General features: G+C 49.4%; 1 protein-coding gene and 6 long non-coding RNA genes across 8 annotated transcripts in view; 2 read left to right on the forward strand and 5 right to left on the reverse strand.

Annotated features, from left to right (window-relative positions):
* Positions 1-7,999, forward strand: part of LOC135298443 (uncharacterized) — an 8,978-nt gene extending 979 nt beyond the window's left edge. Inside the window, exons 2-4 of one of the 2 annotated variants that reach the window (XR_010360417.1) lie at positions 1-4,118; positions 4,204-4,431; positions 5,911-7,999. The exon at positions 1-4,118 is cut by the window's left edge and continues 55 nt beyond it. This is a non-coding gene — a long non-coding RNA (uncharacterized LOC135298443). Of the gene's footprint in view, positions 4,119-4,203 lie in introns of both variants that reach the window. The other variant, XR_010360416.1, reaches the window with a different exon arrangement.
* An 18,969-nt stretch (positions 8,000-26,968) lies between these two features.
* On the reverse strand, positions 26,969-27,891 carry LOC135298449 (uncharacterized). The gene is made up of 3 exons (XR_010360425.1): positions 27,787-27,891; positions 27,487-27,676; positions 26,969-27,224 (listed from the first exon to the last, which is right to left on the reverse strand). It is a non-coding gene; the product is annotated as an uncharacterized LOC135298449 (long non-coding RNA).
* Positions 27,892-32,039: 4,148 nt separating this feature from the next.
* LOC135298447 (uncharacterized) lies at positions 32,040-32,975 on the reverse strand. The gene is made up of 3 exons (XR_010360422.1): positions 32,871-32,975; positions 32,571-32,760; positions 32,040-32,308 (listed from the first exon to the last, which is right to left on the reverse strand). It is a non-coding gene; the product is annotated as an uncharacterized LOC135298447 (long non-coding RNA).
* A 4,120-nt stretch (positions 32,976-37,095) lies between these two features.
* LOC135298450 (uncharacterized) lies at positions 37,096-38,059 on the reverse strand. The gene is made up of 3 exons (XR_010360426.1): positions 37,955-38,059; positions 37,655-37,844; positions 37,096-37,392 (listed from the first exon to the last, which is right to left on the reverse strand). It is a non-coding gene; the product is annotated as an uncharacterized LOC135298450 (long non-coding RNA).
* Positions 38,060-41,559: 3,500 nt separating this feature from the next.
* LOC135298452 (uncharacterized) lies at positions 41,560-42,482 on the reverse strand. The gene is made up of 3 exons (XR_010360429.1): positions 42,367-42,482; positions 42,076-42,256; positions 41,560-41,813 (listed from the first exon to the last, which is right to left on the reverse strand). It is a non-coding gene; the product is annotated as an uncharacterized LOC135298452 (long non-coding RNA).
* Positions 42,483-45,969: 3,487 nt separating this feature from the next.
* On the reverse strand, positions 45,970-46,638 carry LOC135298456 (uncharacterized). The gene is made up of 2 exons (XR_010360433.1): positions 46,494-46,638; positions 45,970-46,231 (listed from the first exon to the last, which is right to left on the reverse strand). It is a non-coding gene; the product is annotated as an uncharacterized LOC135298456 (long non-coding RNA).
* A 9,104-nt stretch (positions 46,639-55,742) lies between these two features.
* Positions 55,743-60,525, forward strand: LOC135298435 (uncharacterized). Its single transcript, XM_064415995.1, has 6 exons — positions 55,743-56,643; positions 57,148-57,225; positions 57,337-57,429; positions 58,081-58,206; positions 58,570-58,720; positions 58,861-60,525. Exons 1-6 carry the CDS (start codon positions 56,553-56,555, stop codon positions 59,222-59,224), a joined length of 903 nt encoding a protein of 300 aa, XP_064272065.1. The 5' UTR covers positions 55,743-56,552; the 3' UTR covers positions 59,225-60,525.
* The last annotated feature ends 423 nt before the right edge of the window (positions 60,526-60,948 follow it).

Genomic DNA, 60,948 nt, shown 5'->3' on the forward strand with positions numbered 1-60,948 from the left:
CTGCAGAGACTTGGCAGCTTTGCTCATTAGGCTTCCTAGGATCTGACTGAGTGACCTTGTTTGGTGGGAAGGCACAGATGGAGTCTGGCAGTAAATCTTGTTCATGTAGCAAGGATTCCTGCTGCTGGATGAGGTTTGCACCTCGTACGAGCGTTTCTAGCCCCAGTAAACAACCACTGTTCCCTCCTCCCACTGTCAGCCCCTTATTTCATGCCACCAGGTACTCCAGCACTTCTTTTTACTGTCAATTACCAAAAATAAAGAGAACATCTCGCTGTGAGTGTAGGATGATCTTTCTCTCAAAGGCAGTCATGCACCTCACTTCTAGAGAAGCTGATGTTTGCTTTTAAATTTGGTTGTGTTACCTGATAGACCCTAAGGCTTTCTTCTGCTGTGAGTCTGTTCCTGAGCTTGAGAAATAATTCTATGATAGGAATGCAGTTTTTTACTAAAGTCATACTCACACAGTTTACAATACAATATAAATAACTAATATATAAGTAATAAATAAAAGGTTTATCTATCAGCCAATTTTAAATGGTCTAAAATTTCAGGATGTAGCCTATTTAGTTTCAGTGAGAAAATAAAAAGCTGCTTTTAAAGTTCATTCAGCTTCTAAAGGGCAATGCTAAAAATGTGACACCACCTTGGTTCAGTGAATGCCTTTGGGTAAAAGAAGAGGGATACAAGAGTAACTGAAATATTTAAGTAAAATTCAGTGTTGTGACCCTGAACACCAGGACAAAATTCACATTGTATAAGCCATATTTCTAAGTGCAATAAACCATATCTATAAGTGATATTTTCTAAGTGTTTTGCACTGCTGAAGTACAGTGGCAAAGCTGAGAGTGGTTAGGGACTCCCATTTTTCAGTTCTGCCTTCAGATTTATTTACTAAGTTCCCCATCCAAAGGCAGATGTGAAGACATCATTCCAAAGCAACAGCTTTGCAGATTTTGAAATGATATTCCATCCTGCTTTGCAGATGAAAGAATCAAGCTTGACATCAGAAACCGGGATGGATTTCTAGTGTCTCTTCCCTGACCACTTGGTTCTACAGGCTAGTTCAGGGCTCCCGCACAAAGAATTCTGAGCCTGACTCCAAGGAAAAGCAGCTTTCTGCTGCCTGTGCCTGTCCCTGCAGGAGGGGCTGCTGCAGGGTGCTCTGCAGCACCTGGTGACTTGGATTGCTGAGAAGGAAGGAAGGGAACAGACAGAAGCCACCACATGGCTTTTACTGCTGCCTTTGCACCCCTCATCCCTCTTCTAAAAGCCAGCAAGGCTCTGCAATGGAAAGCCAGCACTGCTCACAGCCCTACTGAGGCTTATAGTGCCTGCTTGTTTGTTTTTAAACACGATAATTTATCTTATCCCATGGGTGTTTCTGCCAAGTTCTTGTTGCTTCCAAGGTTCCAACACTTTATTATTTAAAACTCCTCTGTGCTGCTTGCTCCTGTAGGGATTATGAAAAGAAATTAAATTTAGGGCACCAAAGATCATCACAGGCAGAGGAATAAAACCTCCCTGCAAGCTTAATTAAGACAAGAAGATGGGCTGATAACAGATAATATTTTGCTAACTAGTCACCAAAGGTAGGAGAAGGTAGGCCTGCAGAAAAGGACACACTATTACTATTAAAAAATGCATAATATTACAATATAATAATTATATTATATTATATTATATTATATTATATTATATTATATTATATACTATTATTATTAAAATCTTTAAGTTGCATAGAAGGTGATGTCCAGGTACTGATACAACAGGAATGGGAAAGGCTTCTCAGGGTCTGATGGGAAAGAAATGAGCAGAGTGTGTTAAACAGACAAATGGGACAGAGGAAGATGTTCTAGGCAGAAATATGCTGGAAATATTTTGAAGCAGAGTCCTGGCAAAGTGTTTTCAACGTTGTTGTTAATAAGGTTTGAATAACACTGGTGTATCTTGACCTTGGCTTCGGGCTTTCAAGCAAGTGAAATTATGTGCTGGTATGATCCATGACTTCAGAGAGGTGTCCCTTTCCTGTGCCTGTGCTAGGGGTCTAAAAAGTCACCTAATCTATGTTGCTTGCTCCTTTGAAACGACTCAGTAGTGTAAGAGATAACTACATCTGTTTTCAGACAATAAAACTTTATATAATTCCTTGGGAAAAATCCTCCCTCAGTGTGTGCATGTAGATAATCTGCACACTTCACAGGAAATATATGCTGGTCAGCATAAGTTCTGTAAATTTAATAATAATAATTAAAAATGTAGGCAAATATATTTTAGCTTTGCCTTTTCCTCAGTGAGGACTAATTGGGATTTGCATGTTATGAAGACTTTTTAAAGATGTGAGCTGATATTTGTGCCAATTTTGCACGCTGGATTTCACAATCAGATTGATTCTTTCTGAGATTGGTAGGTCAGGATTGTCAAGCCCTTCCTTCCACTTGTCCTTGTTCACTGGAGCTATTTTCTTGTGAGAGTGGCTCTGTATTGCAGGGATCAGAGCATTCCTTGCACTGCACTACCATTTCTGCAGGTGCCTGCAGCAATGAAGGAGCAAGCCTTGGCAATTCTCCCTGGTAAGAGTCTGTTCTCATGGGTAAATGACACAGCCATGGAAGTGGAGCCTCAGATTGCTCCTGCATCTCTGCAGACACACTTGCAGAGAAAATATTCTGGTCCTAGGAAAACACCATTCCCTTCAGCTGGCAGGCTCTGCAATGAAAGCCTGGGGGAGCTGCAAGAAGTGAAATTCAGATTGCCTTCATTTTATCAAAATATTTATCAAAATAAAACTACTTTTTTTTCCCCTGCAGAAAATTCATGTTTCCATTGCTAGTTGATTTTACCCAATTCATCCTAAACCATGCAGATTTTTTTGGTGAGGTGTTGTTTTTCGTTACATGCAAATGCAATTTCCCCTGAATAAAAATTCTCCATTTGTACTGTACTATTATTGTTGGGTTTTTTACCTAACTTGCTAAATTTATAAATGGAAACCTTCAGCAATGAATAAACTATTCTCAGACAAAAAAAAATACCTAATGCAAGTGCTGTACTTTTTATCTCTATGTTGAGTTTCTCTATTGAGCTGTACTTGACAAATACTTGAATTACTGAGATGTTGGTTTTTCAAACACCAAAACAAATTTGCCACTGATTATGGCCACCTGGAAATGTCCTGGAGAAACATTTTGCTTCACAAGGCTGGATTTGCTGCTAACAGTACAAACTTATTTCCTGTTTATTTGTTGAAATAACTGTGCTTATTTCTGTAAATTTGGACTAGGACTAGTTTATTTCACATCACTAATGGGTAGCTCACAAAATAGCCATTAAAAGTTTTCAGATTATTAAAAATACTGAAGGGGAAATAAAAATTTATCACTACATCATTAATTTAACCATAATTCTTTACCTTCCTATAGGCCAATGTCAACACCTTTAAAGCAAGCTCTGAAGGCAAAGTCAATGAGTTGTGTTTTGGAAGGTTTCTGATTTAATTTAAATCCATGCAAATCCAGTGTAACACCATTCAAGTGTATCAATAATTGAAAAAACGTTCCACTGAAATTAGTTTTATATGTGGGGGAAATACTTTTTTTTTTTTTTTTACAAAACTAGTCATCCTTTAAAAAAGCCCAGACAAGAAGAACAATGGTCTGATTTTCATGGGAAATTTTAACAAAAAGTGATGTAATATTACTTCTCTGTATTCTCATATGGTATATAAAATAATCCTACAGGAATCTGGAGCTTTTTAATGACTGGCAACAGCTCCAATATCCTTGATATGTGTCATGGCATGGATTATTGCTCAAATCAATGCGCAGCAATTTCCAGTCAAGGGAAACAACTGTCCATTGGTTTGCTCTGATACATTTTCAGAGTATCCCTACAGCCTCCCATGGATGTGCAGCTGCTCAGTTACAGCTTAATTGCATGACCCCGTAGGCTGACACCCAAGGAGTGCTCGTGGTAGGTGGTGACATTCAGAACAAAGCAAAAAAGCAAATACAGTGAAGACTGCAGTTCACACAGGAAGGGAAAGCAGACCATGTGAAAAGAAAGATGTCATTCTATCATACAGTTGTCACACATGTTCTTGTTTACAAATCTCTAGGGTGTGTGTGTGGCCCTAAAATGCCCACTCTGCCCCATCAACTTATCTGAAGACACACAAAAACACTGTTCGTTTCTTATCTACAGGAGAAAGAATAAACCAGAAGAGAAGAAAACAACCAGTATCTTTCTCACCAAAGCTCCTGGAGAATCTCCTTGTTAAAACCAAGCAAACACCTTTCAGCAAGGCTAGTGTGCTAGACAGCATCACCAGCCACTGGGGAAATTGGAAGGCACCTTCAATCTTCTGGATATTCCATATTTGGGAATATCTACTGCAACAGAAACTGGCCAAAAGCAGCAATTTTATGGCAGGTATTCAGACCTCACCATACGCTACCAAATACACCTGGTCCAGGGAATAATCCTTTTTGTCACACATAATTGTATTGTGGAGTTACAGGAAATTGGTTGGACAGAGAATTTCTACCCAGCTCCCAGCTCTGTCTCCTATGATGCTTCAAATCAGGTTTAATTATTCCTTTTTTTTTTTTTTTTCCTGGCAGGATGTTGTGATGGTTTTATGCCAAAAGGTTTGAAGAAAACTCACTTTTAATGCAGCATTTATGGCATGGCTTTTAGATATTTTACTGTTTACTTGAAACAATATTTGGACATTTTGTTATCCACTTTGGAAAACTATTTTATATACATTTCACAGTACATCCATCTTAAGGAATGTCTTAAAGAAATTACTGTAACTTAAGGAGCCAACAAACAATAGATATAAAAATGATGTGTACATAAATAAGACAATGGAGAGCTTAGAAAATAATTCCATCAGTCTATATCATCTTTTTCCAGACCAATGTTTTAAAAGAGCAGCACCTTTTTCTTTGTGACAAGGCTTTTCTCCGTGCCTAATAAGATTCTTCTATGTCCTAGGAGTAACCCATGCAATTTGAAGAAACAGGTGAAAGACAAAAAGATAATATAATGAAAGTCATAGACTGACAGGGAAAGAAAGAGTCTGTAAAGCAGAGTTGTCATATTACCATAATTTCTGTCACTGATCTAATATAGAACATGGTTCTTCAAAATATTCACCACATTTTCAGTACATGAGCCAATCCTTCTTTCTTAGGAAATGTGTTTATTGCTTGTGTAGTTACTAAGATTCAAGCACACACTTCAGATGCTTTCCTAAGTGAGATTACAGTAGGAAACAGTAGATTCTAGAGATCTTGCTTCAAGTGTTTCCACTTCTAATTATACCTCCACTCCCTCTCTTCAGAAACCATTATTATTCAGTAATAAATTCCTCCAGAGATTTCTTGGAGGGTTTTTTAAGGATAAATGCTATAGAAGGGCAGATGTGTGCCATGTCAGCTGGCTGTAAAAGCATTGCTGGCAGGAACTGAAGTTTAGAACAAGAACTGCATCCTCACATATCACAGGAGAAGACAACGTTTTTGGTATCTGGGCAAGTTCATTTTAAAACTGAGGAAGCTGTTTATGTAAAAAGCACTAAAATACTATAAGTGACCACAAAACACACTTTCTCAAATTAAACATTCTGAGCTAGCTTCAGATTTAAACAAAATTTCCAACTATTGCTCTATGGAATATGACAAACTCAGTGGTGCTGACCACTTCCAGTCACCTAAGTGGTGTGGGAAAAACAGAAGGGATCAGGATTTCTTTTTCCAGGTGTCACCCCACACCCTAACTTTGCAAACTCTTCAAACTTTTTAAAATAGAAATGATAATGTGTCTTATCTATCTCCTTCTCATTCTGCAGCTAAACCAGTTTGATGATCTTACATGTTTTGGCTCTTTTCTCCTTGCTTGCAGTGTGGAAGAATGGGGATATGTGGCTTCTTTGGGGCATGGAAAGAGCTGACAGAAATGTTTCCTCTCCAGCTTGACATTATCCCTAGGAATATTCTGTTCCACATCACCTGAGGGACAAGCTGAGTGTCTCTGAGCCCCCAGGGTTTCTGTCTCCTATCAAGCACTGAGAGCACAGCTGAAATTCTGGAGCACAGGCAGCCCCAGACACCCCCACACTGCAGTTTGAGTGCTGCTGCACTTTCCTTGGGCAGGATTTGGTACCACAAGAGTGCAGAGTCTGGAAGAGAGACCTGAAGTGCTTACAGCAGGCTGCATTGCTAAACAGCCACTCACATGCCACGAGCCACTGTCTTGTGTTTCCAGTCAGCTGAAATTACAATTCCTGTGCCTGGAACACAAAGGTCTTCAGCACAAGGACAGCAGAACAATCTCACCATGTTCTGGTGGGCTTTCCACAAACCACTTGGCAGTAGCTTTATTCCTTCCTGTGCAAATGTTCAGGTTAACCTCAGCAAGCATGAGCTTTGAATACCTGCTCTGGGAGTCCATACTACCCATGGAGAAAAGGATTTCTAGTTAAAATTGCACTGTGGGCAGGACACACTCGATTTCTCTCCCTCTGTGCATGGGCTAGAGGAGATGTGGTTTGAACACTTCCAATTCTGGAAACTTACTTAGGGTCCTCAGTCAGAAATCATAAAGCCAGTCCTGAATGCTGCTATTGACAATAAAATAAAATAAAATAAAATAAAATAAAATAAAATAAAATAAAATAAAATAAAATAAAATAAAATAAAATAAAATAAAATAAAATAAAAATCAGGCTGCATGTACGTGCTGAAACGAAAGTTTGCAGTTCTGTCCAGTGACAGAGAACCATGAGAACTCTTATATCAGTTGCATTTGGACAAAGCAGAGGAACACTCCTTCCTAGTGATAGAGAAGACATTTGTAGCCTCCATCTGCTGCTGAACACACCAGCCAGGCTTTCAGCCTTTTGCTCTCTGTAGGGAGCTGGTACAAGTCAGTCACCTTGGACTGAGACAGATCAAAGGTCTCCAAGTCTGGAATCCTTTCCAGCACCCCTCAGGGACCAGCACTGAGCCAGCCAGGAGTTAACACACAGTGCTTCCAGCATGTTTGCCATTCCAGGAATCCCTTTTCTTTTGCATGAACACCCATAAACATCCACACCTGTACAGTCTGGCTCTGCCATACCCATTCAGCACTCTGCCTCGTGTTTCCCCAGCCTCTCCCTCAGCTTTTGTGGGCAAAGCACCCTGTGCACCCAGGCGTTCTGCAGAGCCACACTCTGAGCCTGCTGAGCCTGTCAAAACAACTCTGTTGTTGTGGTAGCCAAGAATATAGGGTTTTTTCTCCACTGGGAAAGTCTCAGACACACGAGGTGGTTTCTGAGTTTTAAATTGTACTGGACACAGGAGGTTTTACAGAGGGTCACCCACTACTGATTAAAGAGAACAGCTTGCCTTCTGTGCTATAATTCAATCCATTGTTCCTGTACCTCCACTTGCTAGGCCTGTTATTACCTTTTTCCCAACCCTTTTCTACAACATCCTTCTCTCTACAGATCTAATTCAACTACTTTTGCTAATGCCATTATATGATTTTCTTCTGAATAGGGAAAATGTTTTGATTAAAAACCTTGACATTATGTTCAGGATAATCTACCAACCAGTTTCTCAGATGACAGCTGATAGAAGGCAGCATGTATCTAAAGAGTTTACAATCATATCCCTGTGTTATCTTAATTAATGCAGTAAGACCTGTGCATAGAATTCACTCTCTTCATAATATATTGACAGCTGACCTCATTCCTCCATGGCATTTTTAAAATGCATTTATTGTGCTGCAGTGTGAAAACTTATAGAGAAACCCTCTATTACAGAGGAAATTCACATATTGTAATATTTACTTATAATAATTAGTCTCAAGGTGTTCTGAAAGATACAACCAAAGGAATAGAATGAGAGTCCATGAAGACAACAATTGAGTGTGCTGCAAAACATATGCTTGTGGTATTTATCATGCTTTTCATGCATGAAAGGGAAATAAAGGCCTTCTACATCAACCATTTCTGTTACTATTCCATTTTTAAAATTTGTTTTCCTCTGGCCAGTGGTTTCAGTTTGGTTAGGATAAAAAGAAACAGAAAAAGAAAGGAAGAGAAAGAAGAGAAGGAAGAGAAGGAAGAGAAGGAAGAGAAGGAAGAGAAGGAAGAAGGAGCTTCTGCTTCTTAATAATTCAATTTTTTTTTTACTGAGGAGTCCATAGCATTTTCTGGACCAAGGTGACACACACTTTGAATTGTATAAGCAATAAAAACCCATTACTGTGGACAAAGGCAACTCAATTTAAGAGTTGTAAAAATACTTGAATATGAGAAGCTGGAGAGTACTCTTGTTATAATTTATTGATTTGAATAGAGATATGTGTTTCAAAATGGCCATTCCACTAGCCAAAGTTCTGATCTGACTGCTAACCAAAGCAAACAGAACAAGCCACAGTAAGATGACCTTTTGCTTTGTACTTTGGTGGGTTTTTAGCTTATCCAATTGACATGTGATCACAAAGAGGCCCCAGTTAAGTATAGTTATATCATCTACACAGACTTGGAAAATCTTGTAACTACTGTCTGGTACTAAGAACAGTAAAGACATGAGAGGTTTTGCCATTCTGCTAGACTTGTCCCGTGTGAGTCAGATGGTTTGGTGTGGAGCAGGGTGGCACCTCCACAGACAAGGGGCGTGAGTCAGCCCCTGTGAATGCCCTTGTGGGGCACAGCTGGGAGGGACATTGGCCCAAAGTGGCTTCCCAGGGAGCTCCAGCTGCTCTTCCCTCCAAGCTCAGCAGCAGGATTTCAAGCCTGAGAGCTGTCCTGAGCTGCTCTTTGTGGCCAGGTTTGTTTGTGTGAGGTGGGGCACAGCCTGGCTGCTGATTTCACCAAGTCAGCTTCTTTTCCATCTGTCTCTTGGGGCTGCCCCGCTGCTCTCTCTCGTCTTTCATGCTTCACAGAGGGATGGTTTGGCTATTAAGCCAAAGGCTGGCTCAAAAACTGTGCCCTTCTGTGGAGCATGAAAAGCAGCAGGGAAGAGCAAAGCACCTATGGCTCCTGGAGAAAAGCTGGCAGGGGCTGAGAAGCCAAATCCTCTGTACACTGAAGTTAAATATCTCAGATGGAGTGAAAGGACAGATGGAGCCAGACAGAAAAGCAGTGCCAATGTTGTATAGCACTGAAGTTTAGAAAAGTGATACAAAATTCAGCAAGAATGTGACCAATGTGACTGGAGACATCAAGGGAGGGACAACATTTGAAATCTCCATCCTCACTCAAACCAGATGGTGTGAGTATCTTGAAGCCAGTATCAATCTGAATTCTTCTACATTGTAACTTCCTAAGGTGTATCATACTATGCAAATGTCCTCAGGAATTGAATTGTGATCACATATAGACTGAAAAAAAAAAAAGAATTATTTTCTCACACCTTGTACCGTTCCACAGGAATCAGCAATAATGTGTTACACAAAGAAAAAAAGGAGAGTACACATCTCAGCCGACACCTCGTCCTCCATTTTAATTGTAACAGCCTCCCAGAAGACTTTTTGCTCTTTAAAACTCATCTTTTCATGCAATTCACCACACACTCTTCATATAGCTCTCACCACTCTCTTCTTCGACAGCTTCCTAAACACTTAATACTCCTGACTCTTGACATTTAAGAATCTGTTTTGCTTCAGAAAAATGCCAAATCCACCATACTAATCTCCATCTTACCCACCTCACTGCTCCCTCTCCCACTTATGCTCCAGATGGGCTCAGGAAAATTTTCTCAATTATTTTTATTTTTCCCTTTTAAGCTTCCTTATTAAAAAACAACAACAACAACAACAACAACAAAAAACCAACCCCCCCCCCAAAAAACCCCAACAAACAAACAAAAAAAAAAAACCAAAAAAACCAACCAAACAACCCCACCCAACCAATTTTTATACGAAAATCTCAAATTTTCTCCCAATTTTCAAGTCCCAAACAGTGCATGCCAGATACTATTTCTTAGACCTGCATTAAGTTTTCACTGTCACACAGCTATTCTCCAAAGCTGCTGTTCACCTGCTTCTTAACCTTCTACAAGTCTGGGTTTTTCCACAGTGTCCTCATTATTATCTGAATTTCTGAGGCACTGTGATCCTCCTCCAGCAAAGTGCTGAGAGGAAAAGGAAAGGCCAGTGCAGCTGTTCCAGTCTCCTCTCACCCCATTCCCCTGCTGATATTCACACCTTCCTCTCTTCACAAAGGAGACTTTCCAGTCTGGTTTTTTCCAAAACATCATCAGATGGTTGCTTGTGAATACAGGAGGACCCTGTGGAAAATCCTATGGGATACACTGCAGTAACAGTTTTGTCTGTTCTGGGATTTTGGAAGCTTTCCCTTGCCACGCAGGAGTTTTTGGTCCATTACAAACACAGTTGTGAGGAATATGTGTGAGACTGAAGCTGCCAGAGGTCAGGCAGACTTGTCTCCTGAGTTTCAGACAGAAGGAATCAAGACAGGGACAGAATTATGAATCATCACCTTTCAAGATGTTTTGGGTTCAATCCATGCCTCAATCCAATCTCTGACCCACTGAACTTCTATTTTCAAACAATAAATCCCCATGACCTACTTCACCACTCTTGCCACCTGCCCAGTAAATCAGGGCAAAATAATAACAGGGAAAAAAAGTGAAAAATGTTACCTCTCAACACTCTCAGCTATTAAGTTGCCTACTACTGAAACTAACACCCAGTCAGGTTGTTAGTAATGCTAAATTATTAGATTTATCTACATTCTCACGCCTACACTTACAACTAATAATACGTGTTTGTATAAATATAATTTCACACACAGACACTCTATATAAGTACAATAAACATACTCAGAAGGCGTTTTGTGCACTGGTTGGAACAAAATATTGAGGTGTGTCAGAGTCAATAGACAGAGGAGGGGGAGCTGTGTTTTATGTTGAGGAAGGATTTGTTCTTCTTTTGTTCCTGTTTATTGTGGGAGCAGTTATTTTTTGTTAGTTCACTTTGATCCTCCATGAAATCAAGTGAAACTTGTGAAAATGAAAACAAAGAATTCTCTACAAGTTTGAACACATTTGGTTGCTTGTGCTTCATTGGCCAAACCAAGTAGTTTTTAATTTTGCTGGTGTTTGCAGGCTTATTTCTATATTCATGTTTTGAAAATACAATGACAAAACCCAATTCACTGGCTGTGAACATTTCATCAAAATTTTGGTTTTCAGAAGCACTTAATCCATGCCTAGAACTTAAAGGTCTCCAGTAGGAATGTGAAGGATCAGGATTTAAATTACCAAAAAGTAAAACCCAAACTAGGTACCAATAGCACATTGCCAACATTAAATTTTTCACATCTCCCCTTTTAACCAATTTTGTTTTGATACATTGTGGATGAATAAAAGCAGTATTGTGTTTTTTGCAGAGGCTGCTTTCTACTGGACATACACATGGGGAAAATGCAAATGATATTTCCCTCATTCATTTTTGAATCACTGTGAATTACACAACTGAACTTTCCGTATTCCAAACATAAACAGACTAAAATGAGCCAAACAATCTCTTTTGGGATGCTCCTCCTCTTTATGAGCTGGTTTTACAGATATACAGGCAGTGTGGTGCTGAGACAGCCACTGGAGGTTTAGGAAACGTTTAGCCAAAAAGTTGAAGAAGGAGAAGCCAAACATCAACTGGCATTTAACTGAAATGTTACAAGGAGATAAGGTTCCATAAAAGAACATTGTTCTGCACTTATCATTATCCTACAGCCTAGAAAAACTAGTAAAAGATACATTAGCATCTAAGGAAGAAAAAGTATTTTTAATTTCCCATTCTCCCTGAAAAAACTAAAATAAAAATCCCTTGCTACTGATAGCTGGAATTGTGATGTAAAAATTGAGAATAGAAACTGCTGAGAAAGCTTATGAGTACCCCTCTAAATACCTGTAAGCCCCAACTATCAGTGTGCAGTTGGAGGGAAAATTTCCCCCACTCTACTCAGCGCTGTATTGCTCATACTTTACCATATTAATTAATAAATAAATTGATTGCTGCTTGAATATTGGCGTAGTCAAGCTTATCATTTATAACACCTGTGATAAACAAAACCCTCCCCCACCAAGGAATCCACAATTTGCTTATAAACTTCCTTCTCCTAAGCAGACAGTCTCCCTGTACCCCATTGCACCCCGGTCGGGTCCGTCCTGGCCACGAGAAAACTCAGACTGAGACTATTTGCTAGGTTCTTTTCCATCCATCTCCCAGGTCAAACAAAAACACCCAAGAATCACCAGCCATAGGAGTTTTTAATGTTGTGCACTGTGCCTCCCCTAATCCCCGGGAGTCACCCCCACCCAATTTTAAGGTGCCCCAGTCCGGTCCGTCCCAGCCACCGGAATACTCACGAAACCCAAGATTCTTGAAACGAAAATCTCGGAGGTAGTCCTTGAACCAGGGGAAAACTCCTCTCACGTCTGGAACGGAGGGGGTTGACTTTCCCGGGAGCTGCAGCAAGCAGAAAGTGTGCGAATTCACCGGCAGCGCTTGACGGAGCACGAACTTCACTTGGCAGCAGCGTCCGTGCACCCTGCAGACAGCTGAGGTGTGCACCAGCGTGCCCCAATCCCTGCAGGCGATCGGGGCAGGCCCAGGAGCGGCCGTGCCCGACCTCTGCCGCCGGCCGGCAGGGTCACAGTTCGGCTGCTGAAACGCGGGCTCAGCCTCTGAGATTCATTGTAAAGGAAATAAGGAACGAGCCAGTGCTGGCTTCTCCGAGCCGCTTTATTTCTGTCCCGCGCCAGGATGGCGCTGCTTGGAATCGGCAGCGTGGCACAGGAGCTGTTCTTTGCTGCGGTGGCAGCAGCGCCGGCGTGAGAAGATGGCGCAGCACTCGCAGGCAGCGGCAGCGAGGCGGGGACAGTCTCTCTCCTCACGGCGGGGACAGTCTCTCTCCTCACGGCAGGGACAGTCTCTCTCCTGGCGGCAGGGACAGTCTCTCTCCTGGCGGCAGGGACAGTCTCTGTCCTGGCGGCGGGGACAGTCTCTGTCCTGGCGGCGGGGACAGTCTCTCTCCTCACGGCAGGGACAGTCTCTCTCCTCACGGCGGGGACAGTCTCTCTCCTCACGGCGGGGACAGTCTCTCTCCTCACGGCGCTGGCAGCAGCGGTGCCCGTGTGGGCGATCCCCCTCTCGCCAGGAGCCGTGGCTCACGGGAGGCTCAGCGGTGCCGGCGGCGCGGGCAGGAGCCAGGCGGCCGATGCCCCGCGGGGTGACCTCCTTTCCCGGGCGGAGAGGGGCGCCGGCTGCGGAGGGGGAGCCGGCGGGGCACGGGATCCGGCAGAGCGCGGGAGCCGTGCAGCTGGAAGGGCAGACAGTGGCACAGAGCCGGGAGGCAGAGAAAACAGCGGCTTTTGCGTAAGAGAGAGCGGGAAATCGGGGCGGGGGTTAGGTCAGAAGCTAAGATGGGAAAGGCATAAACCCGTAGCAAAGAGAGAAACCCGGAACTGACAGGGAACTTACCAGGCTAGGGGAAAAAACCACTGCAAGTGCCCTGGCTAGACAGGAGGCAAACATAGACTAAACATCTCCAAATTGCTATCCCAACCAGACGGGGAAAGACCAAACATACTCAAACCCAGTGCAAGAGGAGACCAAACAACCTCAAAAAACCCCACTGCCACAGGCAGAGCTCAGCTGCCCTTGGGGGCTGCAGGAACACTCAGGAGCCCAAAGAGCCTCCATGGCTGTGCTGGAGACCAAGGCTGGAGCAGGGAAATGCAGGGCTGCTGCGGGATGGGGAGGGCATTGAATTCCAGCACACACCTCAGCTCTCTGATGATCCCGGCACCATGCTGGGCCCTGTTTCAGACTGGAGCAGAGCAGATGTTGATGGGACAGGAGCCCTGCGGGGCTGTCAGGGACCTGCAGCTTGCAAGGTGCTCTGTTCTCCCTCAGGTGCTCTCGGAGAGATCCAATCCCAGCTGGGCACCTCAGGGCACAAGTGGCACTGCCTGTTCATGGGCACACAACTGATGGCTGCCTGGAAAGGGGCACAGGTTTTAATACTTGCATATTTCATCATATACAAGCAAACCTTTATTACCTGGGTCACTTGAGTACATTTAAGAAATGGCAAAGTTATCCCATCAGGAACAGGAAATTATTTCCTGGATCTACTAGATTCTTCTACTGATGTCAGGAGAAGAAATACTGATCTTCCCCTCTATTTGAGCCACCAACATTCAGTCTAATATTTCATGACCCCTCCTTCCGGTGTTTCCAGCTCTCCTGGTTAAATGGCCATGTCTAAGGACATCTCTTCAATTGGAGCAGCTGGATCTATGCCCTTCCCCTTCTCCCAGATTTCCTCTTGCAGCTGTTTCCTCCAAACAACTCTCTCAAGAAGACCTTTAGAAGGACTTACTATTATTTTGTCCTTTGAGTTGGCCTCCCTGGAGAAATACCAACAAAAGATTCTCAGAGGCTCAAAAGAGCCTTTACTGGGAACTTTAGAAAATTAGAGAAATTTTGGCAAAAGGTTTATTGTGACATTGTAGTGTTATAGTTTGTTAATTTAAGATTTTTCTAATTTTGAGATTTCTTAATTAATGTATTCATGAGTGTGGTGGGTTTTATTGTCACTTGAATATTTATATATTTATTTTGTTGTGAGATAGGATTAGGAGAAAAGTAAAGCAGGCTTAACATTTTAAAAGGTTATAAAGAAAATGTTATTAAAAGTAACAAAAAGAAAAAAGGTAGTAATGTGAAATACAAAGCTATGTTTCATGTCAGGTACATACAGGCAACGTGTATATCTGTGATTGTGATATGTGTGGAAACTGACTGTGGGACATTTATAAAGACAATTCTAATAAATAACTGAGGAAGGAAAGCATGGAAGAAGGCCTTTGAACCTCTCCTTTGTTTACAATTAATCTTTATAAATCTTGATTTAGGAGCATTTGAATTAAAGCTTTAAGGATGTTGCTGTTTGACAGGAACTTTCTGCTTTGAGCTAAAAAGAGTTTTGCAATAATAACCTTTTGAAGTATCATTTTAGAATATTGTTTGTAGTAAGGATCTTTGAAACTATAGCTTTAGAATATATCAAAAGGAAACATGCTTATCTCAACGCATTAACAAAACAGTGAAAAGCAGCTTAACAAAGGAAGATGAACATCTACTCAAGGATTGATAGTTTCCACCAAGGGAAGCTGGATATCACTGTTACGAGATTTGCAATTAAAAGGTGAACCCACATCTGGAATCTGGACCTTACCAGCTGAGAGACTTCTTCCTTCTTTCAGAAGACAGACACCACCATCTGGGGATACTCCTTTCTGGGATACATCCTGAGAAAAACTAAATCACAGTAGTGTATAGAATTGTGACGTAAAAATTGGGAATGGAAACTGCTGAGAAAACTTATGAGTACCCCTATAAATACTGTAAGCCTCAACTATCAGTGTGCAGTTGCAGGGAAAATTTCCCCCACTGTTACCAAGTGCTGTATTGCTCATACTTTACCATATTAATTAATATATTGATTGCTGCCTGAACATTGGCCTAGTCAAGCTTCTCATTTATAACACAATGAGCCATAATCCCTGCTGGGATGGCATGGGACATGGGTACCAATGCTGTGCCCAGGCCGGCTCTGCTGTGCCCGTGGCAGTGCCAGGGGAGTGCCCTGTGCCTGCCCTGAGCCCAGCAGGAGCCTTTCCTTGGCTGTTGTGTGCCCTGCCTGGGGCAGGAGGGCACTGCCAGAGCAGCTTTGGTGGCCCCGGGCACCCGGCCGGGCTGCAGCCGCTGCAGGGGCTCCTGGGGAATGTTGCAGAGCAAAGCTGAAAGCAAACAACAGTTTCTGGAGGGGATTCTGCCCCTGGGCTGTGCTGGGAGCCCAAGGGTAACAGCCCCAAGTGCTGGAGCTCAGTGTCCCTCGGCCAGGCCCTGTTCCCTGGCTCTGCCCTGTCCCCTGTCCCTGTCCTGTCCCTGTCCCTGTCTCCTGTCCTTGTCCCTCAGCTCTCCCCTGTCCCTGTCCCCTGTCCCTTGGCTCTGTGGGGTCGGAGGTGGCAGCAGGACCTGGGGCAGCCCTGGGGGAGAACAACCCTGAGCCCCAGCTGGGCCAGTTGCCCCAGTTCCCCCAGGGGTGCCCAGGTCACTCCCAGCATGGGCTCTGCGGCTCCCAGTCACACCCAGTATGATCCCAGGAACTTTCAGTTGAATTCATTACAATCCCAGTATGATCCCAGTCACTCCCAGAATGATCCCAGAATGGTCCCAGGTGTTACCATTCACCCCTAGGATGGTTCCAGCCTCTCCCAGTATGGTTCCAGTCACCCCCAGTATCATCTCAGTCACTCCCAGTACTCTCAGTACAATGCCCTTTGCCCCCACTATCATCCCAGTATGGTTCCAGTTACTCCCAGTACCATCCCAGTGACTCCCAGATAGTCCCAGTATATTATTCCAGTAGCTTCCTTTATGATTGCTCTGTGATTCCAGTCACTCCTGGCCTCTCCCAGTATATCCCAGTTGCCCGCAGCATGCTTCCACACACTCCCAGTTGCTCCCAGTAGCTTCCACAATTCCAGTTGCTCACAGCAATCCCCAGTCAACTCCAGCATGATTCCAGTTACTCCCTGTATATCCCAGTTGCCCCAACATAGTCCCAGCTGTTCTCAGCTTGCTCCTAGTGACTTCCAATATGATCCCAGTATGACCCCAGTCACCCTCAGTGTGGTCCCAGTTGCTCCAGTATGATCCCAGTTGCTCTCAGTTGCCCCTAGCACTGGCCCAGTCATTCCAAGTGTGATCCCATTCTCCCTCAGCATGGTCCCAGTCAAACCAGTCACACCCAGTATGGTTACAGACACTCCCAGTATATCCCAGTTGCCCTCAGCATACTCATGGTCCTTCCTAGTCACATCCAGCTAACCCAATACAGTTCCAGTTTCCACCAGTATGATCCCAGTCACTCCCAGTATATCCCAGTTGCTGCCACTATGATCCCTGCTGCCCCACTTCTGGTCCTGCTAGGTCCCAGTGTGCTCTGATCCTGCTCCCAGTGGGTCCCAGTCCTGGGTGTGGTGTGTCCCAGTGTATTCTGGTGTGTCCTGGGGTATCTCGGTGTACCCTGCTGTGTCCCAGTGTCCCAGTCCATCCCAGCCTGTCCCAGTCCATCCCAGCCTGTCCCAATCCATCCCTGTCCCAGTCCATCCCAGCTTGTCCCAGTCCATCCAAGCCTGTCCCAATCCATCCCAGCCTGTCCCAGTCCATCCCAGCTTGTCCCAGTCCATCCCAGCTTGTCCCAGTCCATCCCAGCCTGTCCCAATCCATCCCAGCCTGTCCCAGTCCATGCCTGTCCCAGTCCATCCCTGTCCCAGTCCATCCCAGCCTGTCCCAGTCCATGCCTGTCCCAGTCCATCCCTGTCCCAGTCCATCCCAGCCTGTCCCAGTCCATGCCTGTCCCAGTCCATCCCAGCCTGTCCCAGTCCGTGCCGGTCCCTTCCCAGCCGCCGTTTCCCGGATCCTGCCCCTCCCGCCCCCGGAGATGCCGCTGGACGCCCCCCAAGGTGCTGCCAGGGCTCGGGGGCTTCGTGTTGGGCTTCATCTGCTGGGCTGGGGCTCGGCCTCCCCTGCGGGAGAAGGTGAGGGGGGTCCCCGGGGGTCGTGTCCCCCCTCAGAGCGCGTCTGACTCCCCCATGTCCCCCCATGCCGGGGTCACCCCCTTTTCTCTGCCCAGAGCTCCCGACCCAGCTCCTGCTCCCCCTGGGAGGGGCTTTGGGGACTCCCCCGGGGACCCCCTTGAATCCCCATTTTGGGGCACTGGGACCCCCCTGCATCTCCTTCCCCAGTTCCAGGACCCCCTGCACTCCCTTATCCTGCACCAACACCCCCTGCACCCCCTTTCCCGGGTATCCCCCTCTGCCAGCCCCTGGATTCCCTGTTTCCATGAGCCCAGGGACCCCCGGACCCCCATTCCTGGCTAGCCCGGGGCACCTCACCCCCAGGCCTCCCTTTGCTGGGAAACCCGGGCTGGGCACGGGGCTCTGCAGCTGCTCTGGGATTTGTGATCCCCCAGAGGAAAGGGAGGGAACAGGAGAGAGAGAGACAAGGGGATCGGCAATCAGGGATCGCAGTCCCAGCTCCCAGTTCTGCTCCGCCGGGGCTGGGACCCGCAGCCACAGGAAAAATGGATCCAGGATCCCAGTTGTCTTAGGTTACAAATAGGGGAATTCTATTCCTATCTGTTAGAGGTGGGGCACTGATTGTCTGTTCATTGGGCACTTTTCTTAATCTCTTCCACAACCAATCCCCCCCCACTTTGTCACTTTGTACAAGGGCAGGCAAGGACAGGACAAGGGAGAATGGATCCAAATGGAGACAGATTAGGTTTAGCTAAGGGATTCAGAAAAAAAGACTCTGCTGGAACAGGTTGCCCAGAGAAGGCGTGCATGTCCCGTCCCTGACAGTGGTCAAGGCCGGGCTGCACGGAGCTCCAGACAAGCCGGTCTAGTGCAAGGGCTCCCCAGCCACAGCAGGGGGGGTTGCAGCCACGGGATTTTTCAGATCCCTTCTAAGCTCAACCATGGCACGACTCCGTGATTCTGGGATGCTTCCCCTCCTCATCCTCTGGCAGAAAAAGAAACTTGGCCCCAAGTTCCAGACTGCAGACCGTGTCTTTTGGCAGCCTGCAACTGTCTCAAGAGAGGATGAAAAGAGATGACATTACTGACACGATTTCCCTTTTCGACTTGAAAATTCAATGCTGCACTCCTGTCCACTCAGGCAAAACTGTCAGAAGAGGCAATTCTTCCCCATGAAATGCTTCGTCTCACCCAAAGAAGAAAGAAGCCACAAGACAGCACTCTTCTTTATTGCTCCATTGTTTTCTTTGGTTATTTCACTAACAGGAATGATTTTGGGGTGTGATTTGTTTCTTTCTCTCTTTCGTTCCGCGGGGCACAGCAGCAACAGCAGCAGCAGCTGCAGGGGCAGCAGCAGCAGCAGCAGCACTTCTCTCCATGGGTCTTCCGTTCGACTTTCCACTGGCTCCCCATCTCCTTCTCGCTCTCACACTCGCTCTACTCCCGTCCCGTCCCGTCCGTGTCCCGCCTCTCCCGCCCGGCTCACGCCGCGTCCCGCACGGCGCCCCTCGGCGGGGCCGCCCCGTGCCCGCCGCTGCCCGGCCCGCCGTGCTTCCGCCTCCGCCGCGCTCTCTCCGTCCCGCCCGTGGCGCCGCTGGAGGTGCCGCTCGCTCTGCTGCTGGCGGAGCAGCACGGTCTTTCGGCTCCGCCTGGCGCGGGCTCTGGCCCGGCCCCGGCCGAGGCCCCGGCCCCGAAGGAAGCCCCTGCCGCGGTTCCGCCCGCAGCCGCCCCGCTGCCGCCCGGCTCCCGGCCCGCCGCCGACAGCGCTGCCGGCAGCTTCCCCGCTCCGAGCTCCGCCGCTCGCCAGCTCGGCCGCCGGCCCCGAGCCGCCGCAGCCCGGGGCGGCTCGGCAAGCAGCAGCGCGCCGGGCGCTCGGCTGCCCCGGGCACAAGAGCGAGAGCGCGGTGCCGCCCGCACGGGCGGAGAAGCCTCGCCCAGAGCAGCTCTGCCGGGAGGGCCGCTGCTGGGCAGCGGCGGCTGCGGCAGCGTTTACTCCGGGACCCGGTAAGAGACGGGGCCGGGTCGGAGCGGGGCGGCGGGCGGCGAGCTGAGCCCGCCGCTGGCCTTGGCTCGCAGGCGGCCATCAAGCGAGCGTGCCGGGAGCGCATCTGGGAGTGGGCGCGGCCGGTGAGGGAGCGGGGCCCGCGGAGGAGCCGGCGGGGCGAGCCGGGCGGGGCTGAGGCGAGGCCCGGCAGGGCGGCAGGCGGAGGGGAGCGAGCGTGGAGAGAGCGGGGCCCGCGCAGCGTGCCGGGCCGGGCAGTGGCGAGCCGCGGCGGGGCCGGGCAGGGGGCCCAAGGCGCGGCGCAGCATCGGCCCCGCTGTCGGCATCGCGGTCCCCCCGCAGCACAAGGGCGCCCTTGTGGCCCTGGAGCTGGCGCTGCTGTGGAAGGTGTGGCGGCCCGGCTTCCGCGGCGTGGTGCGGCTCCTGGGCTGGTTCGAGGTGCCCGACGGCTTGGCGCTGGTCATGGAGCGTGCGGAGCGCAGTCAGGAGCTCCGGCACTTGCTGGAGGAGCGGGGCTTCCTGACGGAGCCCGTGGCGCGGGGGCTGCTCCGCCCGGTGCTGGAGGCCGTGCGGCCCTGCAGCAGCCGCGGCGTCTGCACCGCGACATCAAGGCCGAGAACATCCTCGTGGACCTGGGCACGGGCGAGGTGAAGCTCATCGACTTCGGGTGCGGCACGATCCTCCAGGACACGTTCTACACCCGGATGTCAGGTGAGCCCAAAGCCGGGCCCAGCCGGGCAGCGGAGGTTACCCCCTTTGCTGGCAGAGGGGGAACAGGGAGGGAGGGAGGGAGAATCCTTCTTCAGCCAGCTGCAGCCCAGTTGGTTTTCGGCAGGGCAGGGGCTGGCTGTTGTGGAACGGGAGCTGGCTGGGAGGGAGGGAGGGAGCAGCATGGGCCTGATGAGCTGCGCCCGTGTCCCATAGGAATGCCGGAGTACAGCCCAGTGGAGTGGATCCTCTTTGGCTGCTCCCATGGCCAGCCAGCCACCATCTGGTCCCTGGGCATCCTGCTGTACGAGCTGTGCTGTGGGCACCTTCCTTTCCCAAGGAGATGTGGAAAGGCCATTGGATCCACACCATCCAAAAGACCTGGTTTTCCCGTGCCTCTCCCTGGCTAGAGGCAGGGCCCCTTTAGCCGTGGTTATTCTTTCTTTCCTGGGCGTTCATACTAGAGGTACCTTTTAAGGGGATCTGACAGATCATACCCAGCAGCTTGGTCATGGCAGGAGGCTACCTTCACCTTACTGGAACTCCCTCGATTAGTGTTTCCTTCCTTGAGTTGAGTTTTCCCTCCTTGTGCTGCTAAGACAGAAGTGGGTTTCCCATCCCACGTTCCCATGCCTTCCCCATGGTCACTCAGGAAGAAGCACAGGTCAGCTTGTGGGATGTACTCTCACAGTAGCTGGGGGACGTTGGGCTCTGACTTTGAGGCCTGTGACTTGCACTAGTGCTGCATTTATCTTACCTCCTGCCTCATCACCCTCATTTCCTCTTTAAATTCCTTTCTGAGGTCCTTAACCACAGCACAGACTGCATCAGGCCTGCATGGGGCCATTGATCACACTCTCATTATTTCTAAGCTTGTTGGTGGCAGAGCCCACTGTGTCTCGGTTGGTATGGGCATTAATGGTTGCAGTGAAGGTGGTGTATTGAGATGGCCCCAGATTTGCCAGACTCCACAGCATTTGGGTGCTCTGATTTCATCTTAGATCTCCTTGGTTCTACAGGGGCGACTGCTGCTGGCTGTGGCTGCCCTTGCAGTTCAGCTGGAACCTGGCTGGTTGTAATGTCTGTGGGTTTCACTCCTGCACGGTCAGACTCTTCCTCTTTGAGGCAGGGGGAGGGTTTCTCACCAGCTGGGGATGTGTGTGTGCTCCTTCAGCATCTGGCCACCTCCTTGTTTGGGGAAGGGTTTTCTTTTCTGTTCTTCCTTTTCACCTGTAGAATTTCTTGCCAGTGAGTTGCTAATGGCAGGTGATTGCTGGGTGCTTCAGACAAAGGGAGAGCTCTGATTCTTTGGGAGTTTTCCCTGGGGAAGCAGGAGGAGGGCCAGAGCTAGGGTGGGATTTGGGCTGGGGGAAGGGGCTGGGTGCAGCTCCTAGCCCTGTTTTGGCTTTGGAGGAGCACTGTGGGAGCCACTGCTCTTGGGGAAAGGAATTCCACTGCTGCTGCAGGAGCCCAGCCCAGAGCTGCTTCCTCTGCCGTGGGGTGAGCCTCTGCTGGTGAGAGCAGCCACTGAACTGGGACCTTATTAACACCCACCTCAGTAAAGGAGACACCAATCCCCGTCAGCTCGGGTGCCTGGGATCCTGAGCTCGGCTCTCCCTGCCCTGCTGGGAGCCCCTCACCCCTGCCTGTTAGCTGTACTTAGCCGAAGCAGGAGGCCCGAGGCATCATCTTACAAGGGTAACAAGGCTCTTCTTTTATAGGGCTTTACCTATATGCAACATTGACATACGATTCTTTCAGTCTTAAAGAATAATCTTAAATTTCATTCACGTGAATTTTGACCTCTGTAATATTTGTGTATGATAGATTTGAGTTAACTCTGTTCTGAATCATGTCTTCATAGAATCATAGACTCGTGGAATCATTAAGGTTGGGAAAGGTCTATGAGACCATGGAGTCCCAGCAGTGCTCGATGCCCAGCTTGTCCCCAGCCCAGAGCCCTGAGTGCCACCTGCAGGCCTTCCTGGGACAGCTGCAGGGATGGGCACTGCAAAGCTCCCTGGGCAGTCCCTGCCAAGGCCTGAGCAGCCTTTCCCTGGGGAAATTCCTCCTGGTGTCACTTCCATCTCCTCGATGTCATCCTCCACATCTACTTCCATCTCCTCAACCTGCTCTTCCACGTCCACCTCCATCATTTCTTCCTGATCCTGCACCATGTCCACTTCCATCGCCACCACAGTGTCTCTGTTAGTCTGCAAGAGACAGCACAATGTCACAGTGGGGTTCCTGTCCCACACCATCCATTGCCACGTGGCTGCATCCTGGTCAAGCAGGCTGCCCCCTCCCTGGAATGGCACAGTACCTCCACTGGCGCAGCAGTGCTCATCCTGCTGGGATTGGTGCTCCAGAGCAGGCAGCAGGAAAAGGCCAGGCAGCAGCAGCAACAGCTGAGTGCTGACGGGCAGAGTGCAGAGCGAGCGCCAACTGAGCGCTGGCAGCAGGCAGAGTGTCTGCTGTGGTGGTTTCCAGGTGCTGGACGTTCCACCTGGAACACTGTGGGAGCTGTGATGTCACAGAAGTTTCAGGGCCGCTCCACACTGGGAGGTGGGCATGGTGGAATGATGAAATCCTTGAATGGTTTGGCTTGGAAGGGACTCTAAAGATCATCTGGTTCCAAGCTGAGCAGCCTCCCAGCACAGCAGGTTGCTGCGGCCCCTGTCCAAGCTGGCCTTGGATGTTGGCGGGCATGGGGCATGCACAGGCTCTCTGCGCTGGTCCCTGTGTCAGGGACAAGCACCCTGACAGGAAAGAACTTCTTGCCATCATGGAATGGATTCCAGCTCTTGCAGTTTCATCCCATTCCCCCTTGTTCTGTCACTTCAGTTGCTGACAAAGAGACCTCTCCCACTTCCCTGTGGGTCAGGCTGTTCCTGCAGTGTCACACATGTGGCTGAAGCTGCAGCCAGGAGAGAGAGAAGCCAAGCTGGCAGAGAGAGGCAATGGGGAAAGTGACATGAGAGATGAGAGAAGAAGGAAAAAGTAGAGACATGCAAGGCATTGGGTTGGGTGGGCTGTGGCATTCATGCCTTTTATTAGAGGCCAGGTTCTCTGGTGCACTCAATGACTGTGTGATTGCGGCGTGTCCACAGTGAGCCCGTGTGAGCCACCTGCACTCCCAGAGGCCAGAGCACACTTGCTTCAAGTGCTGATGAATGAGGCCAGAGACGAGTCTTTGTGTGGAACTCCAAACGCTGTGCATTGCCATGAAGAGGGTCCAGGGACGGAGAGAAAATGAGGCTGGGGAATGAAGGTTTTATATTGGAGGGTGAAGGGGCGAAGGAGGGGAGAAGGGAGGGAAGAACATTTTCTGGAGAGGAGATATAAGGAAAAAATGGCAGTTGAAGTGGGTGATAGCAACAAAACCTGCGGATTGCAAGAGGCTGCAAGTGGCCATGGGTGAGAGCCTTGCATTCAGAGGGGGTTCTCTGTTTCACCTTGGTCCCCTTTGCCCTAAGGTATTACAGTTGCAATGAGAGGCCCCTGGGCCTCCACAACTGCCCCCTTTTTGTTTTCAGGAATGAAGGCTTCTGCCATGGACTTTTGCATGCGTTGAGCAAAACTGGATAGAATAACCAAGACAATGAATACAAGAAACAAAGCCCACAAAACAGTCTTAACTAAAGGTGAAAGCCAGCCTTTCGTGCCCCAGTCTTTCAAAAGTCCAGTGAGCCAGTCATTGTTGTCTTTCATCTGGATCTTGTTGATTTGATCTTTGAGCAGGTGTACGCTCTGGTATACTGAGTCCTTATGTGAGAAGAGGTTGACAAGCGTGGCCATGGGCAAGAAATTGTGGCTTGGCTGTGGAACCAGCCAGCTGAAGGCATGTGGCATAGTGAGGAGCATCCAGCTTCCTGCTGCAGTGGCAACAAAAGACAGCATCCTTTGACTTTAGCTAATTTAGTAGTGGGTGGAGGCTTGGGTGGCCTGAAAGTAAAGAGATAGGGAGATTGCAATGTGAAACTTAAATTCTGGTCCCACTAAACTTTCTCTTCTGTAAGGCAAGGGTTTGAAGTCCGCTTATGAGAAGAATCAAATATCAAGGCTAGAATACAGTTTTTCCAATTGTTAAGCGGTATATCGCAGTTAGTGGTGTCTGAGCTCTCTTGGTGTTGGTCTTTGTGGTCCACACTGCTTAGGAGATCTTCTTCTGTCCTTCTTCTTCTTCCTTTCCAGGCTGCTGCTGTCTCTCTTAGGCTTTCATTCTGTTCTTCTGAAGGTGGCCCTGGTGTTTGCCTGGCCATTGGCAGAAGGGTTTTATGTTTTTTGCTGGGATCCATCTTGGGCGTGCTGCTGTAGAGACACAAGCATATCCTCTCCCCCAAGTAATGAATGGGAAAGGGCCCATAATTTGTTTGGATTCAGGGTCTTTGATCAAGACAGGTGGCTTTTCTTTTCACTGGCCTGCAGTCACATGAAATGCCTGATGCCTGATGACTGGGGGAGTTGGCTCCATAAATGAGGTGTTGAAAAAGTTGAGCACATCAAGGGCCTTGGCCAGTCTCTCAATGGGAGATAATATGTGGACTCCCTGTCTCTGTTGATCAAGGATCCTTTGGATGGAAGAGTGGGCCCTCTGGACTATGGACTGTCCTGTGGCAGAGTGTGCTATGGCTGTGTCATGTTTTGTAGCCCACTGGTCAGAAAAGGGTTGGAATCAGTGGGAGGTATTAGCAGGACCATGATCAGTTTTAATTTCCTGTGGAACAGGGAAGGTGGAAAAGGTAAAAAGGAATGTTTTATAGCATCTTTTGATTTCTCACCAGCATGGGCAAAGGCGAAAACCGCAGCGTTGTCGGTGTGGATTGAGACGGGGATGTATTTTAGTCTCCCAAAAGGGGCTTGGTGTGTGATGTGAGATTGCCCGATGTGGAGAGTCTTTAGTCCTCTTGGATTGAGTGCAGCTCTGACAGAAGCAAAGGCACGTTGCTGACAATTTGGGCAGGTGGCTGCCATGAATCTTGCCTGATCTTGGGTAATTTTAAAGATGCTGAGCGGTGCAGGAATGTTTTGATGGTAGAAGTGGTGGCGGATCCTAGCCTGTTCAAAAACATTCCGTGGGGAGGTTTGGACAACCCTTGCTGGGGCATCTGCTCTAACATTGCCTACTATGAACCCAGGAAGGGTGGTATGAGGCCTTGTGTGCATGATATAGCGTGGGTGTTGTCTGTGGGACAAAAGAGAAATGAATGCTGAAAGCAAATGCTCTAGTTGGGGTTAGAAATGTCTTTGAAAATGGAATTTTCGGCCCGCTGCTCTAGGTCATAGACATCTGCCGAATCAGTGATCAAACGAATAGGTTCTCCGAAAGTGGAGAAGGTCCTAAGGACTGCAGTAAATTCAGGAATTTGGGCAGGGTGAGGATCCCCTGGCTTGGCTTTTGTCTCTTGAGCAATGCGGAGCCAGGGCAGTGCAGAGCAGGGTGGGAAGCAGAGCCCGGAGCCTTTGGAGGCTGCAAGCCTTAAACATCAGCCCCTGCAGCAGCCCAGATGCAGGTGCCACAGTTGCCAAGGCTGTCAAGGCCTTGAGAGCGGGCAGGTGGATTTTGCATCCCTGTGGGCTGATGGCGGCTCTGGAGCCAGGAGTGGCTGTGGCTGCAGCAGGAAGGGTGGCTGAAAGTTTCCTGCCTTGCTTTGGTGGCATGGCTGCAGGGGCCAGTGCAGCGAGAGCCCCCTCTGTGCTGGTGAGAGCTCAGCTCTTGGGGACGCGGCTGTGCCCCAGCCCAGGAGCAGCAGCAGTGGCCAGCGGCAGCAGTGGTGTCAGTGGGACCCCCTGTGCACAGGGAGCCCCAGCCGCGGGGTGGCCGTGGCAGCAGCCCCAGGGAGCTCCAGCCCCGGGATCCCGGAACAAGTGGAAATCCCAACTGTGCAAACGCTGCCTGTGCCTCTTGGGTTTTCTTTGGTTGAGGGGATTTCGAGGTATGTTAGAAGTCTCTTTTTCTAACTTAGCTGTCGAAGGAAGAGTTGAGAAGTATGTGCTTCACGTTCTTAAGGTTGATTTTTATGTTTTGTCTAAAACATTTTTTGTCTGGCCTGCTGAGGTTTGTTCAGCAGCTCAGCTTAAGGTACTCTTTTTGCCTCTCGGGTTGGTGTTATCTTTTATATTAAAAAGTGGGTATACTATGTTTACAAGAATGTTTTAATACCTATTACTTAAGTTAGATAGTGACTTTCTACTTGAAACCAATTTGTGGATGCTAACATCATCTTTCATATGGATGCTAGGGAGAAGAAAGAGGAAGGACAGGGTACGCCCAAATTTTTCTGTCTTAGAACCTTTGACTTTTATGTAGAGAATTCCAAACTCTTTCATACAAGGTTCAAAACCTCTGTGTACAGTGCTCTAAATGTTTTCCGTTCACTTTGTGATTACTATTACTAGACTATCTAAATTGTTGTGACTTTTAATTCTTGACATAAAGGTGGTAACTTGCTTTATGAGTTAAATTCAAAGGCACAGGGGTCTTTGGCTACATGCCAGGGTCTCCGAACCCCCTGCCAAGGATTTAAAGCCCCCTGGCTGGGGCTGGAATCATTTAGGATGGTCAGGGGGAGGTCCGGGGTTCTGACAGTGCCCAAAGGAATGAGAAAGAGAAGTGAAGTTTTATAAAGAAGCAGTATTTATTTGCCAAAGATCGGCAAACACGAGGATTTACAGAACACCTTCCATTACAACAATCCTTATAACAACAACAACAACAATCTACAGGATTTATTTGCATGGGATCCTATGGACTAACAATCTTCAAAACATATTTACAGAGAACTACTAACCTAAGAACATATTTACAAAAATATCCTAACTTTTCAAACATATATACACAGGCGTAATATATACGGCCGTCATCTGCATCAGTCCTGGAAGGAAGAAAGAAGCAAAGCTGGAGTCAGCTGCCAGCACTGGGCCCAGCTGGGCCCCAGGAGCTGGGACAGGGCTGGCAGGGCTGGTGTGGCCCCAGGCAAGTGCAGGGCAGGCCAGGGCTGGTGCTTGTGGCAGCACAATCCAGGCCCCCTGCGGGCAGCGTGTCCCTGAGCGGGGCCATGCAGCCCAGCCCCAGCCTGGCGCCAGGGCAGCCACTGTGTCTGTGGGCAGGGCATGGGGAGCATCTGCCTGTCTTACTTGTGGGGCTCCATCTTCATCCAAGGACCATGGGCTCCTCCTCATCCTTCTCGTCCACTTCCATCTCCTCGATGTCATCCTCCACATCTACTTCCATCTCCTCAACCTGCTCTTCCACGTCCACCTCCATCATTTCTTCCTGATCCTGCACCATGTCCACTTCCATCGCCACCACAGTGTCTCTGTTAGTCTGCAAGAGACAGCACAATGTCACAGTGGGGTTCCTGTCCCACACCATCCATTGCCACGTGGCTGCATCCTGGTCAAGCAGGCTGCCCCCTCCCTGGAATGGCACTGTACCTCCACTGGCGCAGCAGTGCTCATCCTGCTGGGATTGGTGCTCCAGAGCAGGCAGCAGGAAAAGGCCAGGCAGCAGCAGCAACAGCTGAGTGCTGACGGGCAGAGTGCAGAGCGAGCGCCAACTGAGCGCTGGCAGCAGGCAGAGTGTCTGCTGTGGTGGTTTCCAGGTGCTGGACGTTCCACCTGGAACACTGTGGGAGCTGTGATGTCACAGAAGTTTCAGGGCCGCTCCACACTGGGAGGTGGGCATGGTGGAATGATGAAATCCTTGAATGGTTTGGCTTGGAAGGGACCCTAAAGATCATCTGGTTCCAAGCTGAGCAGCCTCCCAGCACAGCAGGTTGCTGCGGCCCCTGTCCAAGCTGGCCTTGGATGTTGGTGGGCATGGGGTGTGCACAGCCTCTCTGTACTGGTCCCAGTGTCAGAAACAAGCACCCTGACAGGAAAGAACTTCTTGCCATCATGGAATGGATTCCAGCTCTTGCAGTTTCATCCCATTCCCCCTTGTTCTGTCACTTCAGTTGCTGACAAAGAGTCCTCTCCCACTTCCTTGTGGGTCAGGCTGTTCCTGCAGTGTCACACATGTGGCTGAAGCTGCAGCCAGGAGAGAGAGAAGCCAAGCTGGCAGAGAGAGGAAATGGGGAAAGTGACATGAGAGATGAGAGAAGAAGGAAAAAGTAGAGACATGCAAGGCATTGGGTTGGGTGATTTGTGGCATTCATGCCTTTTATTAGAGGCCAGGTTCTCTGGTGCACTCAATGACTGTGTGATTGCGGCGTGTCCACAGTGAGCCCGTGTGAGCGAGCTGCACTCCCAGAGGCCGGAGCACACTTGCTTCAAGTGCTGATGAATGAGGCCAGAGATGGGTCTTTGTGTGGAACTCCAAACGCTGTGCATTGCCATGAAGAGGGTCCAGGGCCAGAGAGAAAATGAGGCTGGGGAATGAGGGTTTTATATTGGAGGGCGAAGGGGTGAAGGAGGGGAGAAGGGAGGAAGAACATTCTCTGGAGAGTCGATATAAGGAAAAAATGGCAGTTGAAGTGGGTGATAGCAACAAAACCTGCGGATTGCAAGAGGCTGCAAGTGGCCATGGGTGAGAGCCTTGCATTCAGAGGGGTTTCTCTGTTTCGCCTTGGTCCCCTTTGCCCTAAGGTATTACAGTTGCAATGAGAGGCCCCTGGGCCTCCACAACTGCCCCCTTTTTGTTTTCAAGAATGAAGGCTTCTGCCATGGACTTTTGCATGCGTTGAGCAAAACTGGATAGAATAACCAAGACAATGAATACAAGAAACAAAGCCCACAAAACAGTCTTAACTAAAGGTGAAAGCCAGCCTTTCATGCCCCAGTCTTTCAAAAGTCCAGTGAGCCAGTCGTTGTTGCCTTTTGTCTGCATCTTATTGATTTGATCTGTGAGCAGCTGGCCGCTCTGGTATACTGAGTCCTTATGTGACAAGAGGTTGACATGCGTGGCCATGGGCAAGAAATTGTGGCTTGGCTGTGGAACCACCCATCCGAAGGCATGCGGCATAGTGAGGAGCATCCAGCTTCCTGCTGCAGTGGCAAGAAAGGACAACATCCTTTGACTTTAGCTAATTTACTAGTGGGTGGAGGCTTGGGTGGCCTGAAAGTAAAGAGATAGGGAGATTGCAATGTGAACCTTAAATTCTGGTCCCACTAAACTTTCTCTTCTGTAAGGCAAGGGTTTGAAGTCAGCTTATGAGAAGAATCAAATATCAAGGCTAGAATACAGTTTTTCCAATTGTTAAGCGGTATATCGCAGTTAGTGGTGTCTGAGCTCTCTCGGTGTTGTTCTGTGTGGTCCACACTGCTTAGGAGATCTTCTTCTGTCCTTCTTCTTCTTTTCCAGGCTGCTGCTGTCTGTCTTAGGCTTTTGTTCTGTTTTTCTGATGGTGGCTCTGGTGTTTGCCTGGCCATTGGCAGAAGAGTTTTATGTTTTTTGCTGGGATCCGTCATGGGCCTGCTGCTGTAGAGACACAAGCATATCCTCCCTCCCAAGTAATGAATGGGAAAGGGCCCATAATTTGTTTGGATTCAGGGTCTTTGATCAAGACAGGTGGCTTTTCTTTTCACTGGCCTGCAGTCACATGAAATGCAAAATGCCTGATGACTGGGGGAGTTGGCTCCATAAATGAGGTGTTGAAAAAGTTGAGCACATCAAGGGCCTTGGCCTCCAATGGGAGATAATATGTGGACTCCCTGTCTCTGTTGATCAAGGATCCTTTGGATGGAAGAGTGGGCCCTCTGGACTATGGACTGTCCTGTGGTAGAGTGTGGTATGGCTGTGACATGTTTTGTAGCCCACTGGTCAGAAAAGGGTTGGAATCAGTGGGAGGTATTAGCAGGACCATGATCAGTTTTAATTTCCTGTGGAACAGGGAAGGTGGAAAAGGTAAAAAGGAATGTTTTATAGCATCTTTTGATTTCTCACCAGCATGGGCAAAGGCGAAAACCGCAGCGTTGTCGGTGTGGATTGAGACGGGGATGTATTTTAGTCTCCCAAAAGGGGCTTGGTGTGTGATGTGTGATTGCCCGATGTGGAGAGTCTTTAGTCCTCTTGGATTGAGTGCAGCTCTGACAGAAGCAAAGGCACGTTGCTGACAATTTGGGCAGGTGGCTGCCATGAATCTTGCCTGATCTTGGGTAATTTTAAAGATGCTGAGCGGTGCAGGAATGTTTTGATGGTAGAAGTGGTGGCGGATCCTAGCCTGGTCAGAAACATTCTGTGGGGAGGTTTGGACAACCCTTGCTGGGGCATCTGCTCTAACATTGCCTACTATGAACCCAGGAAGGGTGGTATGAGGCCTTGTGTGCATGATATAGCGTGGGTGTTGTCTGTGGGACAGAAGAGAAATGAAAGGGGAAAGCAAATGCTCTAGTTGGGGTTAGAAATATCTTTGAAAATGGAATTTTCGGCCCGCTGCACTAGGTCATAGACATCTGCCGAATCAGTGATCAAAGGAAGAGGTTCTTTGAAAGTGGAGAAGGTCCTAAGGACTGCAGTCAATTCAGCAATTTGGGCAGGGTGAGGATGCCCTGGCTTGGCTTTTGTCTCTTGAGCAATGCGGAGCCAGGGCAGTGCAGAGCAGGCCGGGAAGCAGAGCCCGGAGCCTTTGGAGGCTGCAAGCCTTAAACATCAGCCCCTGCAGCAGCCCAGATGCAGGTGCCACAGTTGCCAAGGCTGTCAAGGCCTTGAGAGCGGGCAGGTGGATTTTGCATCCCTGTGGTCTGATGGCGGCTCTGGAGCCAGGAGTGTCTGTGGCTGCAGCAGGAAGGGTGGCTGAAAGTTTCCTGCCTTGCTTTGGTGGCATGGCTGCAGGGGCCAGTGCAGCGAGAGCCCCCTCTGTGCTGGTGAGAGCTCAGCTCTTGGGGACGCGGCTGTGCCCCAGCCCAGGAGCAGCAGCAGTGGCCAGCGGCAGCAGTGGTGTCAGTGGGACCCCCTGTGCACAGGGAGCCCCAGCCGCGGGGTGGCCGTGGCAGCAGCCCCAGGGAGCTCCAGCCCCGGGATCCCGGAGCAAGTGGAAATCCCAACTGTGCAAACGCTGCCTGTGCCTCCTGGGTTTTCTTTGGTTGAGGGGATTTCGAGGTATGTTAAAAGTCTCTTTTTCTCTAACTTAGCTGTCGAAGGAAGAGTTGAGAAGTATGTGGTTCACTCTCTGAAGGTTGATTTTTATGTTTTGTCTAAAACATTTTTTGCTGGCCTGCTGAGGTTTGTTCAGCAGCTCAGCTTAAGGTACTCTTTTTGCCTCTTGGGTTGGTGTTATCTTTTATATTAAAACCTGCCTATACTATATTTGCAAGAATGTTTTAATGCCTATTACTTAAGTTAGATAGTGACTTTCTACTTGAAACCAATTTGTGAATGGTAATATCGTCTTTCATATGGATGCTAGGGAGAAGAAAGAGGAAGGACAGGGTACGCCCACATTTTTCTATCTATGTAGATAATACCAAACTCTTTCGTACAAGGTTCAAAACCTCTGTGTACAGTGCTCTAAATGTTTTGCGTTCTCTTTGTGATTACTATTACTAGACTACCTAAATTTTTGTGGCTTTTAATTCTTGACATAAAGGTGGTAACTTGCTTTATGGGTTAAATTCAAAGGCACAGGGGTCTTTGGCTACATGCCAGGGTCTCCGAACCCCCTGCCAGGGATTTAAAGCCCCCTGGCTGGGGCTGGGATCATTTAGGATGGTCAGGGGGAGGTCCGGGGTTCTGACAGTGCCCAAAGGAATGAGAAGGAGAAGTGAAGTTTTATAAAGAATCATTATTTATTTGCTGATCATCGGCAAACACGAGGATTTACAGAACACCTTCCATTACAAAAATCCTTATAACAACAACAATCTACTGCACATATTTCCATGGGATCCTATGGACTAACAATCTTCAAAACATATTTACAAAGAACTACTAACCTAAGAACATATTTACAATAAAAATTCTAACTTTTCAAACATATCTACACCGCCGTAATATCTACAGCCATCATCTGCATCAGTCCTGGAAGGAAGAAAGAAGCAAAGCTGGAGTCAGCTGCCAGCACTGGGCCCAGCTGGGCCCCAGGAGCTGGGACAGGGCTGGCAGGGCTGGTGTGGCCCCAGGCAAGTGCAGGGCAGGCCAGGGCTGGTGCTTGTGGCAGCACAATCCAGGCCCCCTGCGGGCAGCGTGTCCCTGAGCGGGGCCATGCAGCCCAGCCCCAGCCTGGCGCCAGGGCAGCCACTGTGTCTGTGGGCAGGGCATGGGGAGCATCTGCCTGTCTTACTTGTGGGGCTCCATCTTCATCCAAGGACCATGGGCTCCTCCTCATCCTTCTCGTCCACTTCCATCTCCTCGATGTCATCCTCCACATCTACTTCCATCTCCTCAACCTGCTCTTCCACGTCCACCTCCATCATTTCTTCCTGATCCTGCACCATGTCCACTTCCATCGCCACCACAGTGTCTCTGTTAGTCTGCAAGAGACAGCACAATGTCACAGTGGGGTTCCTGTCCCACACCATCCATTGCCACGTGGCTGCATCCTGGTCAAGCAGGCTGCCCCCTCCCTGGAATGGCACTGTACCTCCACTGGCGCAGCAGTGCTCATCCTGCTGGGATTGGTGCTCCAGAGCAGGCAGCAGGAAAAGGCCAGGCAGCAGCAGCAACAGCTGAGTGCTGACGGGCAGAGTGCAGAGCGAGCGCCAACTGAGCGCTGGCAGCAGGCAGAGTGTCTGCTGTGGTGGTTTCCAGGTGCTGGACGTTCCACCTGGAACACTGTGGGAGCTGTGATGTCACAGAAGTTTCAGGGCCGCTCCACACTGGGAGGTGGGCATGGTGGAATGATGAAATCCTTGAATGGTTTGGCTTGGAAGGGACCCTAAAGATCATCTGGTTCCAAGCTGAGCAGCCTCCCAGCACAGCAGGTTGCTGCGGCCCCTGTCCAAGCTGGCCTTGGATGTTGGTGGGCATGGGGTGTGCACAGCCTCTCTGTACTGGTCCCAGTGTCAGAAACAAGCACCCTGACAGGAAAGAACTTCTTGCCATCATGGAATGGATTCCAGCTCTTGCAGTTTCATCCCATTCCCCCTTGTTCTGTCACTTCAGTTGCTGACAAAGAGTCCTCTCCCACTTCCTTGTGGGTCAGGCTGTTCCTGCAGTGTCACACATGTGGCTGAAGCTGCAGCCAGGAGAGAGAGAAGCCAAGCTGGCAGAGAGAGGCAATGGGGAAAGTGACATGAGAGATGAGAGAAGAAGGAAAAAGTAGAGACATGCAAGGCATTGGGTTGGGTGGGCTGTGGCATTCATGCCTTTTATTAGAGGCCGGGTTCTCTGGTGCACTCAATGACTGTGTGATTGCGGCGTGTCCACAGTGAGCCCGTGTGAGCGAGCTGCACTCCCAGAGGCCGGAGCACACTTGCTTCAAGTGCTGATGAATGAGGCCAGAGATGGGTCTTTGTGTGGAACTCCAAACGCTGTGCATTGCCATGAAGAGGGTCCAGGGCCAGAGAGAAAATGAGGCTGGGGAATGAGGGTTTTATATTGGAGGGCGAAGGGGTGAAGGAGGGGAGAAGGGAGGAAGAACATTCTCTGGAGAGTCGATATAAGGAAAAAATGGCAGTTGAAGTGGGTGATAGCAACAAAACCTGCGGATTGCAAGAGGCTGCAAGTGGCCATGGGTGAGAGCCTTGCATTCAGAGGGGTTTCTCTGTTTCGCCTTGGTCCCCTTTGCCCTAAGGTATTACAGTTGCAATGAGAGGCCCCTGGGCCTCCACAACTGCCCCCTTTTTGTTTTCAAGAATGAAGGCTTCTGCCATGGACTTTTGCATGCGTTGAGCAAAACTGGATAGAATAACCAAGACAATGAATACAAGAAACAAAGCCCACAAAACAGTCTTAACTAAAGGTGAAAGCCAGCCTTTCATGCCCCAGTCTTTCAAAAGTCCAGTGAGCCAGTCGTTGTTGCCTTTTGTCTGCATCTTATTGATTTGATCTGTGAGCAGCTGGCCGCTCTGGTATACTGAGTCCTTATGTGAGAAGAGGTTGACATGCGTGGCCATGGGCAAGAAATTGTGCCTTGGCTGTGGAACCAGCCATCCGAAGGCATGCGGCATAGTTAGGAGCATCCCGGTTCCCGCTGCAGTGGCAAGAAAGGACAGCATCCTTTGACTTTAGCTAATTTAGTAGTGGGTGGAGGCTTGGGTGGCCTGAAAGTAAAGAGATAGGGAGATTGCAATGTGAACCTTAAATTCTGGTCCCACTAAACTTTCTCTTCTGTAAGGCAAGGGTTTGAAGTCAGCTTATGAGAAGAATCAAATATCAAGGCTAGAATACAGTTTTTCCAATTGTTAAGCGGTATATCGCAGTTAGTGGTGTCTGAGCTCTCTCGGTGTTGTTCTGTGTGGTCCACACTGCTTAGGAGATCTTCTTCTGTCCTTCTTCTTCTTTTCCAGGCTGCTGCTGTCTGTCTTAGGCTTTTGTTCTGTTTTTCTGATGGTGGCTCTGGTGTTTGCCTGGCCATTGGCAGAAGAGTTTTATGTTTTTTGCTGGGATCCGTCATGGGCCTGCTGCTGTAGAGACACAAGCATATCCTCCCTCCCAAGTAATGAATGGGAAAGGGCCCATAATTTGTTTGGATTCAGGGTCTTTGATCAAGACAGGTGGCTTTTCTTTTCACTGGCCTGCAGTCACATGAAATGCAAAATGCCTGATGACTGGGGGAGTTGGCTCCATAAATGAGGTGTTGAAAAAGTTGAGCACATCAAGGGCCTTGGCCTCCAATGGGAGATAATATGTGGACTCCCTGTCTCTGTTGATCAAGGATCCTTTGGATGGAAGAGTGGGCCCTCTGGACTATGGACTGTCCTGTGGTAGAGTGTGGTATGGCTGTGACATGTTTTGTAGCCCACTGGTCAGAAAAGGGTTGGAATCAGTGGGAGGTATTAGCAGGACCATGATCAGTTTTAATTTCCTGTGGAACAGGGAAGGTGGAAAAGGTAAAAAGGAATGTTTTATAGCATCTTTTGATTTCTCACCAGCATGGGCAAAGGCGAAAACCGCAGCGTTGTCGGTGTGGATTGAGACGGGGATGTATTTTAGTCTCCCAAAAGGGGCTTGGTGTGTGATGTGAGATTGCCCGATCTGGAGAGTCTTTAGTCCTCTTGGATTGAGTGCAGCTCTGACAGAAGCAAAGGCACGTTGCTGACAATTTGGGCAGGTGTTTGCCATGGATCTTGCCTGATCTTGGGTAATTTTAAAGATGCTGAGCGGTGCAGGAATGTTTTGATGGTAGAAGTGGTGGCGGATCCTAGCCTGGTCAGAAACATTCTGTGGGGAGGTTTGGACAACCCTTGCTGGGGCATCTGCTCTAACATTGCCTACTATGAACCCAGGAAGGGTGGTATGAGGCCTTGTGTGCATGATATAGCGTGGGTGTTGTCTGTGGGACAAAAGAGAAATGAATGCTGAAAGCAAATGCTCTAGTTGGGGTTAGAAATATCTTTGAAAATGGAATTTTCGGCCCGCTGCACTAGGTCATAGACATCTGCCGAATCAGTGATCAAATGAAGAGGTTCTTTGAAAGTGGAGAAGGTCCTAAGGACTGCAGTCAATTCAGCAATTTGGGCAGGGTGAGGATGCCCTGGCTTGGCTTTTGCCTCTTGAGCAATGCGGAGCCAGGGCAGTGCAGAGCAGGCCGGGAAGCAGAGCCCGGAGCCTTTGGAGGCTGCAAGCCTTAAACATCAGCCCCTGCAGCAGCCCAGATGCAGGTGCCACAGTTGCCAAGGCTGTCAAGGCCTTGAGAGCGGGCAGGTGGATTTTGCATCCCTGTGGGCTGATGGCGGCTCTGGAGCCAGGAGTGGCTGTGGCTGCAGCAGGAAGGGTGGCTGAAAGTTTCCTGCCTTGCTTTGGTGGCATGGCTGCAGGGGCCAGTGCAGCGAGAGCCCCCTCTGTGCTGGTGAGAGCTCAGCTCTTGGGGACGCGGCTGTGCCCCAGCCCAGGAGCAGCAGCAGTGGCCAGCGGCAGCAGTGGTGTCAGTGGGACCCCCTGTGCACAGGGAGCCCCAGCCGCGGGGTGGCCGTGGCAGCAGCCCCAGGGAGCTCCAGCCCCGGGATCCCGGAGCAAGTGGAAATCCCAACTGTGCAAACGCTGCCTGTGCCTCCTGGGTTTTCTTTGGTTGAGGGGATTTCGAGGTATGTTAAAAGTCTCTTTTTCTCTAACTTAGCTGTCGAAGGAAGAGTTGAGAAGTATGTGGTTCACTCTCTGAAGGTTGATTTTTATGTTTTGTCTAAAACATTTTTTGCTGGCCTGCTGAGGTTTGTTCAGCAGCTCAGCTTAAGGTACTCTTTTTGCCTCTTGGGTTGGTGTTATCTTTTATATTAAAACCTGCCTATACTATATTTGCAAGAATGTTTTAATGCCTATTACTTAAGTTAGATAGTGACTTTCTACTTGAAACCAATTTGTGAATGGTAATATCGTCTTTCATATGGATGCTAGGGAGAAGAAAGAGGAAGGACAGGGTACGCCCACATTTTTCTATCTATGTAGATAATACCAAACTCTTTCGTACAAGGTTCAAAACCTCTGTGTACAGTGCTCTAAATGTTTTGCGTTCTCTTTGTGATTACTATTACTAGACTATCTAAATTTTTGTGGCTTTTAATTCTTGACATAAAGGTGGTAACTTGCTTTATGGGTTAAATTCAAAGGCACAGGGGTCTTTGGCTACATGCCAGGGTCTCCGAACCCCCTGCCAGGGATTTAAAGCCCCCTGGCTGGGGCTGGGATCATTTAGGATGGTCAGGGGGAGGTCCGGGGTTCTGACAGTGCCCAAAGGAATGAGAAGGAGAAGTGAAGTTTTATAAAGAATCATTATTTATTTGCTGATCATCGGCAAACACGAGGATTTACAGAACACCTTCCATTACAAAAATCCTTATAACAACAACAATCTACTGCACATATTTCCATGGGATCCTATGGACTAACAATCTTCAAAACATATTTACAAAGAACTACTAACCTAAGAACATATTTACAATAAAAATTCTAACTTTTCAAACATATCTACACCGCCGTAATATCTACAGCCATCATCTGCATCAGTCCTGGAAGGAAGAAAGAAGCAAAGCTGGAGTCAGCTGCCAGCACTGGGCCCAGCTGGGCCCCAGGAGCTGGGACAGGGCTGGCAGGGCTGGTGTGGCCCCAGGCAAGTGCAGGGCAGGCCAGGGCTGGTGCTTGTGGCAGCACAATCCAGGCCCCCTGCGGGCAGCGTGTCCCTGAGCGGGGCCATGCAGCCCAGCCCCAGCCTGGCGCCAGGGCAGCCACTGTGTCTGTGGGCAGGGCATGGGGAGCATCTGCCTGTCTTACTTGTGGGGCTCCATCTTCATCCAAGGACCATGGGCTCCTCCTCATCCTTCTCATCCACTTCCATCTCCTCGATGTCATCCTCCACATCTACTTCCATCTCCTCAACCTGCTCTTCCACGTCCACCTCCATCATTTCTTCCTGATCCTGCACCATGTCCACTTCCATCGCCACCACAGTGTCTCTGTTAGTCTGCAAGAGACAGCACAATGTCACAGTGGGGTTCCTGTCCCACACCATCCATTGCCACGTGGCTGCATCCTGGTCAAGCAGGCTGCCCCCTCCCTGGAATGGCACAGTACCTCCACTGGCGCAGCAGTGCTCATCCTGCTGGGATTGGTGCTCCAGAGCAGGCAGCAGGAAAAGGCCAGGCAGCAGCAGCAACAGCTGAGTGCTGACGGGCAGAGTGCAGAGCGAGCGCCAACTGAGCGCTGGCAGCAGGCAGAGTGTCTGCTGTGGTGGTTTCCAGGTGCTGGACGTTCCACCTGGAACACTGTGGGAGCTGTGATGTCACAGAAGTTTCAGGGCCACTCCACACTGGGAGGTGGGCATGGTGGAATGATGAAATCCTTGAATGGTTTGGCTTGGAAGGGACCCTAAAGATCATCTGGTTCCAAGCTGAGCAGCCTCCCAGCACAGCAGGTTGCTGCGGCCCCTGTCCAAGCTGGCCTTGGATGTTGGTGGGCATGGGGTGTGCACAGCCTCTCTGTACTGGTCCCAGTGTCAGAAACAAGCACCCTGACAGGAAAGAACTTCTTGCCATCATGGAATGGATTCCAGCTCTTGCAGTTTCATCCCATTCCCCCTTGTTCTGTCACTTCAGTTGCTGACAAAGAGTCCTCTCCCACTTCCTTGTGGGTCAGGCTGTTCCTGCAGTGTCACACATGTGGCTGAAGCTGCAGCCAGGAGAGAGAGAAGCCAAGCTGGCAGAGAGAGGAAATGGGGAAAGTGACATGAGAGATGAGAGAAGAAGGAAAAAGTAGAGACATGCAAGGCATTGGGTTGGGTGATTTGTGGCATTCATGCCTTTTATTAGAGGCCAGGTTCTCTGGTGCACTCAATGACTGTGTGATTGCGGCGTGTCCACAGTGAGCCCGTGTGAGCGAGCTGCACTCCCAGAGGCCGGAGCACACTTGCTTCAAGTGCTGATGAATGAGGCCAGAGATGGGTCTTGGTGTGGAACTCCAAACGCTGTGCATTGCCATGAAGAGGGTCCAGGGCCAGAGAGAAAATGAGGCTGGGGAATGAGGGTTTTATATTGGAGGGCGAAGGGGTGAAGGAGGGGAGAAGGGAGGAAGAACATTCTCTGGAGAGTCGATATAAGGAAAAAATGGCAGTTGAAGTGGGTGATAGCAACAAAACCTGCGGATTGCAAGAGGCTGCAAGTGGCCATGGGTGAGAGCCTTGCATTCAGAGGGGTTTCTCTGTTTCGCCTTGGTCCCCTTTGCCCTAAGGTATTACAGTTGCAATGAGAGGCCCCTGGGCCTCCACAACTGCCCCCTTTTTGTTTTCAAGAATGAAGGCTTCTGCCATGGACTTTTGCATGCGTTGAGCAAAACTGGATAGAATAACCAAGACAATGAATACAAGAAACAAAGCCCACAAAACAGTCTTGGCTAAAGGTGAAAGCCAGCCTTTCATGCCCCAGTCTTTCAAAAGTCCAGTGAGCCAGTCGTTGTTGCCTTTTGTCTGCATCTTATTGATTTGATCTGTGAGCAGCTGGCCGCTCTGGTATACTGAGTCCTTATGTGAGAAGAGGTTGACAAGCGTGGCCATGGGCAAGAAATTGTGCCTTGGCTGTGGAACCACCCATCCGAAGGCATGCGGCATAGTTAGGAGCATCCCGGTTCCCGCTGCAGTGGCAAGAAAGGACAGCATCCTTTGACTTTAGCTAATTTAGTAGTGGGTGGAGGCTTGGGTGGCCTGAAAGTAAAGAGATAGGGAGATTGCAATGTGAACCTTAAATTCTGGTCCCACTAAACTTTCTCTTCTGTAAGGCAAGGGTTTGAAGTCAGCTTATGAGAAGAATCAAATATCAAGGCTAGAATACAGTTTTTCCAATTGTTAAGCGGTATATCGCAGTTAGTGGTGTCTGAGCTCTCTCGGTGTTGTTCTGTGTGGTCCACACTGCTTAGGAGATCTTCTTCTGTCCTTCTTCTTCTTTTCCAGGCTGCTGCTGTCTGTCTTAGGCTTTTGTTCTGTTTTTCTGATGGTGGCTCTGGTGTTTGCCTGGCCATTGGCAGAAGAGTTTTATGTTTTTTGCTGGGATCCGTCATGGGCCTGCTGCTGTAGAGACACAAGCATATCCTCCCTCCCAAGTAATGAATGGGAAAGGGCCCATAATTTGTTTGGATTCAGGGTCTTTGATCAAGACAGGTGGCTTTTCTTTTCACTGGCCTGCAGTCACATGAAATGCAAAATGCCTGATGACTGGGGGAGTTGGCTCCATAAATGAGGTGTTGAAAAAGTTGAGCACATCAAGGGCCTTGGCCTCCAATGGGAGATAATATGTGGACTCCCTGTCTCTGTTGATCAAGGATCCTTTGGATGGAAGAGTGGGCCCTCTGGACTATGGACTGTCCTGTGGCAGAGTGTGGTATGGCTGTGACATGTTTTGTAGCCCACTGGTCAGAAAAGGGTTGGAATCAGTGGGAGGTATTAGCAGGACCATGATCAGTTTTAATTTCCTGTGGAACAGGGAAGGTGGAAAAGGTAAAAAGGAATGTTTTATAGCATCTTTTGATTTTTCAGCAGCATGGGCAAAGGCGAAAACCGCAGCGTTGTCGGTGTGGATTGAGACGGGGATGTATTTTAGTCTCCCAAAAGGGGCTTGGTGTGTGATGTGTGATTGCCCGATCTGGAGAGTCTTTAGTCCTCTTGGATTGAGTGCAGCTCTGACAGAAGCAAAGGCACGTTGCTGACAATTTGGGCAGGTGTTTGCCATGGATCTTGCCTGATCTTGGGTAATTTTAAAGATGCTGAGCGGTGCAGGAATGTTTTGATGGTAGAAGTGGTGGCGGATCCTAGCCTGGTCAGAAACATTCTGCGGGGAGGTTTGGACAACCCTTGCTGGGGCATCTGCTCTAACATTGCCTACTATGAACCCAGGAAGGGTGGTATGAGGCCTTGTGTGCATGATATAGCGTGGGTGTTGTCTGTGGGACAAAAGAGAAATGAATGCTGAAAGCAAATGCTCTAGTTGGGGTTAGAAATATCTTTGAAAATGGAATTTTCGGCCCGCTGCACTAGGCCACAGACATCTGCCGAATCAGTGATCAAATGAAGAGGTTCTTTGAAAGTGGAGAAGGTCCTAAGGACTGCAGTCAATTCAGCAATTTGGGCAGGGTGAGGATGCCCTGGCTTGGCTTTTGCCTCTTGAGCAATGCGGAGCCAGGGCAGTGCAGAGCAGGCCGGGAAGCAGAGCCCGGAGCCTTTGGAGGCTGCAAGCCTTAAACATCAGCCCCTGCAGCAGCCCAGATGCAGGTGCCACAGTTGCCAAGGCTGTCAAGGCCTTGAGAGCGGGCAGGTGGATTTTGCATCCCTGTGGGCTGATGGCGGCTCTGGAGCCAGGAGTGGCTGTGGCTGCAGCAGGAATGGTGGCTGAAAGTTTCCTGCCTTGCTTTGGTGGCATGGCTGCAGGGGCCAGTGCAGTGAGAGCCCCCTCTGTGCTGGTGAGAGCTCAGCTCTTGGGGACGCGGCTGTGCCCCAGCCCAGGAGCAGCAGCAGTGGCCAGCGGCAGCAGTGGTGTCAGTGGGACCCCCTGTGCACAGGGACCCCCAGCCGTGGGGTGGCCGTGGCAGCAGCCCCAGGGAGCTCCAGCCCCGGGATCCCGGAACAAGTGGAAATCCCAACTGTGCAAACGCTGCCTGTGCCCAAAGGAATGACAAAGAGAAGTGAGGTTTTAAAAAGAAGCCGTATTTATTTGCCAAAGATTGCAAAACTCTAGGATTTACAGAACACCTTTCATTACAACAATCCGTATAACAACAACAACAACAATAACAATCTACAGGATTTCTTTACATGGGATCCTATGGACTAAGAATCTTCAAAACATATTTACAGAGAACTACTAACCTAAGAACATATTTACAAAAATATCCTAACTTTTCAAACATATATACACAGGCGTAATATGTACGGCCATCATCTGCATCAGTCCTGGAAGGAAGAAAGAAGCAAAGCTGGAGTCAGCTGCCAGCACTGGGCCCAGCTGGGCCCCAGGAGCTGGGACAGGGCTGGCAGGGCTGGTGTGGCCCCAGGCAAGTGCAGGGCAGGCCAGGGCTGGTGCTTGTGGCAGCACAATCCAGGCCCCCTGCGGGCAGCGTGTCCCTGAGCGGGGCCATCCAGCCCAGCCCCAGCCTGGCGTCAGGGCAGCCACTGTGTCTGTGGGCAGGGCATGGGGAGCATCTGCCTGTCTTACTTGTGGGGCTCCATCTTCATCCAAGGACCATGGGCTCCTCCTCATCCACTTCCATCGCCTCGATGTCATCCTCCTCATCAACTTCCATCTCCTCAACCTGGTCTTCCACATCCACCTGCATCCTTTCTTCCTCATCCTGCACCATGTCCACTTGCATCTCCTCCACAGTGTCTCTGTTAGTCTGCAAGAGACAGCACAATGTCACAGTGGGGTTCCTGTCCCACACCATCCATTCCTACATGGCTGCAGCCTGCTCAAGCAGGCTGTCCCCTCTCTGGAATGGCACAGTACCTCCACTGGCGCAGCAGTGCTCATCCTGCTGGGATTGGTGCTCCAGAGCAGGCAGCAGGAAAAGGCCAGGCAGCAGCAGCAACAGCTGAGTGCTGACGGGCAGAGCGCAGAGCGAGCGCCAACTGAGCGCTGGCAGCAGGCAGAGTGTCTGCTGTGGTGGTTTCCAGGTGCTGGACGTTCCACCTGGAACGCTGTGGGAGCTGTGATGTCACAGAAGTTTCAGGGCCGCTCCACACTGGGAGGTGGGCATGGCAGAATGATGAAATCCTTGAATGGTTTGGCTAGGAAGGGACCCTAAAGATCATCTGGTTCCAAGCTGAGCAGCCTCCCAGCACAGCAGGTTGCTGCGTCCCCTGTCCAAGCTGGCCTTGGATGTTGGTGGGCATGGGGCATGCACAGCCTCTCTGCGCTGGTCCCTGTGTCAGGGACAAGCACCCTGACAGGAAAGAACTTCTTGCCATCATGGAATGGATTCCAGCTCTTGCAGTTTCATCCCATTCCCCCTTGTTCTGTCACTTCAGTTGCTGACAAAGAGTCCTCTCCCACTTCCCTGTGGGTCAGGCTGTTCCTGCAGTGTCACACGTGTGGCTGAAGCTGCAGGCAGGAGAGAGAGAAGCCAAGCTGGCAGAGAGAGGAAATGGGGAAAGTGACATGCGAGATGAGGGAAGAAGGAAAAAGTAGAGACTTGCAAGGCATTGGGTTGGGTGGGCTGTGGCATTCATGCCTTTTATTAGAGGCCAGGTTCTCTGATGCACTCAATGACTGTGTGATTGCGGCGTGTCCACAGTGAGCCCGTGTGAGCGAGCTGCACTCCCAGAGGCCGGAGCACACTTGCTTCAAGTGCTGATGAATGAGGCCAGAGATGGGTCTTTGTGTGGAACTCCAAACGCTGTGCATTGCCATGAAGAGGGTCCAGGGCCAGAGAGAAAATGAGGCTGGGGAATGAGGGTTTTATATTGGAGGGCGAAGGGGCGAAGGAGGGGAGAAGAGAGAGGAGAACATTCTCTGGGGAGCAGATATAACGAAAAAATGGCAGTTGAAGTGGGTGATAGCAACAAAACCTGCAGATTGCAAGAGGCTGCAAGTGGCCATGGGTGAGATCCTTGCATTCAGAGGGGTTTCTCTGTTTCACCTTGGTCCCCTTTGCCCTAAGGTATTACAGTTCAATGGCAGGCCCCTGGGTCTCCACAACTGCCCCCTTTTTGTTTTCAGGAATGAAGGCTTCTGCCATGGACTTCTGCATGCGTTGAGCAAAACTGGATAGAATAACCAAGACAATGAATACCAGAAACAAAGCCCACAAAACAGTCTTAACTAAAGGTGAAAGCCAGCCTTTCATGCCCCAGTCTTTCAAAAGTCCAGTGAGCCAGTCGTTGTTGTCTTTCGTCTGGATCTTGTTGATTTGATCTGTGAGCAGCTGGCCGCTCTGGTATACTGAGTCCTTATGTGAGAAGAGGTTGACAAGCGTGGCCATGGGCAAGAAATTGTGGCTTGGCTGTGGAACCAGCCAGCTGAAGGCATGTGGCATAGTGAGGAGCATCCAGCTTCCTGCTGCAGTGGCAACAAAAGACAGCATCCTTTGACTTTAGCTAATTTAGTAGTGGGTGGAGGCTTGGGTGGCCTGAAAGTAAAGAGATAGGGAGATTGTAATGTGAACCTTAAATTCTGGTCCCACTAAACTTTCTCTTCTGTAAGGCAAGGGTTTGAAGTCAGCTTATTAGAAGAATCAAATATCAAGGCTAGAATACAGTTTTTACAAATGTTAAGCGATATATCCCGGATAGTGGTGTCTGAGCTCTCTTGGTGTTGGTCTGTGTGGTCCACACTGCTTAGGAGATCTTCTTCTGTCCTTCTTCTTCTTTTCCAGGCTGCTGCTGTCTCTCTTAGGCTTTCATTCTGTTCTTCTGAAGGCGGCCCTGGTGTTTGCCTGGCCATTGGCAGAAGGGTTTGATGTTTTTTGCTGGGATCCGTCTTGGGCGTGCTGCTGTAGAGACACAAGCATATCCTCCCTCCCAAGTAATGAATGGGAAAGGGCCCATAATTTGTTTGGATTCAGGGTCTTTGATCAAGACAGGTGGCTTTTCTTTTCACTGGCCTGAAGTCACATGAAATGCCTGATGCCTGATGACTGGGGGAGTTGGCTCCATAAATGAGGTGTTGAAAAAGTTGAGCACATCAAGGGCCTTGGCCAGTCTCTCAATGGCAGATAATATGTGGACTCCCCGTCTCTGTTGATCAAGGATCCTTTGGATGGAAGAGTGGGCCCTCTGGACTATGGACTGTCCTGTGGCAGAGTGTGGTATGGCTGTGACATGTTTTGTAGCCCACTGGTCAGAAAAGGGTTGGAATCAGTGGGAGGTATTAGCAGGACCATGATCAGTTTTAATTTCCTGTGGAACAGGGAAGGTGGAAAAGGCTAAAAAGGAACGTTTTATAGCATCTTTTGATTTCTCACCAGCATGGGCAAAGGCGAAAACCGCAGCGTTGTCGGTGTGGATTGAGACGGGGATGTATTTTAGTCTCCCAAAAGGGGCTTGGTGTGTGATGTGAGATTGCCCGATCTGGAGAGTCTTTAGTCCTCTTGGATTGAGTGCAGCTCTGACAGAAGCAAAGGCATGTTGCTGACAATTTGGGCAGGTGTTTGCCATGGATCTTGCCTGATCTTGGGTAATTTTAAAGATGCTGAGCGGTGCAGGAATGTTTTGATGGTGGAAGTGGTGGCGGATCCTAGCCTGGTCAAAAACATTCCGTGGGGAGGTTTGGACAACCCTTGCTGGGGCATCTGCTCTAGCATTGCCTACTATAAATGCAGGAAGGGTGGTATGAGGCCTTGTGTGCATGATATAGCGTGGGTGTTGTCTGTGGGACAAAAGAGAAATGAAAGGGGAAAGCAAATGCTCTAGTTGGGGTTAGAAATGTCTTTGAAAATGGAATTTTCGGCCCGCTGCACTAGGCCATAGACATCTGCCGAATCAGTGATCAAACGAAGAGGTTCTCTGAAAGTGGAGAAGATCCTAAGGACTGCAGTCAATTCAGCAATTTGGGCAGGGTGACGATCCTCTGGCTTGGCTTTTGTCTCTTGAGCAATGCGGAGCCAGAGCAGTGCAGAGCAGGGTGGGAAGCAGAGCCCGGAGCCTTTGGAGGCTGCAAGCCTTAAACATCAGCCCCTGCAGCAGCCCAGATGCAGGTGCCACAGTTGCCAAGGCTGTCAAGGCCTTGAGAGCGGGCAGGTGGATTTTGCATCCCTGTGGGCTGATGGCGGCTCTGGAGCCAGGAGTGGCTGTGGCTGCAGCAGGAAGGGTGGCTGAAAGTTTGCTGCCTTGCTTTGGTGGCATGGCTGCAGGGGCCAGTGCAGTGAGAGCCCCCTCTGTGCTGGTGACAGCTCAGCTCTTGGGGACGCGGCTGTGCCCCAGCCCAGGAGCAGCAGCAGTGGCCAGCGGCAGCAGTGGTGTCAGTGGGACCCCCTGTGCACAGGGACCCCCAGCCGCGGGGTGGCCGTGGCAGCAGCCCCAGGGAGCTCCAGCCCCGGGATCCCGGAGCAAGTGGAAATCCCAACTGTGCAAACGCTGCCTGTGCCCAAAGGAATGACAAAGAGAAGTGAGGTTTTAAAAAGAAGCCGTATTTATTTGCCAAAGATTGCAAAACTCTAGGATTTACAGAACACCTTTCATTACAACAATCCGTATAACAACAACAACAACAATAACAAACTACAGGATTTCTTTACATGGGATCCTATGGACTAAGAATCTTCAAAACATATTTACAGAGAACTACTAACCTAAGAACATATTTACAAAAATATCCTAACTTTTCAAACATATATACACAGGCGTAATATGTACGGCCATCATCTGCATCAGTCCTGGAAGGAAGAAAGAAGCAAAGCTGGAGTCAGCTGCCAGCACTGGGCCCAGCTGGGCCCCAGGAGCTGGGACAGGGCTGGCAGGGCTGGTGTGGCCCCAGGCAAGTGCAGGGCAGGCCAGGGCTGGTGCTTGTGGCAGCACAATCCAGGCTCCCTGCGGGCAGCGTGTCCCTGAGCGGGGCCATCCAGCCCAGCCCCAGCCTGGCGTCAGGGCAGCCACTGTGTCTGTGGGCAGGGCATGGGGAGCATCTGCCTGTCTTACTTGTGGGGCTCCATCTTCATCCAAGGACCATGGGCTCCTCCTCATCCTTCTCATCCACTTCCATCGCCTCGATGTCATCCTCCTCATCAACTTCCATCTCCTCAACCTGGTCTTCCACATCCACCTGCATCCTTTCTTCCTCATCCTGCACCATGTCCACTTGCATCTCCTCCACAGTGTCTCTGTTAGTCTGCAAGAGACAGCACAATGTCACAGTGGGGTTCCTGTCCCACACCATCCATTCCTACATGGCTGCAGCCTGCTCAAGCAGGCTGCCTCCTCCCTGGAATGGCACTGTACCTCCACTGGCGCAGCAGTGCTCATCCTGCTGGGATTGGTGCTCCAGAGCAGGCAGCAGTGAAAGGCCAGGCAGCAGCAGCAACAGCTGAGTGCTGACGGGCAGAGCGCAGAGCGAGCACCAACTGAGCGCTGGCAGCAGGCAGAGTGTCTGCTGTGGTGGTTTCCAGGTGCTGGACGTTCCACCTGGAACACTGTGGGAGCTGTGATGTCACAGAAGTTTCAGGGCCGCTCCACACTGGGAGGTGGGCATGGTGCAATGATGAAATCCTTGAATGGTTTGGCTTGGAAGGGACCCTAAGGATCATCTGGTTCCAAGCTGAGCAGCCTCGCAGCACAGCAGGTTGCTGCGGCCCCTGTCCAAGCTGGCCTTGGATGTTGGTGGGCATGGGGTATGCACAGCCTCTCTGCGCTGGTCCCTGTGCCAGGGACAAGCACCCTGACAGGAAAGAACTTCTTCCCATCATGGAATGGATTCCAGCTCTTGCAGTTTCATCCCATTCCCCCTTGTTCTGTCACTTCAGTTGCTGACAAAGAGTCCTCTCCCACTTCCCTGTGGGTCAGGCTGTTCCTGCAGTGTCGCACATGTGGCTGAAGCTGCAGGCAGGAGAGAGAGAAGCCAAGCTGGCAGAGAGAGGAAATGGGGAAAGTGACATGAGAGATGAGAGAAGAAGGAAAATGTAGAGACATGCAAGGCATTGGGTTGGGTGGGCTGTGGCATTCATGCCTTTTATTAGAGGCCAGGTTCTCTGGTGCACTCAATGACTGTGTGATTGCGGCGTGTCCACAGTGAGCCCGTGTGAGCGAGCTGCACTCCCAGAGGCCGGAGCACACTTGCTTCAAGTGCTGATGAATGAGGCCAGAGACGGGTCTTTGTGTGGAACTCCAAACGCTGTGCATTGCCATGAAGAGGGTTGTCCTGGGTTGATTATATGATGCTTTTATCCCCAATCGTCTTGTTCTGTTTATACTGAATAATAAATTTTACAAATTTAAGACTCTCTTCCAGACAGTGAGGAGGGGAGGGAAGAAGCGTGCAGTTTGTTTTCAGACTGCTCTCACTCCTCCACATTCCTGCTCCTGGACTGTGTTGTCTGCGGATGGACAGACAGCCGGACAGAGCTCCTTTTTTCCCTTTTTCTTGCTTTTAGTTAGTTTTAGCTAGCTGAGGCAAATAAGTTCTCCAGATTGTGATTTTTTTCCTTTTTTCTTGGACCTGTTCAAGCCTGCTCTGCACTGAACACCCAGAAGAGCACCGGCAGCTCCACCTGTAGCCCCTGGCCAGGCCTGGGCCACGGCGTTTCCAGCACCAGAGACTGATCAGAGACTGAGTGAGCCGAGCTGCAACCAGGAGAGAGGACTGTTCTGAGTTTGCGTTTCTTGGATCAGTGAGAAGTTTTATTGTTTAATATTGTTTATTTTCTATTGTTTAATAAACATGTTTCTTTCCACTTTTCTCCAAAGAAATATTTTCTCCTGAACCGGTTGGAGGTGGGTGGGGCAATTGGATCTGCTTTTGTTGAGAAGCCCTTTTGGGAGTTATCTCCCAAACTTGCCCTAAACCAAGTCAAATACAGCTAGTGGCGCCCAACGCATGGCTTGAGAAAGTGGAAAAAAACCCTTTATTGATTGCAGATTGGTTGTGCTTGCTGTGCAGTAGGTTAAAGTACCCAGTAGCCATGTTATTTGAATTTGTCATGTCTCTTGGGGAGGCCTTTATGTGGCTCTGGTCTCTAGACCTTTTTGAGGTTTCAATACCTTTCTGGTCACTAGGATTATTGTCCCTATCACATAGTTTTTGCGGTAAAGGGGCATGGATTAGGTTAGCTATTGTGTTAGCCTTGGTGATAATGATTTATAAGGCGTTTACAAAAATACTGGCGTCTGTTTACGATATGTATGGTTTATGGTTTCTTCGTCCTACCCTGCATCCCAGTTCTAGCAGTATGTTTTGGGAATTTATTAGTAATTGCACCCAGCTGGTTAGAGGAGGAGCAGGGAATGAGGCTTTCCAGCCTTTCCTTTCCTTCTTCTCCTTTGAATCTGTTATGTCACTTGTAGAGAATGTTCAGTTTCCCCTGAATATTAAAGAGACCATCTTTCTGGCATTTAATCTGGTAGGCTTCCTCTATATGGTCTGCAGCTTCTCTAGAATGAGGGCTGAGATGTCTAGAAGAGCTGATGAGACCCCTGACCCAGAAGTAGACCCACGTGTGGAGAATCCTGAGTGGGGTGGAGAATGGGAAAATATGAGCCAAATCCTGAAAGAATTCTCTGACCCTATAGTCTGGGACTTTCCCCATGAACAAATTCAGAACCCAGCTGAGGTGGGGAAATATCTGAAAGAGAAGTATCTCAATGATAGCCCTAAGGAGAAAAGGATCATTGCAGTGAGCCGGGCCCTAGCATATGCTTATCGTGCACTGCTAGATACTCTAGGGCAGCAGACCGAGGAAGAGGGGCAGGGAGATACATCAAGAGCTATCCCAATCGCTCAAGTTGCAACCAACACCCCAAGCTCAAAACCAGCAGCTAAACCACATAGTGAACCTAAGCCAGCGGTTAAACCAAACAATAAGCCTCAACCAATGGCTGTTGCTACTAGCACTAAAAGTAAGAAGTGCACAGACAAGACCGATCGACCAATAGATGATAATGATGATGATGCAAAAGAAAGACCCTGAACATTTCCTAACATAAAATCAGGAGTCAAAGCAACTGGCACAAAATCAGAAGCCAATATTAAGTCCTTCTCCCTAAAAGACCTGCGTGGCCTAAGGAAGGATTACACCCGACGATCTGATAAATCCATAATTAGCTGGTTAGTCCGTCTTTAAAATGCTGCAAGCGAAGCTACAATTCTGAATAACACAGAAGCGAAGCATTTGAGATCCCTGTCACATGATCCTGTCATCGACCAAAGCATGATGAGGGGGGCTAACCCTCACAGCCTCTGGGCATGGGTCTTAAACAGTGTAGCGCAAAGATACCTGTGTGCCGATGATATCTACATGCAGCAAACACAGTAAAAAACCATAGAACAAAAGATTCAACGCTTGAAAAAAATAACAATAACAGAAATTATATTCTCAGATGACATAACAGCTAAGAATCCAGACTTAGTACCATGCACATCTGTGATGTGGCGAAAACTAGTACAACTTGAACCACATGAATATGCTTCTGCTCTAGCTATCATGAAGCGGGATGACACGGATGAGACCGTGCTTGACATGGCAAAGAAACTCCGAGCTTATGCAGATGCTGTGCATAGCCCCACACATGCCAGAATCGCAGTGGTGGAAACACGTCTGCAGAGATTAGAGGATAAGATAGAGGAGAATCATAAGAAGCTCAAAGAGGAAATTAAAGAAGACCTTCTCCAAATCTCGACAATACAAATCAGAAGTTCTAGTACCCAACGCAGACGTTCCCCAGATGGAGAGAGAAGGTACACCCCACGAGCTGAGCTATGGTTCTTTCTGCGTGATTGTGGAGAAAACATGAAGAGATGGGATGGAAAATCCACCGCTGCTCTAGCCCAAAAGGTGTGTGAATTGAAAGAAGACAAGGCTCAGAGAGGAAGTTCCACCACAAAGAAAGCAGCTCCAGTTGCCCATAGCCGAACTGCCAGGTATGATAATAATAATGACATGTCTAATCCCCTTGAAAAAACCTCTAAGACATATGCCCAAAGAAAGAAAGATAACCAAGCTTAGAGGAGCCCTGCCGCTAGCCAAGTAGAAGCTAAAAAAAATCATGTTTTCTGGACAGTATAGATTCGTTAGCCTGGCACATCAGAACCACAAGAGTATAAAGCTTTAGTCGACACTGGTGCACAGTGTACCATAATTCCATCAAGACACGTAGAGACAGAATCCGTTTCTATCGCTAGTGTGACAGGGGGATCACAAGACTTCACTTTAGTAGAAGCTGATGTAAGCTTGACTGAGAATGAGTAGAAGAAACATCCTATTGTGACTGGCCCAGAGGCCCCATGTATCCTGGGCATAGATTATCTGCGAAGTAGATATTTCAAAGACCCAAAAAGACTAAAGTAGACATTTGGGATAGCAACTGTAGTGACAGAGGGCGTCCAACAATTGAATACCTTGCCTAGACTGTCTGAGAATCCATCTACAGTAGAGCTTCTGAAAGGAGAAGAGCAACAGGTACCAATTGCCACTTCCACAGTACATCGTCGACAGTATAGAACCACTCGAGATGCTGTGATTCCCATCCATAAGATAATCCAAGAGCTAAAAAGCCAAGGAGTAGTCAGCAAGACCCACTCACCCTTCAACAGCCCCATCTGACCCGTGCGTAAATCTGAAGAAGAATAGAGACTGACAGTTGACTACCGTACATTGAATGAAGTGACTCCACCACTAAGTGCTGCTATGCCAGACATATTAAAACTCCAATATGAGCTTGAGTCCAAAGCAGCGAAGTAGTATGCCACTATCGATATTGCCAATACATTTTTCTCCATTCCGCTGGCAGCAGAATGCAAGCCTCAGTTTGCCTTCACCTAGAGAGGTGTGCAGTACACTTAGAACCGGCTGCCCCAGAGGTGGAAGCACAGTCCTACCATCTGCCATAGACTAATCCAAAGTACACTAAAAAAGAGTAAAGCTCCAGAACATCTGCAATATATTAATGACATCATTGTATAAGGGAAGACAACAGCAGAAGTGTTTGAAAAAAGAGAGAAAATTATCCAAATTCTCCTGAAAGCCGGCTTTGCCATCAAGAAAAGTAAAATCAAGAGACCTGCTCAAGAGATCCAGTTTCTAAGAGTGAAGTAGCAAGACGGACGGCGTCAGATTCCCACTGATGTCATCAACAAGATAACAACGTCTCCACCATCCAACAAGAAGAAAACACAAGCTTTCCTAGATGCCATAAGTTTTTAGAGAATGCACATTCCTAAGTATAGTCAAATCGTGAGCCCTCTCTATCTAGTCACCCGTAAGAAAAACACTTTCCACTGAGACCCTGAACAGCAACAAGCCTTCGTCCAAATTAAGCAGGAGATCGCTCATGCAGTAGCCCTTAGCCCAGTCAAGACAAAACCAGATGTGAAGAATGTGCTCTATTCTGCAGCCAAGAACCATAGTTTGTCCTGGAGCCTTTGGCAAAAGGTGCCTGGGGAGACTTGAAGCCGACCACTGAAATTTTAGAGTCGAAGCTACAGAAAGTCTGAAGCCAACTATACTCCAACAGAGAAGGAAATTTTAGCAGCCTATGAAAGAGTCCAAGCTGCCTCAGAAGTAATAAGCACCGAAGCACAACTCCTCCTGGCACCCCGACTACCAGTACTGGGGTGGTTGTTCAAAACAAAAGTTCCCTCTACCCACCATGCCACGAATGCTATATGAAATAAGTAGATTGCTCTCATAACACAACGCGCCCATATTAGAAAGCCAAATCACCCTGAAATTCTGGAAATAATTACAAACTAGCCAAAAAGTAAAAACTTCAATCTCACTAATGAAGAAGAACAAGAAGTGACACGTGCTGAAGAAGCTCCTCCATATAACCAACTGCCAACAAAAAAACCACAATATGCTCTTTTTACTAATAGTTCCTGTTGCATAGTAAGAATGAATCGCAAGTGGAAAGCAGCCGTATGGAGCCCCACACGACAAGTTGCAGAGGCCACTGAAGGAGAAAGTAAATCAAGCCAACTTACTGAACTCAAAGCTGTTTAACTAGCCTTAGACATTGCTGAAAGAGAGAAGTGGCCAAAGCTCTACCTCTACACTGATTCATAGATAGTAGCCAATGCTCTGTGAAAATAGCTAAAAAGGTAGAAAAAGGCTAATTAGCAACGTAGAAAAAAACCAATTTAGGCTGTTGAAGAGTGGAAAGACATCGCTACCAAAATAAAGAAGCTACCTGTAAAAGTCCGCCATATAGATGCCCATGTCCCCAAGAGTAGAGCCAATAAAGAGCACCAAAACAATAAGCAGGTAGACCAGGCTGCAAAGATAAGAGTGTCCAAGATAGACCTAAATTAGGAGCACAAGAGAGAGTTATTCCTAACTCAATAAGCCCATAATGCCTCAAATCATCAGAGTAGAGATACCACCTATAAGTGAGCACGAAACCGAAAAGTAGATTTAACCATAGACAATATTTCTCAAATTATCCATGACTGTAAGACGTGTGCTGCCATCAAACAGACCAAGACAAAGTCCCAGTAGTACATGTCAGAAGTTTATTAGAGAAGACAGTTTAGATCAATCCTGCCTCGAATACAGACAAACCCATTCGTGAGGTTGTTTTTGCTCAAGAACCAAGTTGCACATAGTAAATAATGCAAAAAGATAGAAGAACACGATGTGTACCTCAAAGAGATCTGATTGTTGAGTGAGAACCATGTATAAATATCACTATTTGCTGAATGTTGCCACCATTGTCTATATATAGCTGTATATTAGATGTATAATGTATGTGTTTGTAGAGTTAGAATATATATATTAGTTTTAGTAGTAAGGTGACGATATAAGAATAAAGAGTAGAATATCCTGGGCTGACTATATGATGCTTTTATCCCCAATCGTCTTGTTCTGTTTATACTGAATAATAAGTTTTACACCTTTAAGACTCTCTTCCAGACAGTGAAGAAGAGAAGAAAGAAGCGCGCAGTTTGTTTTCAGACTGCTCTCACTCCTCCACATTCCTGCTCCCGGACTGTGTTGTCTGCAAATAGACAGACAGCAAGACAAAGCTCCTTTTTCCCTTTTTCTTGCTTTTAGTTAGTTTTAGCTAGCTGAAGCAAAGAAGTTCTCCAAATTGTGATTTTTTCCTTTTTTCTTGAACCTATTCAAGCCTGCTCTTAACTGAACACCCAGAAGAGCACCGGCAGCTCCACCTGTGGCCCCTGGCCGGGCCTGGGCCACGGCGTTTCCAGCACGAGAGAGACTAATTAAAGACTGAGTAAGCCGAGCTGCAGCCCAGGGAGGAGACTGTTCTGAGTTTGCTTTTCCTTAAATTATTTAATATTGTTTTATTGTTTAATATTATTTAGTTTCTATTATTTAATAAACAGATTTCTTTCCACTTTTCTCCAAAGAGATATTTTCTCCCGAACCGGTTAGAGGAGAGAAGAGGAATTGAATCTGCTTTTGTAGAGAAGCCCCTTTAAGGGTTATCTCCCAAACTTGCCCTAAACCAAGACACCAGCATGCCAGGGAACTGCTGTCCTGGGCTCATGAGTCCGACTGACAGTGGTCCTGCAGGCCTTTGCCCATGCCTGCTCCAGCTGGGCCATCTGCAGCCAAAGCTGGAGGTGTGAGTGCAGCAAAGCTGCTGTCCAAGGAACGCAGCACAGCTGCTGTTGAGGCTGACTGTTGCCTGCAGTGTGTGGGGAGGATATTGCCGGCAGCAATTGCCAGAGAGATGCTTGAAGGCATCTCTGGACAGTGGGCTTTTGGGGGGGTCCTGCTACTTCTTGCTCGGGCGGTAAAGACTGTCCCAAGACAATGCTCTTCCCTTTGAAGTGATGAAGAGGAACCACTGAGCTCCTCACCCTTGTTCCTCTCCTCTGCTCTCCACAGCAGCTCCAGCTGCGCCTCTGCGCTGTCTCTCGTGGGCCTCTCTGAGATACCAGCAGCTCTGAGATAGCCACCTCCTGAGAGGGCAGCCCAAGGCTCTGTTCAGAAGAGAGCTGTGCCTCAACCCTTGAAGCAAGCCTCACAAACTCTTCTCATATAGACACCCACACTTGCAGCCTTCCAGATGCACAACTGAGAGCTGTGGGACATATGCATGCTCATGCCCTGCAGTGCCCTTTCTGAAATGCCTCGGCTGCTTCTGAGGGAGCTGACATGCCACTGCAGCAGCAAAAGAGCTCTGGATTCAATGGGGTCCGGCAAAAAGCGTGCCTGGCATTTGCTTTGTGTGTTGCTCTGTCCAGTCGCCAGTGCCTTGGTTTGCCACCTCATCCCTGCTCTCTGCCACTGGGGCCGGGAGGGGCGGGCCCGGGGCTGTGGGGCTGTGCCGGCCCCGCTTCCCGGGCCGCAGCTCCAGCTGCCGCCGCTGCCTCGGAGCGGCCCCGCTCCGGCGCGAGGGCCGAGGCGCCGGTGCCGGGCCCCATTGGCCGCTGTCGTGCCGCCGCAGGAGAGCTCTCCGCCGTGTCCCGGCTGCAGAGAGCGGCTGCCGGGACGGTTCGCCTGGGACTCTGAAGCGAGCATGGCCCAGGGAGCGGAGCCGAGAAATAGAGACCTAAGAGACAGGGGCAGAAAGCAGAACGGAGAGACAAGGGGAGCAAAAGAGGGCCAGGGAACGGGGCCGGAGCTGCGGGAAGGGGCAGCAGGGACAGAGGAAGAGACGCAGAATGAGCAGGAGGGAGCAGGAGAGAGCGAACGCTGGGCTGGGGCGGGATGGAGACTGTTGAAGAAGCTTTGGAGGGACAACAAAATAGAGAGCGAGTGGCAAAGAACAGGGCTATAGCGGGCAAGCAAGGGACAGGCAAGTGGCTAGAGCAACACACAAGGAGAAGCCCAGGGGCAGTTATTGTATGCACTCCAGTAAAGCCCGAGGTGTTTTCCTGCTGCAGTGGTCGCTGCGAGCCAGCGGCAGCAGCTGGGGCTGAGGCCCGGCAAGCGGGGCCGGCACAGCCCCGCAGCCCCGTGCCCGCCCCTCAGGGCCCCGTGCGCAATGGCGGCAGCAGGGGACGAGGAGGCCGCGGGCTGCGGGCAGCGCTGCCGCCCCGCCGGGCCACACGCCGCGGGCGGCTTCAGCAGCAGCACAGGAGCTCTGGGGACACTGGTGCCGCAGCTGGTGACGGGCCGCCGAGCAGCACAATGGCGCGGAGCGCGGTAAGGGAGAGCCTGGGCGTGTGGCCCCTTAAGGAACAAAGGAGGGCCGTGTTCATCGGTGCTTCCCCTCGGGCAGGAATGGAGGGCCCGAGATGGCGCTCAGACCCAAGGCCGAGGCAGCTGGGCAGCCTGCCTGGGTCCTACGTGCAGTGAGCCAGACCCAGGAAGGCTCTAGAGGTGAATAGCTGGCAGCCTGGTGTTCCCAGCAACAGTGTGGGAGTTTGACCGTGGGTTACTCTACAGGACAGCAGGCCTGATGGTGGCACATGGGCTACATCTGCCTCAAAGGGAAAAAGGCTCTTGGCTCCAGAGTTAGCAGGGCTCCTTGAGAGAGCTTTAAGTAGCATTGGAAGTGGAAAAGGGAGTAAACCAGGCTGACGGGGAAGATGCGTGAGCACTGCACAGCCATGTTTGCGTGACAGTGGAGGATGGAAGCAGTGCTGCCATCAAAGGTCATGAAACTGTAGCAGAAGTCATGGGAAAAGCAGGTTTTTGCCACAATTCTTTCAGACAAAAATACTACCAAAGAAACACTCTTGAATTTGGGCTTTTTACAGCAGCCTTCATCCAGGTCTTCTTCTAGGGAATTTCTGAGGAATAAGACATGAGTGCCTCTGCATTCCCATGCACAATGCTGCCTCCAAAATACTCCAGCCCTTCTCCATTTGGCTCCTTCCATTCCTGTGCAGAATAAGGAAATTCAGTAGAGGGGAGGTGCAGGAATTCACAGGCAACGTGGCCGTACATTGGGGCCTTCACAGCCATCACTTTGTTATGAGGTCACAGAGCTCTGTTTGATGTCACGTTCCAGAGCCCCACTGTGCTCTTCAGTGCTTGCTCTGGGCAACACTGCAGCAGCAGCAGCAGCAGCAGCAGCAGCAGCAGCAGCAGCAGCAGCAGCAGCAGCAGCAGAGTGTTGCTAGCAGGGGGGATCATGGTCCTGAGCCGCTACCTCCTGCTGCTCTTTCTCGTGGCCCTGCCAGCCCAGAATGCCCAGAGTGCTCCAGCAGCTGGGCAGGGAGCAGGTAGGCAGGCAGGGGCCAGCACACAGCCCTGGCTGGCAGCAGCGGGGCCGGGAGCAGGGATGGCTGAGCCAGGAAGGCAGCACGGGGCAGGCAGAGGGGCAGAGGCTCCAGGGGAGGTGTGAGGGGCTGCAGCTGCTTTAGGGTGCAGCATGGAGAGAGCTTCCTAAGGAGCAAGGATGTGGGGAGGGTCGGGTCAGGCCCGGAAGCTCAGCACCAGTTCTCCATCACTCAGCAGTGGCTGTCCGTCCCTCCGCTCTGGTTGTCCAGCCTTCTGGCCCGGCTCCAGGGCTGACCTGCACACAGATCGTGTGGGCACGCCACGGCTTTTCCCTTCATGTGGGAGCTGCCAGCTCAGTGTCCCAAGGGCAGCCAGACCCCCCTGCAGCTGTGAGGATGCAGACCTGCCTGAGCGTGCCCTATCAGTGCCTCCCACATCCAGGCCTTGAGGTGTGCCCATGAGGGCAGTGCACGTGATGGTAACTTCTTGTGGGTGTTTGGTTGTAGTTGTGGACACAGAGAGTGCTCTTTCAGCCCCTGAGCGAGGGGCAGATACCGTGCTGACTCCGAGCTGGTACCTCAAGCGTGAGTAGTCAGTCTGTCCTGCCTTCACAAAAAGGAGCGCCCCTTTTCCCTGTTTTATTCACGAGAAAAATACCGTCATGGGTTAACGTGCTTTTGTAAATCTAACAATAGGGATGAACGATGACAAGGTTCCTGAAGAGTTCCCTGAAGGATTGCCGGATGTTCCAGAGGAGCTCCTGGCAGCCTTGCATGAAGCCCCATCTGGTTAGTATATCCCACTCTGTTAACCCTGGCAGCCGGCAAGCTGAGCTTTTGGTTCCTGTAGGCATGTGCTGTATCCTGGACAGGCAGAAGCACTCAGTCAGAGTCTTGCTGCAGGCCCACTCCATTTCACAGCTCCTGCAGGGAGCCCTAGAGATGGTCCAGCACAGCCTCTGCTCGCAGCTGTGCTTCCAGATGACTGCCAGGGGCTTCTCCAGCTGCTGCTGCAGTTGTAGCATTCCTGGCCAGGGCTGCTCTGTGCAGACATTGGCATCCAGACGTTGGGCAAAGGCCAGTGCTGAATTTGGGTTTGCCACATGCTCAGCACAGCATGGAGGCAGCAATGACATCAGAGCAAGCCTTGGCTGCCCCTTGCAAAGCTCAGGCTCAGGGACGGGTTGAAGCTGGAGTCCAAGGGTGAGGGGGAACCTGAAGGTACTCCTTCTGTGGGTCATTTGGTTGATTAAGTCTTGGCTGGTTTGGGTCTGCACTTCTTGTTGCACTGCAGAAAATCCAGCTGTCGATTCCTCCTGTCTTGGGGGGGACAGCGGCCTCGTCAGCGCCGCTTGCCGGAATGCCCAGGCCATGGTACCGTGCTTGTGCTGAGGGGCAGTGGCTTCTGCTTAATGTGTGCAATGTTTTTTTTTTCTGAAGAGACAGATTCTGAGACTGTACCGGAGACCTTAGCTGTGGAAGAAAGTGACATTGTGCCAGGCTCACATGAAAAAAGAGAACCAATAGAGGACACCAGGACACTTGCTGAGCCTGAGGAATATTCAGGTGAGTGCTTGCTAGATGCTGTCTTGGGCAAAGAGCAGCATTTCTGCTGTATCCCTGCAGTGCTCTCCATGGGTGAATTGCAGGTACCCAGCACGCAGCCCGGGCCTGCAGCCCGGAGGAGTAGATGGGGCAGTGCTGCTCCCTGGCACACACTGGGCTCTTGTGCATGAGAGCTTGATGGGATCCCTCTTGGTCCCTGATGCTAAGACACCAGAGCCAGAGGAAGCCATCTCTGAAGACAACATCAGATGTCAGTTCTGATCCACTAGCAGTGCCAGTCCTTGGGCATCTGAAGCACACTGTGGGGTTATGCCTAGTGCAGAGCACAAACGCTGACTCTTGCATTGTCTCTTCTCCTGCCAGGGTCATCCGGTGGGCAAAAAGCCAAGACTGCTGGACACTGTGACCCGAGCAAGTACTACATCCTAGTAGGGACAGTAGCAGCCTCAGCTTTGCTTCTGCTTGGGGCAGTGTCTGGCTATCTAGTCATGCATCAGCTGCTGAGGAGAGACAGGTGAGTTATTAATTGCTGCCATTGGCAAGGAAGTCTTTGCAGCATGCAGGAGCGCCCAGGCTGCTCCTAGCAGGGCTCTGAGGAAACTGTGCTCCAAATTCCTATCTGTGAGGAGTCTTCTTGGAAATCTGTTTCTACAGGAGGAGCCAGGAGGACAAAGAGGCAACAGGACAGGACTGGGACTCTTCCTGGGAAAGCAGTGGTCAGCCTAGAGGTGAAGCAGAGTCAGGAGAAGGAGTGGGAAGCGGCGAGAGAGTCCAAGGCAACGGGTTCAGGGACAGCTGCCGCCTGTTTCCTGAGCTCTTTGCAGCAGAGCTCGCCCAGTTGTACAAGAACATGAGCGCAGACCCGTCACCTCTGCCCACCTGCTCCTTCTGTGCTCTGGCTGACAATGCCTCTTCACAGGACCACTGGATTTCCCTGGAGTCACCTCAGCCCACAGCATCCTCTTGCCCCTCCTACCAATACCAGCAGGACTACTATCTCTTAGAGGATGATGATTAGTGATAGTGATAGATGATTAGTGATAGTGATAGCCATAAATAGTGATAGTGGTAGTGATTCTTTTAGTGATAGTGATAGGGACACTTGATATTAGAGGGTGGTGGTTGTTTTAATGATAGTGATAGTTAATATTAGAGGATAGTGATGGTTTTAATGATAGCGTTAGTTAATATTAGGGGATAGTGATAGTTTCAATGATAGCGTTACTTGATATTAGAGGAGGGTGATTGTATTAGTGATAGTGATAGTCATAAATAGTGATAGTGGTAGTGATTCTTTTAGTGATAGTGATAGGGATACTTGATATTAGAGGGTGGCGGTTGTTTTAATGATAGTGATAGTTAATATTAGAGGATAGTGATTGTTTTAATGATAGCATTATTTGATATTAGAGGACAGTGATTGTATTAGCAATAGTGATAGTTAATATTGGAGGATGGTGATTTTTTTTGGTGATAGTGGTACATTTAGTGATAGTGATACTTGGTATTAGCAGACAATGATTGTTTTCTTGATTTTGATAAATAAATATTTTTCCAAAAGCAGTAAATTCTTGCCTGGTGCGGCTGTTTCTGTTGGGGCAGAATGCACAGAGCTGGGAGCAGGGCTGGGGCTGTGACAGGAGCTCTGAGAAACTTGCACTGCAGTGCAGGAGCTGCTTGTGCCACCTCAGCCTGCTTTCCCAGCAGTGGCCGTTCACAAAGCTTTCCTGCACCAGCACGGGGACACGCTGGCTAGCAGTGACATGCAGAAACTTCTCTGGGAGCTCATTTGGGATGCTGCCCTGAATCAGGAAGGTCTGGGCAGAGAGGGAAAGATGTTCTGCAAGGGATGGCTGTCCAGCAGTCAGCACATCAAGGAGACCCGAGGTGGTGACTTAGGTCGTGGCAGTCCCTCCCCGAAGAGCTTCAAGAGAGGAGCATCAAGGAGCAGAAAGCTGGAGCCGGGCTGTGTGAGAGAGGAAGGAATGTCCTATCAATCACAGGAGCCTTCTTAAAAATTAGATGGATAACAGCGACTATAATTATAATAAAAATTACAGTCTTGTTGCACGCAGTATGGGAAAAAAGCCCAGAGCTGGAATAGAACAGAGAACTTTTGTGGAGGATTTTGTGAACAGCTAGCTAGTTGACAAAGGTCACACTGATATAATACCCTTAATTAAGCAAGAAGGAGATGAGGATAGGAGTCAGCAGTCAGTGTCCAAACCTGGCAAGGGCATTGTGCCCTTGGTGCAACATCAGGATGGGGGAGAGGATGGTTAGTTAGAAATATGAAGAAAAGATGTGGACAGCTGCAACATAGTAGCCACAAGAATGCTAAGGTAGGCGTAGTTAGCTGATAAGTAACTAACCAATAATGAGCTCGCCTTTTGCAATATGTATTGGCCTCATTAGCACCAATATAAATGTATGTGCCTATCAATAAAGTTTTGAGATTTGCTGATCACTCATATTGAGTGCCGCATTTCTTCCGCCGATTACCTGAAATGGTGACCCCGGACGTGAAACCGGGAACGGCAACCACGGTGGATCAGTGAACGAGTTCGGGTCCTATAGCAGCAAGGACAGGGAATAAACAGCACTGAAAAAGCGAAAGGTGCCGCGCCCTGAGTGACCTTATAGAAGAGCCTGGCCAATACGTGCTGCCGAGACCTTGAAGGGTTGCAAAAACGTCAACGTTCTCAAAAATGGAAATGGAAATGGAAATGGAAATGGAAATGG

The sequence above is a fragment of the Passer domesticus genome, chromosome 4, assembly GCF_036417665.1.
Source record: "Passer domesticus isolate bPasDom1 chromosome 4, bPasDom1.hap1, whole genome shotgun sequence".
NCBI classification, from domain to species: Eukaryota; Metazoa; Chordata; class Aves; order Passeriformes; family Passeridae; genus Passer; species Passer domesticus.

What these genes read in the sequence shown, in the direction of transcription:
- LOC135298435 (XM_064415995.1), top strand. Translation starts at nt 56,553, where the DNA reads ATGGTCCTGAGCCGCTACCTCCTGCTGCTCTTTCTCGTGGCCCTGCCA. An exon ending in AGCAGCTGGGCAGGGAGCAG is followed by an intron (nt 56,644 to 57,147) that starts GTAGGCAGGCAG and finishes GTTTGGTTGTAG; the next exon opens with TTGTGGACACAGAGAGTGCT. An exon ending in TGAGCCTGAGGAATATTCAG is followed by an intron (nt 58,207 to 58,569) that starts GTGAGTGCTTGC and finishes TTCTCCTGCCAG; the next exon opens with GGTCATCCGGTGGGCAAAAA.